This window comes from Apium graveolens, chromosome 3, assembly GCF_009905375.1.
Source record: "Apium graveolens cultivar Ventura chromosome 3, ASM990537v1, whole genome shotgun sequence".
Taxonomy (NCBI): Eukaryota; Viridiplantae; Streptophyta; class Magnoliopsida; order Apiales; family Apiaceae; genus Apium; species Apium graveolens.
The window spans coordinates 713,194-785,282 of NC_133649.1; the positions used below are offsets into that span (position 1 = coordinate 713,194).

A 72,089-nucleotide genomic window follows, 5' to 3' on the forward strand; every position below is an offset into this window, starting at 1 on the left:
CATTCAGAAATCGTAAAAAATTGACACCAAACAGTCTTATATATTCAACATTCAGATTTTTGATTTAATCAGATCATTCAGAAATATTAATGATTCATATATAAATGCTCCAGATTTGCCAAATAACCCCTTATTCAAACTAATATTACTACCTAATTTATTTAATTTCAACACAAGTTTAGATTAATATAAACTTAATTCCAACAAAACCTTCTGTTGTCGCTTGGAGTTAGAAGCCATTGCACTGCTGCAAGAGACCTGAATTTTATATGTTCTTTGTTTATATTTATAGCAGTTCTATTAATTTCTTGTCCTAAACAGATTCAAAGTTTCTTCTCGATAGGAAAGACAACTTACAATCCAAAAACATATAGTTTTTACTTCAGTAATAGGTCTCTGTATGGATCAACATTTTTAGATTTCTGGGGTGTCTGTACTTTTCGACACAATTTCGAAAAAATGTTTGGAGTATACAATAAAAAGGCATTAGGTTAACTTACAGGATCAGATCAGAGAAAAGAAAACGAAAACAGAACTATTAAAACTGATATAGTGGGAAATCTCAAAATAAATAACATATAATTTAAAATACATAGTAACTTATAATGGATAAGTAGATGAAATACTTATAAATTATATAAGTGTTTGGATAATTTACTTATATGTCAAAATTTTTTGTATAAAAATGAACTAAAATAAATAATTTTAAAATACAATTATCTTAATTCGTGAAATTTAAATTTAAATAACATTTACAAACATATATTTCAATACTAAAATTTAAAAAAAACAAAAAAATAAAATAAGTTAAGAAAAAGTACGTCATCACTAACATTCAAATTATCAGCTTATAAATTGGAAATTCAACTTATAAGTTGGGTCGAGAAACACTCGTACTTATGGGCTTCTAAGTCAATAAGCCACTTATTTGGCATCCCCATAATCAATAACAAAGATATCTAGACCGGTTGAAACTAATCATGATATATATTGATGTGGTGTTCTCAAGATTGCTTGTGCAAATCACAGTTTTCGGGCCCTTTTATTACGAAAATACATGAATTTGTACAAAATTAAACATGAAAATAACTATATTCTCACACATTATGTACTCTATGACAACACCCACAAGTACAGGGTTATTAAAAACAAGCAAAATCAGATTCAAGAACTGTAAGCGGGGATTTAGGTTTACAGATTTGATGAAAACCATAACAGGCTTTGTATTTTTGGGGCCTTCTGGATTGAGGGCCCTGTACGGTTTAGTTCTTGCACACCCTAATAAACGGTCATGCTCATGTTCCAGCATGAAATCATGGATTTGCATGTTTCAGTAAGATTCTTCTTCCCCAATTGTGTTTGATGATGCAACATTGATAACTAGAGCAATGCCGCAAACAAAATTTGTAACAAACTCGACTAACAGAGCACATTCCACACTAATTTTACCAACCACAAAAGAACAAAAAAATTCAGATATTTACCTCAACTCTTGGTAGTTAGTACAAGGGCATCTTCCTCGCTTTCTTTACGGGATGACGAGAAGTTGAATCTTGTCAAAATTAGAACAAATATGTTAGTATTTTTAACTAGCAAAAAGTTATCCAAAATTTCAGACAAATATACTTCAAGATCAGCAAGGTAGTGTTCAGCAAGTTTTTGCAATTTTTCTAGTCACCTGAGAACAGGGTAGCTTTATTTGGTCTTCAGTTCAAACATACTGAAACGTGCATTTAGCCTGCGCTACTTCCTGAACTACACGTCAAGCATAAATTTCCAAAGCAATTAAAGGAGTGCAATAGGGGTGAGCGCGGTGCGGTTTTTTCCTCAAACCGCAAACCAAACCGCACATGTGGTTTGATCAAATTTCCAAACCGCAACCGCACAAAAACCGCATAAACCACGCCACAAAAATATGGTGCGGTGTTATGCGGTTCACTGCGGTTTATACATTACAAGTTCGAAAATTTTAAATAAATATAAAACTTAAATTAATTAAATTTCCGAATAATATAAAAAAGTCGCCAATATTCTTCAATAATACAAATTAGAAATTCCACACTATAAAGTTATTTAACATAGAAGCTTGGCTCGACAATTAAATGAGTTCAATATTAAATAGGTGACACACTGTCATTGGACAGTTTAGTGTTCCTCTTGGACAGATATCGGCAGGATTCACTCCTCCGATCATACATGCGGTGCTTACTGGTGTGCATACACCTGTAGTACAGACGCACGTACAATCTGTTCCACCTGTGGTGCCTGCTGCACCTGTTATGCCAACTGTGCCTGCTGCACATGCTGAAAAACCTGAGAAGTTCAACGGAACGAACTTCAAACGTTGGCAACAAAAGATGCACTTTTATCTGACCACGTTGCATATGGATCGCTTCCTTAAGGAAGAACCACCGTTGCTCACTGCTGAGAGTAACATGCAGACTGTGTATGCTGCTGATGCTTGGAAGCACTCCGACTACATCTGTCGGAACTATGTGTTAAATTATTTGTCTGACTCGTTGTATAACGTATACAGCGCGAAGCCAACAACTAAGGTCTTATGGGAGTCACTTGACCATAAGTATAAAACCGAGGACGCTGGGGCAAAGAAGTGGATTGTTGGTCGCTTTCTTGATTATAAGATGGCAGACTCTAAGACTGTGGTCAGTCAGGTGCAGGAACTACAGGTGATCATTCATAACATTCATGCTGAGGGAATGGTCATAAGTGAGTCTTTCCAAGTTGCTGCTGTTATTGAAAAGCTTCCACCTGGATGGAAAGATTTTAAGAACTACCTTAAGCACAAGCGAAAGGAGATGTCTATGGAGGATCTTATTGTTAGACTTCGTATTGAAGAAGACAACAGAGGGTCCGAGAAGAAAGTTAATGTTGCCACTGAGAAGGCAAACATGGTGGAGCACGCTCAAAGCTCCAAGCCCAAGAAGACTAATTCTAGTAAAGGGGCAAAGCTGGCAACCAAATGAGGGATTTTGAAGTCGAAATTTCAGGGGAAGTGCTACAACTGTGATAAAGTTGGTCATAGGTCTTCTGACTGCAAGAAGCCCAACAAGAAGAAAGAAGCAAACATGGAAGAGAATATCTCCAAGGATATGGGTGATATAGACCTCTGTGCTACGGTCTCTGAAGTGAACCTGGTCGGTTCTAATCCACGTGAATGGTGGATTGACACTGGTGCTACTAGGCATGTTTGCTCAGACAAGGCGATTTTCTCTAGCCTCAAAGCTTCTGATGCTGGTGAGAAGCTCTACATGGGGAATTCAGCAACTTCTACCATTGAGGGTGAAGGCACGGTGATCCTGAAGATGACCTCTGGGAAGAATCTGACTTTGAAGAATGTACTTTATGTGCCTGATATTCGCAAGAACCTTGTGTCTGGTTCTCTGTTGAGTAAGCATGGCTTTCGCATTGTAATAGAGTCAGATAAAGTAATTTTGTCTAAGAGTGGTATGTTTGTAGGCAAGGGTTATTTAACCGATGGGCTTTTTAAGCTCAATGTAATGTCCGTTAAGGACGATAATGAAATGAAGAATTCTTCTGCTTACTTGCTTGAGTCTCCTAATTTATGGCATGCTAGATTATGACATGTAAATTATGACACTTTACGACGTTTAAGTGCAAAAGAATACATACCTAAACTTACTATCGATTCAAAACATAAATGTGAGACTTGTGTTGAGGCAAAATTAACGAGATCATCATTTAAACGTGTGGAAAGGAACACCAAAGTGCTAGACCTAATACATAGCGACATATGTGATTTAAAATTCGCTCCAACAAGAGGAGGAAACAAGTATTTTATTACATTCATTGATGATTGTACAAAATACTGCTATGTATATTTGTTGAAAAGCAAAGACGAAGCTATAGATAAATTTAAAATCTATAAGGAAGAAGTTGAGACACAACAGACTGAGAAAATCAAAACGATACGAAGTGATCGTAGAGGTGAATATGTTGAACCATTTGGAGAATTCTGTTCACAACATGGTATAATCCATGAGGTCACTGCACCATACTCCCCTCAGTCAAATGGTGTGGCTGAAAGGAAGAATCGCACTCTGAAAGAAATGATGAATGCGATGTTGTTAAGCTCTGGGCTTCCACAATCGATGTGGGGAGAAGCCATCTTAAGCGCAAATAATATTTTAAATATTACGATGCGCAAGAATAAGGATGTAAGTCCTTATGAAATGTGGAAGAAAAAAAAACCAAGTTACCAACACCTGAAAGTGTGGGGGTGCCTTGCAAAGGTACTGATCCCTACACCAAAGAAGGTGAAGATAGGTCCTAAGACTGTGGATTGTATTTTCATCGGATATCCTCCACATAGTACTGCATATCGGTTTCTTGTTCATGAATCCAAGATTCCTGATATTTAAAAGAATACCATTATGGAATCAAGAAATGCCTCATTCTTTGAGACGATGTTTCCCTGTAATCCAGGAAACCAACAACCTACGACATCTAAATGATCTCATGAGTCTGTAGATGACGATAATGAGAGTGAAGAAAGTGAAGACAAAAATGTGGGGGTAGTGAGAAGGAGCAAAAGACAACGAACGGAGAAATCCTATGGGTCTGATTTTATGACCTATTTGCTCGAAGAAGGTGACCCAAAAACCTATAAGGAGGCGGTTACCTCACCTGATGGACCTATGTGGAAAGAGGCCATCAAGAATGAAGTTGATTCAATTATGCAGAATCATACTTGGGAACTAGTGGACTTGCCAACTGGTTACAAACCATTAGGTAGCAAGTGGGTTTTCAAGAAGAAGTTGAAAACTGATGGCACTATTGATAAGTATAAGGCCAGACTTGTGATTAAAGGATACAAGTAACAAAAAGGCCTTGATTATTTTGATACATATTCTCCTGTAACGAGAATAACGTCCATAAGGATGATGTTTGCTATTGCTGCATTGCGTAATCTAACTGTACATCAAATGGATGTGAAAACAGCCATCTTAAATGGGGACATAGATGAGGAAATCTATATGGAACAACCCGAAGGGTTTGTTGTCCCAGGACAAGAAAGGAAAGTTTGTAGATTGGTGAAATCATTGTATGGTTTGAAGCAAGCGCCTATGAAATGACATGAAAAATTTGACGAGGTCGTGCTGACTAATGGCTTCAAAATCAATGAATGTGATAGTTGTGCCTATTACAAGGATAACGAGAGTGGCTATGTCATGATGACGCTATATGTAGATGATCTACTTATTGCCGGAAGCAATGATAAAGTGATCAAATCTACCAAGGACATGTTGAAATCAAGATTCGACATGAAAGACATGGGACTAGCAAATGTAATTCTGGGAATTCAAATTTCTAGAACATCAGAGGGTCTCGCATTAAGTCAACCACATTATATTGACAAGATCCTTGAGAAGTTTCTTAAGGATGACTTTGAGAAAGCTAGGACACCTGTGGATATGACTTTGCACCTATCCAAGAACAAAGGTGTAGCTGTTTCCCAATTGGAATACTCGAGGATAATTGGTAGTCTGATATACCTCATGAGCTGTACAAGACCAGACATTGCATACTCAATTAGCAAGTTGAGTAGGTTTAAGAGTAATCCGGGAGATGATCACTGGAAAGCGATCATAAGGGTACTAAGGTACTTGAGGGGAACTCGAGACTATGGACTGCACTATGGCAGATACCCAGCAGTATTAGAAGGATATACTGACGCAAATTGGATATCTAGCAAGAAAGCACTTAAGTCTACGAGCAGCTATGTGTTTACATTAGCTGGAGCGGCAATATCATGGAAATCCTCAAAACAAACGGTGATAACTCATTCCACGATGGAAGTTGAGTTTGTGGCACTAGATAAATGCGCCGAAGAGGCTGAATATCTACGTCAGTTTCTGGAGGATATTCCAAGATGGCCAAAGCCTGTAACTGCAATAGGGATTCATTGTGATAGTCAATCCGCTATTGGCAGAGCGCAGCGCACGATGTATAATGGAAAGTCTCGTCATATACGACGACGACACAGTTCCATTAGACAATTGATCTCAACCGGAATTATCACTATTGACTATATACCGTCAAAAGATAATATCGCGGATCCACTAACCAAAGGGTTATCAAAAGAAGTGGTTGAGAAATCATCGAGAAGGATGGGCCTTAAGCCTATTGCTTAACGGCATCATGGTGGACACCCAACCATTGCTGACTGGAGATCCCAAGAACTTGGTTCAATGGGACAACTAAATCATGATGACCAAATCACTGTGGGGGTAACCCCTGGCCTGTTCCTATGATGAGGAAACAGTGAGACCCGTAAGGTACGAGGTTAAGCTTTGAGCTTTTAATGATCTTTGATGAATACATGGAGTTCAGGTGTGAACGCATGGAATTCAGTTGAGTAAACGCGGGTTACTCTATAAGATAAAGATCACCTATATGGGAGAGAAGTAGGGCCGCTTCAAAGGAGAATTGCGAGGCACAATTCTTTAAAAACTCCTGCAGAACCAGGACGATGTTCCATGGCCAAAATGGACATAATCATGAGAACTGAATGAGTCAGGAAAGATATAGTGATGAGTATGTCATCGTTTACACAAACGGTCGAACAGTTTAAGGACATCGCGTCATACTGTCTACCAGTAAAGTCGATATACTTATTCGAGCGAAGGTTCAAGGAGCATTCTCTACCTATCGTATGCTATATCTGACCGCCGGAACTATCACCAAGTCAAGCTCCGTGTCTGTCTGTCTATGTGGTGCGTGCTACTGGACCATCAATCTCATTTGTGGGGGATTGTTGGACAAACTTAGTATTTTAGACTAAGTTGTGAATCATTTTGAGACTCTATATGAATGAGACACATTATGTGTTAGTGGTGTGTATTTATTGGAACGTATTCTCCTCTTCGAGGGGATTCCAACGCATATTTACACGCTCAAAATGAGTAAAAGGTGAATGAGAACTGATGTTCCAAAGTTTTACCTTTTAATATGAAAAGTGGTTTTGTACCACATCGAGAGTAGCACAAACCTATTCCTTAGTTTTTCTTATAAATACCATGTACCACATCGAAAAGAAAAATAAGTCCTTTCAAGCCTCTCTTTATAAATAGAGTCTTGGGGAATCAGTTTTATTAAGTCAAGGGAATAAGAGTCCTCTCTTTCATTCTCGGTCTCTTTAGTCTTAAATTTTCCAATACTCCGGTGATAGTTCTCGGGCTTAGTTCAAGTTCGCTAAGAGTATATTCGATCTATCGATTATACTGGTATCTCGTTTTATCCTGGGAGGCTATCGACTCGCACATACGGTGAGAGGCGAAATAGCTTTAAGGAGACAGTTTCAACTGGACTCGAGGATTTCCATTTGGTTATATTCTTCCTTTCTCTGTTTGATTTCGTTTACTCACGCACACACTTATTTGATTTATATGTATTAATCGCAAATTGTATTCACACTTTGTACCATGTGTCTCATTATTTTTGATGAAACACAAATAGGATGATCACCACACAATAATTGATCTTACATAAACAAGATGATCACTAATAAAGCACACCTAGTATGTTAAATGGAATCAAACTTAATAAATGAAATCATGAAATATAACTATTATATATATATGTGGTATGATTTGAACCGCATTTCAGAAATTTAAAATCACAACTCGCACCACACTGCGCGGTTTATTAAGAATTCAAACCGCAACCGCACCACGAAAATTAAAAACCGCGTTTAGCGGTGCGGATTGATGTGGTGCGGGCGATTTTTACGGTTTTCTGCTCACCCTTGAGTGCAATATATTTGTATGAGAATGCATATGGTCCTGTGAAAGAAGAAACTTTAATGTGAGTGACGTGCCATGACGTCAAAAGAACATTTTCATCATTACTTGAGACTAAAGCAATGCCCCACTGAATTTTGACAAAAGTGAAATCTACAACATTAATAAAAAAAATAAAATATAAGAATAATAGAGTAGTACTCCTATGTTGGCAGGTTTGTGTGGTGTGGTGTGAGTGACATGTGAATGAGCCTTTGATAGTCAAAACGATGGCATTAGCACACAAAGTACTCCTTGTAAAACCAAAACTAACGGTAAGTTTGTTGGCTAAACTTAATAGTAACCTGAAAAGGGCCAAAAAATTAGGACAATTATATCAGATTTAGACCTCACATGGGACTGCATGCATTACATCTCTCTCTTTGTGTGTGTTCCATGCATGCATGTATACATTCATCTCTCTCTCATGATGATAGTTGTTTGAATTTAAGTAAAATCCAGAGGAAGAAGACATGGGTAATAAATAATGAGTTCAACTACTAGCTAAGGGGTGGGGGGAGTGATTGAATATGAATACTATAATGCAAATGTTGTATCTAGATCTGTCAACGTTCCGTGTCGTGTAAAAGCGTTCCTGTACTTTCGTGTTTTCGTGTACCAAACCTTAAACCCGAACCCGGTCCAGATTTGCATTCATGTACCAATTTGGTGACACTAACTCGGAACTAATATATTCGTGTTTAGTACACTAAAGTACACGGATTATATACGAAAAATATTAATTGTTAAAAAATATAATAGATAATTAAATGATAAAGTGCTCACTCACGTAGTCAAAAAACAATAAAATATATTTTAGTATTTATAATTATATATATATTATTTATAATAGGTAAAATTCACATTTGGTATTTAGTATATATATATATATGTATAATATATATTTTTTTAAAATTTTAATTATTTATTTGTTCCGTGTATTTTCGTTCTGTGTCGTGTACCTATATTGAAAACTCAAACCCGACATTAATTATATTCGTGTTTTTCGTGTTCGTGTACTTTCCTATTTACCAAATTTTTGAACTCAAACACTAATTATTCGTGTCGTTTTGTATCATGTTTACGTGTCGTATACCAGTATTGTCGGGTATGTATGTATAAAAAAGGGAATAAGCAGGGAGGGACAAAAGGAGTTGTCATATAAAGTTGAAGCTCTGAAACACCCATCCCATTTTAGCTAACTTCGGGGCTTTTGTTCTCTTCTTTCCCTTTCTTATTTATTGCCTCTCCTCTCCCACCTTCATTATTGCTCACCCTGCTTCTACCTGGACCATTGCTCATATTTTTTATTTTATTTTTGCATACTAAATTATTTAAGAAATTATAACTGATTTAATCAACTAATTCATATTTAGAGATATTATGCATAATTATAAAAATTGGTCAATTTTTCAAAAATCACCTTTAAATTAGTGAAAAATATTTGACTGGTTTGATAAATTATTGATAAATTACCGAGAAATTATTCAATTTTTCAAAAATTGCCTATAAATCATAAATCTCGGTAACTTAACTGATTAGTTCCGATTTCCGAAATCAGTAATCATGATATTGTTATAATATAGATCATGTTGAACCTTCCTCTGACACCTTAAAATTTTAGATGGGTTGCTTATTCAAGATATCATAGCCCAGACAATTACCGATAAATTATCCAATTTTTCAAAAATTGCCTATAAATCACAAATCTCGGCAACTTAACTGATTAGTTCCGATTTTCGAAATCAGTAATCATGATATTGTTAGAATATAGATCATGTTGAACCTTCCTCTGACACATAACACCTTAAAATTTTAGATGTGTTGCTTACTCAAGATATCAGAGCGCAGACAATGAAAAGACTCATGTTCGACTTCCTACCGCTCCAATATTCTCATAATTTATCGTAAGTGCTAAGCCGAAAACTAATTACTTTTTAGATGGAATATTGACTAGGGAAAAGACAAAGAATGTGGCTGGGTCAATCAAGTTTTTTTTAAAAAAAATCTAGTCAAGGGGGCTCAGTGCTTCCCTTTGACAACTACTAGTGGGAAGAAATTAATAAAAGGCAGAGCATATTTAAGTAGTACAAACAAACTGCATCAATACAAAAGGGACCCCTCTCCTGAGACTGTTATAATACTCCTTTACTGTCATAATAATGCATAAAATTTAACCTCCCCCGTATTTTTGTCTCAATTTTTTCAATGCACCAAATGATAAAAGGAGTCTATTATTTTGTCTACTTTTTCTTCCCGTGATCCTCTCTTTTTTCCCACATTGTCTTGAAAAAAATCATGGCCGTTGATCATAATGTTTTCACATATTCTTCCCAGAGAAAAAACATTCACAAAACATCAGTTTTGTGACTAGAAACTATGTGAGGCGGAACGGGGCTAACCTAGACCGAATCCCGGTTAAACTGAAATTTTATAAGAATTTATTTATAAAAGTCACGAGTTTTAGTTAAAAATTTGTAATATTTTTTTAGTTTAAACTCCGACTAATCTCAAACAATTAGCACGAGTTATTTAAATTCCGACTGTTTTGTGATCCTAGTTTCGGTACCTGACTCCATCTATTTATTTGACTCCTATTAGAAAATGACACATCAGTGCATGTTTTCACTATAAATAGTTGCACCTTCTTCGTCAATTTTTTATCTTTGTATCCAATATGAAACTACTAGTGTATCAGAAGCTTTGGTCAACCCTTGAAGACCTTTTTGGTGGAGCATGGCTAGCTGTGGCTCTTAAGGTTAATGAACCAAAGTTTCTACTTGTAATGCAACAAGGGAAAATGTGATACAACCCATGGCGATATCTCTCCTGAGCTTTTTCTTCTCAAATCTATTCTTTTCTTCCGGGGACTTCACGGTGTATGTTCGTGTTTTCTTGACCTTGCAAGTCCTCACCGGGACTTTCCAGTTTCAAGATGATACGTTCGACAATGACAAGTGGAGCTTCTCCTTCTTCTCTAACTGGTCTTCTAGTGCTCTCGTCTCAAATTAGGTTTCGAATCGTTTGATTCTTAAAAGATGATTTTACAAATTTGTAATTGTCATAGAAATAAATCGAAAGGAAATGTAGGTATGGTAGTATATTTGTCTTCATTGTAAAACTGTTCTACAATGGTGGTTGTAATTCAGAATATAGCTTTTACTATCCATTTCATTTGCAGCTTAAATTATATTTCATTTAAAATATAATTTCATAATATTTTTTTTAATATTTTTTTTCTGAATAAAAATTTTTATGTTTAAACTTTTATTAAAAAAAATTACGAAACTATACTTTATATAAACCTCGAAATGCGTGTAAATAGTATACGTAAACTTTTTAGCGGGACGGAGGGAGTACTATATTTTACATGCACTTTTTTTCTCGCCTCTCTGTGTGATTGTGTTTATACTTTGAGTCTCATCCATTTCTCATTTTCTGGGAAATTATCTCATTTTGAGCATGTGAGTAATCATAGAATTTGCACTCTGTTTACCTCTTGTATATTAGTCATATTAATATACAACTGTCATATTTAAGAAAACACAACATCAAAGATGCATGTATAATCACTTCTCATATCAAATCTTAGAATCACCTCGGTCTCAACCAGTTCACCTTGCCTGCTATAACATTTCTATGTACAATTTCATAATCAGCAACTCAATGAAATGCTACAACAGAAGAGTGTTTCTATTCTCCAGTTTGTTTTTATTCTCCAGTGTCTCTAAAAAATGATTTACATTAAAAAAAAAGTAAAATTAATTGTGGATTTATTCTGCAAGAACAAGCACTTTGATTATTCCTTGGCTATTGGCAGCTAGCAGTGTAGGACTATCACTCATCCAGCAGACAGAACTAATGAAGTAAGATGCTGATTCTTCATCTGTATCATCAATATCGGGTGCACCGAAATTATGCCAAGTCATAGGTCGAGAAATTGCCTGTAAATTTTAAGTTTAAGCATTAGGTTTTTAGTTTATCCTATAAATTTGAATCACTTGCACATAAATATGAAATTTTGCTAACCTTGTGGTAAGCAAACACTTCATTAGTTTCACTCCCACAAGCAATGAAGTCTTTATTCACAGAGAGGCCGACAAAATTCTTCTCATTCGTGTGGCCTTTAAAGGTACGGACCTAAAAAGTCAACCAATTTAGATCATTTATTTATATATGATGAAGATCTAGTTATTGAGAAAACCTCAAGGCAATATAATATAAAAGATTATAGTGCCTAATTATGAAATTCAGATAAATTGTAATAACGGACTTACAGGCAAATTTTCCTTCACATCCCATATTCTTAAGGTGCTATCGGTTGAAGCAGAAGCAACCTCACTGGTGGACAAGAACTTAACATATGAAACAGTTTTCTTGTGCCCATTGAACACATGAATCGGCTGACTGGTGTTTCTAAGGTCATAATAATGGAGATTATGGTCAGCAGATCCAACCTGCATTCCGGAAAAGGTATCAAAAAAGATCCAAGGGTGAGAATTTATTTTGTGTAAAAACTAAATACTAATTAGACTATAGTTCCAACCAATGTGCTTGATGAGTCGTTATTCTAGGGTGGATTTTAGAGCTAAGAGAAAGACTAATAAGATGAAATACTCTTCAGAGTGCTTGCCTTATTCAAGAAAGCACAAAAGACACTATGTAACAAGTAAATTCATACATGCCCGAGCATGAACAATATATTGGGTAACTATAATTCTGCAAAAATCTCTGATCAACACCAAGCTCATTAAGCGGACACTAAAAAGTTGAAAGTTTGCATATAAAGTGTCGTGGCACCTTGCATATGGGTCTCGAAAGCAACGGATAAACGAAATTTCATTTGCGAAGGAAATGTTGAAACTGTAAATTTTATGTAGCAAAACTAATTGAAAATTTTCAGTTCCACGGCAGTTGGTATGCAGTAAAATGACCCACAAGAATTTTTTTGACTTCTAAAAACAAACAGGTTAGGACATAAAAACATAAAAAAGCATTACCCCACCTGGACCCGCCACTTCCTGCCTCATTTTTTATCCAAAACAACAGAAGGAAAATCCAAAAAACTAAATTTGTACTACTATTACTAAAAACTAAGTAACGGTGCAAATAAGAATGGATGATGGCAACATGAATGCTAAATCCAGATTTATATATTTATTTTCTACTTTAACATGAAATGAGAAACAGAGCAAGAATACAAATGGATTACCGCAACGTGAATGCTAGATCCAGGATTATACTTGACACAACAAATGTTTGCTTTCATATCAATGTTAAGAACACTACTTTCCTGCTTTGTGCACCAAACTTTAACCTGTAATTGATCAAAGAACATATATGCAAAGGGTAGTGAGCAACTAGAGGATATAAAGGCACCTCTAATCCAGGTGACAAGACTTGAACTTAAAAAAGAAATCCAATGATCAATTTCCAGTAAATGGATAAATAATTTTTTAAAGATCTTTTTTATTGCAATTAGGCTAAGAAAAAAACCAAATAACAGTTGTGTGTGTATGCATATTGCATTCTGTGCAATAATATAACTATAATTAGATTAGATATAGACGATACATACATTTTGAGTGATGATTATATCTTAAGCATAAAAGCGAACTAGGTTACACTTTGTATTTCAATAAAAAGCTGTCAGGACTCTCGGCATTCAAAAAAAGGTAAAGTTTTATCAAAGGCGTTTTTTTACCTTGCAATCATCACCACCGGATACAAGCATTGATGGTTCTGTGCTAGAAAAATCAACACTCCATGCCCTTTTCTCATGCTCCTCATACTCTATCACACTCTGGATGTTTCAAATTTTTATATACAAAAAACCAACTTGTTAAAACCCATTGAAAGAAGAAACTTTTAAATCAACCACAATGATAGACACAGCATTTAATATAAGAAATTGGAACTGATATTGATCGTTGAAATACCTGTCTGGTGGCCATATCCCATACAGTTACTATTCCCTCGTAATCACTACTGGCTAACTGGCTCTTCGTACATTTGTTCCAACTTAAACAACTGAGTTTGAATTGTGTTGACATTTCTGCAACAGGTAAATGAACATCTGCAGGTTCATTTACAACCTGAAAAGGAAAAATCAAGTTCAACAATAATTTAACGATCAGTTGGGATTTATGTTACAGGTACCCCTCCTCCCCTCCTTCATAAACATTTTTAAAAAAGGTTATATTTGAAATAATGGCTAATTATAAGGATCACAACCACCACATAAAGATATATGTATCATAGTGCATTTAAAATGATGATCACTTTTTATGTTTCTCAGGTGTTCAAACAAATGCGTTCCTTTTCATTCTTTCTTATTTATTACTCCCTCCGTCCTTTTGATTTGTTATCAAAAGGATTGGACACGGAGATTAAGAAATATGTATAAAATAGTGAAAAAAATAAAGAAAAGTGGGTGAAGTTGTGGGACCCATTGATTTTTAATGTATAAAAGGGAGATAGTGGGGGTAAAAGTAGTGTGAAAAGGAAAAATAAAGTAGGAAAGTGGAGGGACCCATTGACTATTTTTGGTAAGTTTTGAAATGTAAAGAAATGGATGGGACATCTCAAAAAGGAAAGTGTAAAGAAATGAAAAAGACAGAGGGAGTATTTGTTATTACTAAAAAACACATTGAGCATCGAATGGTGCCAGTATGTAACACTCCTTTTACGAAGCTCAATAACATTATTATGAATACTCATCATGCTTAATTTCTAGATTTGAATTGTATGAGCAACGCAAAAATAGATGAGATCAAAAGCTTACCGAAGCATAGTCAAAAACCTTTATAGACCTCGAGACTCCAGCAGTGGCAAACAGCTCTTCATCGCAATCAAATTCTATACTGAGTTAACATTACATATACTGTTAAAGTTCGGCAAATTCAATTGTTATAAAGGGAAGAATACATGCACATGTACTCAAACTTAGAGACAGAGAAACAACTTTAGTTTTAAAAAAATCATTCTTTTGTTTGCCAGTTCCTCCAATACTAAACTATTAGAAAACATTATCTAATGTATCAAAAATATCTACAATCACAAAAGCAGAACAACTAACGAAGCATACCAAAATAGATAATTTCAACTCCAGCAAAAGAGAGAGATCCAATTCACCCCTACAATGGCATTTAATTAGACAACCCAGGCAAACAAACATATTTCAATCATATTTGATCTATGGAACTTAAGTCTAGGTGAAGTTAATTAAAATGTTTGACCAGCATTGTCAAACATACCTACATTATCAAGGGTTTTAAGAATCAACATGAAGTCAACAAGTATGATGAAGCATCCTCATCTTAATAGTTGACTTTTCTCTTATATGTTCCATTCGTATACACAAAATTTTCTTAAAATTTTAAATGGACCAAAAGAGAGGAAAAAATCACGTTGTACTAATAGTGATACTCATTGATGAGGAACGAGAATAAACAATTAATATATATGTTATTAATTTGTTTATATTTATTTATTGTAAAGATAAATGATGTATTTATCTATATGTTTTATATGTGGGGTTAGGAGTATATTATTTAACTAGTTTATTAATAATAAAGCCCAACTAGTTTATTAATAATAAAGCCCAGTTGTTTATGGGTCTTAGTTGTAACAACCCGCACTTCCGGACTATTAAATCTAAATCAAAACAAATACAAAATTCAATTTACAAATCCAAACGTCTATTACAAAGGTACTATTACGAAAGCGCAGCTAACGGAAGTCCAAAAGTCAATCTACTCAAATTCTAAGTCCTCGAACTCCAATGATATCCAACTCGAACTTTAGGTGAAACCTGAAATTTTAAGTAATGAGCTACACAGCCCAGCAAGAAACCAATCGATCCAACTAGTTGGCCAAGTAACATATACACATATAACAAAATACGATAATATATACGATATGATATACGAAACAAACACTTTCGATAAACTTTCATATTCCTATTCGATACACACAATACACATAACACATAAACAACAATAATTCAAAATCCATAATCTATGCCATGACCACTACAACCCGGTGATAACGGTCCTAAATTTTCACAAAACAGACACTACAATCCGGCGACTACGGTGCTAAGTTCTTATTCGATATTTTCACAAACCAAGGCACAAATCAGAGATCCAAAATTATCGTTGAGACAACACACGTATACATCGATACATATTCTATAACACATAATACTTTCAAATATATCATCACTTAGCCCAAATTTTGATAATTAAATATATACACATAACACACAATATGGAAAACACTAGTGAGATCGATTGAAAACTTACCTCAAAACCTGATTAGATCTGAAATTAGACTTTTTGACCCTCTAAACTACGTTATCTTGGAAAACACAAAACACAAAAGTTGTAGAGAACGAAAAGACCTTTCCGAAAAGTCCAGAATCAACGAATTCTGACTTACGATTAATTTTTTACGAATTTTACAAGATTGCTGATTTTTATGGCTTTTTATCCTACGAATTTTATGAATAAAAACAAGGAAGACGAATAGGGTGTATTTATAACGATACAAAACCCTATATCTTAACCGATCCAAATTTTAGGCCCATTACTCTAACTCAATTTTAAAATCCTAATCTTAATTCAATTTTAATCCTTTTTTTCTAATATCCTATTATTATTATTATTCTAAAAATTACGGGATATTACATTAGTCCATTAGGTTTAATACCAGGGTTTAATAGTCTATATAAGTGATACAATCCCCCACATTATTACTTAGCTTTGATTATACATTTTCTTGGGAATAATATTGATTAATTATTCTTGGGATTCGTATAATTCATTGCTTTAATCTCTTTTGTTCTTTTTATATTATAATTCATCTTTGTAAATTCTGTCCTGCATCACTCATAAATATTTGGTTTGTTAAAAACTATACTCCATCTTAAAATAATCGATGATCAAAGAAAAAAGAAGCGTAAGATTAGAACATGTTACTTGATGGGTTTTTTACGTATTTACAAGGTAAAAGAACAGAAAAAGTTCCTTTATAGAAGACAAGCTTTGATCTACAAAAGTATATCACTACATCAATATCCAAAAAATATATTCACCTACCAATGGCTAAACAGATAACAATGAAGCAGCTGTAGGTAGAAATTAAAAATAATCAGCTCACCTCGATACTATGTTGGCAGTGTGCATAAGGTCTCCATGTCTAAGTTCAGCAATCACTCTCATACGGCTGTTACAATAAATTTAGTTATAAGTAAAAAAGACCGTACTAGCCAAAAATACTAAAGCAAGGTAGGGTTTTTTTTAATAGGCTCTTAATTTCATTATCACACCTATATCGCGTGAAGGTTGTCAGAACAGACTGAAAATCCGAAAGACCAGCACTAAACCCTTCTCTTGGCATGACATTAGACTCGACCTGGTTTTCTACTTGATCCACCAATTGGCGACGCTTTTGTAAGTAACACTCTTCAAGTTCATTAAACTGCATTCAATCATCAGAATTCAAAATGACAACTTTTCTCAGTATGAATTTCAGCACCTTATTCAGTACGTATAAACTTTCCTTGATTTTTAGAAATGTAATACGCAGCTACAAGAAACAGTAGAACTAATAGATCATTTTAGACACATTACGTAATACCATTGTTTTGAGTGTAAAATAAAAAAACTAACCTGCGAGTGGACCCGCTTTTTTCGCACAACAGAAAGACCCGACTGACTTGTATGTTGTGAGTTTAATATATTGATATTATCCTTTTTATTAAGTCCTAGCTTATTAGCTTGAGTCTTTCCAGCCATATTCTTGGACAGAAAATTCCATGTAGACATTCCTCCAGGTGAATTTTGAGAGTTGGAGATGGAGCCACTATTGTTCTTCTCAACTGATGAAGACCAAGATCTAATTGTTGTATAATTATCAGTGGACAGGCGTACTTTCGGCGAAGACCTGTTCCTTGCTCGACATGAATCTATTCTTTGTCTCTCCACCACATTTATGTCCTCATTCACAAACTGCATATCCTTTTGTATCTGAAAAGGAAAAAATGTATATCAGCTATATGATTGTCAACGCAGATGGTATTGTCTTATAGGTATTAGTTCCTGTAAGATGCCAATGGGACTTACTAACTGGATATCAACTACGCACTAACCAATAACCCCTTCAAAAAATCAGCATTGACAGTTACTACAGGATCGCTTTTAAATTTTCACACGCCTATATGAATGACTTCAAAATTCTTTTGCCAAATACCTAAAACCTAGCTACCCATTTTACCACTGACTTGGTGCCCGTTTGGGAAATCTTAAAATAAGTAACTTATGACTTAAAATTCACAAGGGACTTATAAGTGATAAGTAGATGGATACTTATAAGTTAAATAAGTGTTTGGTTAAATGTTGGAATTTTTTTTACTTAACTGAGCTAAAATAAATAAATTTAAAATACAATTATCTTAATTCCTAAATTTTTAATTAGAAAGACATGTAAAAACATAAATTTTAAAACAAGTTAATAAAAAACAAAAAAAAATCAAAATAAGTTGAGAAAAATACGTCGTTGCTAACCTTCAACTTATCAGCTTATAAGTTATATATTCAACTTATAAGTTGGGTCGACAAACACTCATCGATAAGTACTTACGGGCTTAAAAGCAAATAAGTTGCTTACTTTGTTCAGCCAAACAGGCCCTTAACATGAAAATGAAATAAACTAAAAACTAAAAGACAAAGTAGGTCCACGTTTATAGCATAAACTTCTAGAAGGGTCTGCCAAATATCTACGAACCTCCTTGAGCTCATCCACTCTTTGTTTCCTCAAGTATTGCAACAAGTCCAGCAGAATTTGCATATTTCTTTCCGCTTCTTCTTGCTCCAGTATTCTCTTCCTCTCTGCAAGCAGCGATAACAAGGCATCTAGTTCCCTTACTGACACCTCACAACCCTGTCTAACAAATACAAGAAAATGTTATATATGAGTCTTCCAAGGAAGTAAAACTTTACATACATGCTTTTTTGCAGTCAAATTGGATCTACAGAGTAAAAAGAACAAGAGCGTATATGACGAACAAGAATAAGCAACAATTTTGCTATTCAAGCAGCAGTGCTCAACAATCTTCAAATGCTTAATTAGGGGTTCAATAATTATAAATATAATAGCTTTGAGAAAACAAAACAAATTCACTCAATAAAATTGCTTTATTGGCCTCCACTACTAACAATATAATGGCACATAGTCACTTTAATCTACTATAAAGAGTCCTTCTGATTTTGCTCTTAATTTCCTTGAGCCATCTCACTTACCTAAAATGCATATATTTAAACAGACGGGGATATATTAAAGATACAACTTCACTTCTCCAAAGATAAATATTCCTTCCTTCTATATTGAATAGTGATAAATCATCGACTGAAAATAGAGACAGTAATATAACTAGAATTTTGTTTTTCAATGTGTTTAATATTAATTAGTATCCAAACGATTTGATCCCATTAGAAAATAAACAACTATAAGCAACACAAAGCATTATCTTTGAAGATCTAAGTTTTATTAATATAGTAGAAGCAAGATCAATGAACACTTGGATCAATGATCAAATAAATCAATATCTATAATCCTAATATGATTATGAAATCTAACTCAAGACCAGTCTGTCTATTACATGGCTTAAATTTAAAAACCTTCTCTATTCAATAAGCTAAATGAGGAACTGAACTTTAAGTATTTACCCAAAATGCAGAGTCAAAATGTCTGATATGGAACAAATACAAACATAAATGTCAGAGCTTGACCACAGATTAATGCTTTCTTCATTACAGAATATACAAATTTTATAAAAAAAATGAATGACGTTTTTAATATTAACTACAAAAATGCATTAAATGAATTGACAAAGAGAACATATGACACGTTTAATATTACTACATTTCCATATATAATGACTCTACATACCACAATATATGATTCTTCAGCATTAGAGTTTACCTTAGTCATAAATCATTACCACGCAAATATACAGCCCATAAAGTTCTTTATAACTGTGGTTCGGACATATAGTTTATATCTTCACTGATAGTCGGATAAAAGGACTTCAGCCTTGCTTTTTCTTATTAAGTTACATTTTTAAGCAGAGTACTGTGAATATTGATTTAGAATTATTTAAGCTAGCCAAGAGAAACCATTAACTAAAATAGATGAGCTTTTCCCACACATAAATACATATTTCATAGTAGCCTCCTTAGACTGTGCATCTAAGAACCGGAAGCATTACAACAACAGAATCACAGGGACCGGTAAAAACTAGTAACGAACTGAAAAACAAGTTAGATACTATCATACCAAGTGCATAAGGATTTACAAGACATACCATATTCTATTCATGAGCATTATTTGAGATAAAACTTCCACTGTTTCAATGTACATTACAGAATTCATATCATTTGCAATAAGAGCATTAGAAAGAAGCAAATTTTGACAGAGAACCACAAATTTAATTGTACTAAGAAAAGGAAACTCACCTTCTGTAATGCCTGACGAAATTGTTCAGCAGAGGAGACAGTTTTTGAGATTAGACGGGAAGAAGCCTTCTTCAATAACTACAATGAGGTACATACAAAATCTTAAAACAAGAAGGTAATGTGAGACAAAACTAATGAATTTATTGGATTTATAATCCTTTCTTAACTTAATAATATGAATCATACAACTATCTCAATAGAAAAGGTCAAATTACAAGTTAACATATATAAGACAACTATCACTTGATCAAATTTAGCAATCAATATACATGCACAAGTAAAAAAATATATTAACCTACAAAAATATGGTACCAATAGATATTGACTCGGTGAGTCCCATCCCTAAGGCTTATTTCAAGATGTAGAGGGAGGAGGCCCTAAATAATCTTGTTTCTGTTGTTAAAACCTTACATGTACTACCACACTGCTGCTACGTCTACAATTCAACACTCAAAAGATCATCAAAATTCAATAGCAAATACATAAATAGGTATATGCGATCAGGAAAACCACTAGCCAAAGCAACACGTAAAGAACTAAGATGAACAACAAAGAATGCCCTCATCTCAGCACTTAGGGATGAGCAATTTAAGGTCCGTTAAGAGAACCCAGCAAAATTTAGTTTTGCTCTGCATAAATATATGGTAAGGTTAATTAATAAAATGCATACCAATGAACTATCACGGTATGTAGTACGTTACACATGCACCCCCAACAAAAAAAGCTACACCCTCAGCCTAAAAAAACTTCTATCAGAATGAGATTTCCAAAAGTGAGCTCACAAAATCAGGGTGATATGCAGCAAATAGTAATGACCATTTACTATGTCCTGTCAAATTTGTTTTACAAATTTCTTTTAAAATCACGATATCTTTCAAGTAATGCACACATCAGCCGAAAAATATCAAAAAATAACTATCTTCACTGAGACTATATGATTTTTCCATCCCCTTCTGATAATACACATTTCATTGAGTTCGGAACACACTCATAAGAATATTACATATTAATTACCACTTGGACATTCTATATTGTCTCGGCCAGCTAATAGACCTAGATGCTCTTAAACACTTATGTGATCGATCGATATTGCTCATTAGGTATGAGGGACATCCGAAAGAGTTGTTGAAGTGAATGAACATTGAACAGATTATGAGTGTCAATGATATATACTTTAACTACAAATTATCTCCAAGGTGACCTTATGTTGCATCTTTCTGAAGGTAAACTAGATTGGTCATGGGAAATAGTTTGGAAGTTGGAACTAATAAGAATTGCATTTTGCTGTAATAGAACAAAGGTGAAAAGATAGAGAAAAGAAGGGGCAAAGATGAAGAATAAAAGGATGCAAAGGACATTACCACCCTTAGCTTTAAGATCAAGATATTAAGCTATATAGAACAATCTCACTGGCACTGACCGGCAACTTTTGAGGGCTTGATGCCAAAAAAATCACTATTCATGGCATGAGCAAAGGAAGCTCGTGGCCATGCGTCATGTAGTCACCATCCTGACAACCCAAGCTTCAGTTCTGACACTGTATAAGATGTGACTCATAGTCGTGAGGTCCCCATGATAGTAAGCTTGCCACATACTGTTTATTTAAAATACTTCTCATTCAAACTCAAACATATTAAATTAGTTCAGAATTTATTAAACTTGTTCAATTCATTTGGTTTATTAGGTTAGGTAACTAAATTGATTAACTTACTTAGCTCCAATTTGGTTGTTTTTACAATAAAAAAAGACATTGATTGTTACTGTGGTCTGTCGCAACAATTCAATTAACCACTCAAGCTACTCATTCATCACTAAACTACTATTCACATCATATTTTACTTGTGATTTAAACATTTCAATTAAAATTAATGATCTATTGTACAATAACACCTCTTGATATAAAACACATAATTTCATAATATAACTTCTATAACAGAATCAGGTCCCCCAAAGGTAACATGTATAACTCTACCTACCGTTTTCCGACATCATCACTCTATTTGCAGCTATTATATCTCAATCACATTTCTCCATTTTCTGTGATCATTCCAATTAGGAATTTCTTGGGTCCTTTGAGAGAGTGCGCCGGAAAAAGAAAAGGAACTGAAATAATACTATTGTTCCGTACCATAATGGAAGAAGATTTACTTCCCAGTGTCATAGGTTACCCTTCTATCTTCCATTGATATCGACACACCTGAGATCGCCAAATGTTCGGGAGTTCCTAACGAGAGAGCCGATGCAAAAGTATAGCCCTTGGTGCGAGGGAACGTCAGACAGACTTACTTCTGCTAACTACGTTTTATATAGACTGGAAGCTAGATAGATGGGATAGTTATCAGATGCTGAACCTAGGAGAGAAGCAACCCCCTTTTTGCCTTTCAGTCATTTTTTACCGGTGATCGATTTCTACGTTTCGTCGTAAACCTAACGCATATTCAGTCATGCCGGCATGGCCACACTTATTTGTTTTGATATAATTGGCGATTTGACAGCAAAAGCAATAAAAAGATCCAATATATAATATATCTCAATGGATTGGCATAATCTTTTTACTGCATGTAGTACATTCCCGAATGGTGATGTTTTTCCAAAATGAAATTTTGTTGCTCAGCAGTCAGCAATCAACATCTATCCAAGTAAGTTTAATTCTTCTTCTTTCTCGTGTATATATATATATACACACAGTTATACACACACGTATACTTACATATATATGTAAGTATATGTGTATATATACACACAAACATGTATATATATACACTTACAAACATATTACACACAAACACAGTAGTTCAAAACACACTTTCTCTTGCACTTATATTTGGTTTTTTACTTCTTTTTTGTACTTATTTATGTTCTCAATTGGCTGCCCAATTCTTGTGGTAGATGTCAAATGAAAATCAAAGTAACGATCCCGCCTATGATCCTTTTAAAGACCCTAAACGGAAAGCTAAGTCAAACGATCCAGGATGGAAGTATGGGTTTTGGCCGGATTCTCGTGGTCTTTATCTTCGTAGGTGTTAGAACTCCTATATATTTATATATATCTCTCTATTTATATATTTATAATTTAATACCTTGTCCACTAGTGTCGACTAGTATACAACTAGTCTCGACTAGTCACGACTCGACTAGCCGGACAACCTAGTCGACTCGACTCGACTTACCAACTTAACAACCATGCTCAGCATCTTGAACTAGCCACATCTATCTTATTAGTCAAGACTCAAGCCTAAAGGTAAAGGCCCTGCAATCAAACTAAAGCGCTAACGAGCGAGTGAGGTATACATAACGAGGTCGTGAACTCCAGAAAGGAGGGAACTCGGTGATATACGTAACGAGGCATTAAATTACAACGCACGACAACTACAATTTATGTACTCAATTCAATTGTAAAGAAACTACCTCAAATTAAATAGAAATCAAGCAAATCACACTCGCAACTACATAACAGAATTCCCATTCACATCTCTCCCTTCCTGAATTGATTAAATTTATGCACTTAATCTGTTAAATATATGATTCTATTGGGGCCTTTCTCTAACACCTTAAGGTTTTAGATGAGCTGGTTACTCAACATGATTTAACATAATCAATTGTAACGAAACTACCAAAATCGAGCAAATCATATGCATAAATACGAAACAGATTTCATTTCTCATCATATGCACAATTACGAAACAGATTTCATTTCTCATCATATGCATATCACGAAACACAAAACAGTTCTCGCAATCATAAGCGCAATCACGAAACAGTTTTCTCAATCACATTTCTACAATTCCTCAACTGATTAAATCAATATACTTACTCAATTACATCGAACAAATCTTAAAAAATTAAGTTAATCAATTTCAAATCACACCGCAATTACGAAACCAAACAAACCTTATCGAGCACGAAATTAGGAAAGAGCTGATTAGCAGAAAGGAAGTGTCCACAAGAAGGACAATCGCGTTTATTCTCGAGATGCGTGATTATACAAGTATAACAGAAGCTGTGTCCACACGCTGTAACGAACGCGCCTCTCATCATCTGTATACAAATTGGACATAGCAGTTCCTTGTCCACTTCCGCCGGAGCTCCGTCGCCGTCGGCGGAAGCTCCGGCGAGCTCGGAGAAGGTGAAATCGGAGGAAGAGGCTTTTAGCTCCGACTTCGCCGCTAGCGCCATATCCAATGTATACATACAGTTTGATGATGAATTGATGATGAATCGTTGTGTGTGTAGTTTTTTATTTAGGCGGCCGATAAATTTGACAGGTCAGCCGGTGGTTTTTTGTTTTTATTAACGGTCTACGTGATCTCTCTTTCGATCAATTTCGTTATTTAGTATCTAAAAGCATTTTTTATTCGTGTTTCCGGACAAGTTTATCAATGTATACTTTTAATTGTTAATATCTTTAATTTCGTATTATTATTAAATATAAAAATTTCATTGTATTAAAATACTCTTAAATATGAATTTAACAAGATCACTTATAACTATATTTGATCTTATAGATTATACGTAAATTAATAGTCAATCGTTTATAATGAATAGTGCCAAAAATCAATGTAGGAAACTTATTATGAGACGGAGGGAGTACTATTATTTGATAATTGTAGTTGTGATTTTAGAAGTAGACCTAGAAACTTGGAAAATGATTAGTTGTATTGAAAAAATAATTTCGTACTACCGTGTTATAAAAACAATTAATTCTCATGACTCACCAATTTAATTTTTGAAATTCGATTAATTTTTATGTATTTTTTTAATTGATATATTTTAAATATATATTGCCCACAAGTGTTGACTTAGTTGGTTAAAAAGAGAGGATAATTATCCTTTTGTTCACATGTTCAAATCTAATGAGAGGAGAATTTATGATTATATCTCGTGAACCAGAATTTTTCGCTTAAATACGGTTTATCTTCGACGTACAACCATATTTATGAACGGAGTCAGCACTAAACATACTATTCATAGTATAATGCAATTTTGATAGTTTATATATCACATTAAGAAATTGAATCATATAAAGAAAATAATGATCATAAAATATTTTCTAAATGTCTTCAAATGATTGTGAACTACGAACTTGTTATATTAATAAAAAAAATAGAGTAAAGTGTAATTTGTCACATACACTTTAGTTATTAAATCATTTAGATATTCGTCAAATACAAATATTTATATTCGAATTCGAGTCGAATCTAAATAAAACATAAAAAATTTAATTCAAATTCGACTAATCATTCCGAGATAGTATTTATAAATTCGTGTCGTATCTAACTATTTCTGAACGAGTATTTATAAAAAGTCAAATATGATCAAACTATTATTCACACATATTTAACTCGTTTTCGTCCCTCATCCGCTATAGGTAAGAACTAATATTTTCAATTTAAGGTCAAATTATCGAAGCGTCGAATAAAGGACGTACGAATGTCTATATAAATATTAAAAAAAATCTCGTTCTTGACTGAAAATAGGGTAAAAATCCAAACTTTAGATCCGACGAAGGATAAGACAAACATAATGGAATCAGACACGAGCCTAAAGAGTTGTTCAAGGAAGAGAAGTCGATTTAATGATGAGAAAGACAAGAACAAGAACAAGAAGAAGACAAAAACCCTAACTTTAAAACAAGAATCTCACAAACAGGAAGATACGAGCTTAAGGAGCTGCTCAACTGGGAAGACGTTGTCTGAAGAAGAAAAGACCACTGAGGAGAAAAAGAAGATGAAGTATATGATGATGAAGAACCTTGTATCTAAAAAAGCGGTTCCTATGATTGATTTTTGTCTTGTTTCAAGTTGAAGAGGTTTCGAAAAAAGTGTAAGACTTGTGTCTGAAAGCCTCCGTTTCTCGGAAACTGGAGCTGTTTGAATCAGAAGAGCAAGTTTAACAAGGGAGATAGGGTTAATTTAACTGACCTTCTGTTCAGTAAAGACAGAGAGTTTCTCATCACTTATAATGACCGCAACCGTCCGGTATTATGTTTTATGTTATGCATGTTTTGTTTTAATGCTCATAATTATGATTTATATATGAATTTCAGTCGACTTAACATGAGTTCATGTGTACTAAGCAATTTGTTTTGATAACATTTGTTGCACGCTTGTTTTAAATAATTATGATTTATATATGAATTTCAGTCGACTTAACATAATGTTTTGATAACATTATGTCTTATATTGTGTTATTTTCAGTAAATTATGATTATTTTTTGTTGTTAGTGCCTGTAATTGAGATTCATATATGAATTTCAGCTGATTTAACATGAGTGTATATGTAATAATGCCTTTTGTTCTAATAACATTTGTTGTATACTCTTCTACAACCTTAGCCTTGCAGAAGCTGATTGCTGCTCTGTCTATCTAAATATACTCATAAGCAAGATTTTCTCCTGGATTTTGTGCATTACTTTTTCTTTGTTGTTTTATAGGTTCAAGCTAAGCACTTTGAAGGTAAGGTGATTGTGTTACATTTTGTATCACTCCTCCCTTGGCCCGAATATTTTATGAGGTATGAAACTAAAATCTTGATGGATATCTACCATATTTTGCACCCTAAAGGTGGTTTTGAGGTCGTTTTCATTGGGGTTGAGGTCGATTCTGCCTACGCGAACTCCAACCCTCATGCTCTGGAAGAATGTTTTGAAGATAAACTATCTATCATGCCATGGACGGCTGTCCCATTCTCTAATATCAAATTCAGGACTTATTGGGAAAATTTATTTCCACTATCTGGTTATCTTTCCGGCTATTCTCCAACCTCATTTGTCTTTGATCCTAGCGGCATGCTTTTGCAATGTAACGTCAACGATCTTTTTTATTTGTATGGGGCTCGTGCTTATCCTTTCACAGATAAAAGGATGGAATGTCTTCTACGTGAAGACGCTGAAGCCCGTAAGCATCCCTCTATTACAAAGCTCATCACCTCTTCTGAACGTACTCATCTCATTAACAATAGAAATCAGGTAAATGTTCTGCTGTAGTTATTCATCATTCCATGCTTTCATGTATTGTAATCTCTGTTATCTTTGCACGAACTGATAAATTTCGATTATTGACTATATGTTCCCGGATACTTCTTACTTCTCTTCTTAATAGGCAGTACCTCTCCATAATCTTGAAGATAAGGTCATCGGCTTGTATTTTTATGAAGATTATCCAAACCACGAACTTACATCGGAAATTCAGAAGGCCTATGACCAGTTGGCTCACGTGGAAAACTTTGAAATTGTTTTTGTTTACATTCATGACACATTAATGACTTTTGGAGATGCAAGTGAAAAATCATACTGGAAAACGTTCAAAAAAATGTCTTGGTTGGCACTGCCGTTTAAAGACCCAGTATGTAAAAAATTGCAGCGGGTTTTCAAATATCCTATGCATTCGCTTGGACCGGGGCCAGACCCTAGCCTTTTGATAATTAGACCACAAGGAAATTTCGTTGAACGTTATGGCGCTGACATTCTAACGAAATATGGCTTCTCTGGGTATCCTTTCACCCGCAGTAGAGTTGCTAAGTTAGAGGTTGAATGTATAAAAAAGTTGAATATAAACATGTTTTGGGGTCGAAAGACTACATTCTTAAAAAAAGATGGGTCTGCGGTGAGTTATTTTAGACATTCTTGTATTTGGTTCTTTTTTCACTCGGCTTTGTGTGTGGAAGTTTGGGGGTGTTTGGTTGATGGTTAATGTGCCCGGTTAACGGGAATCGGAACCTTAAACCCAAATGATAGTGTTTGGATTATCAAATTAATGGTGGGGAATGGGAACTCCATTCCCTTTTGGTGGGTAAATCAAACCCGCCATATCCCTTGGGTTTCCATTTGATTCTCATTTCCATTAACCCCCATTCTCATACCCTCCATTTCCATTCCCGATTCTTATTCCCATGGTGCATGCAAACGCCTCCTTTGTATTTGGCTCTGCTAATGACATTTGTGTTCATTTTTACAGGTCCAGTTGTCAGAACTGGCGGGGAAGAGAATCATAGTTATTGTTGAGGATGACTGCCACAGTCCAAATGCCAAGTTTTGGCGGATGCTAAGAGCAAGGTATGTCCAAGTGAAGGGCACAGAGAATGAGTTTGAAGTTATTCACATATGTAAAAACAGAACAGCATATTCATATGGTGAGAATATTGCAACTATGTTATGGCTGAGACACCCCTCCCGGCATCCTCCTCGTCGTTCGGGATATAATGTATGCAAGATCTTAGTTCGTGTTTTTAGAAAAGATGTTTTGGGACTTTTTGCTTTTGATCGTGATGGAAGGCTTGTTAGGAGAAGTTTATTTTCATCAATTGAAAGGAGGAATGTGGATTTTCCCTTTGGTGATATGGAGGAGGAGTTCTTAAAAGAACTAGTGAATAGGTTTGAATGGAAGCATTGAGATGGATTCGAACGATATTATATGTTATTAAAAATTAGAATCATGGTGAAAACTATCCTTTTATCTTACTAGTCAATTTCAATTTTTGGGTACATTCTTGGATTTAATGTACTGCTGGGATGCTGGGTATATCTCCAATTTTGTTTGTAACTTATGTTTTATGTTTTATGCTAGTTTTCTGAAAATGTGATGAACGAAATTTAATGGATGGAGATTATCTTAAAAACGTGATTCAGTTGGTATAAAGCAATGTGAGCAAATGGATTTGATAAAACATTAAATGGCTCACATCTTGTCTCTGCAGTCCGCACCAGAAAGGAGTGTTTTCCCATTGTTTTGTAATGTTTAGCTGCAATCTCCTCCTATTAATCAATTATCAAAATTTGATTGTTCTTCATATACCTTTTCATTTAAGTGTCGGACTTGAAACATCTAAAATTTTGGGACACGGGAACACTGTACTATTTTAGGAAACAGATACGAGAACATGTCATAATATATATTAATGAAGAAATATGGTAAGTACGACATCTTAGCAAAACGTAACAATAAAACTCAGAATAGACATGATTGGTGAAGGACATTGAAAATTAGGCATCCTGTTACTTATTTATAAGGGCTTTTTTCATAAATACCCAAGTTCTATAAATTTCTTGTAAACATACTGTCATTTTTTAAAATAAATTGCAAAAATACTATTATTCAAAAAATATTTGCAAAAATACGGAGGTTGCATTTGCAACCATATCTGCAACTGCTAGCAACCATATATGTGGTTGCAAATGAGTGCCCCTGCGGGGCCATACTAATATCACAAAAATGCAACCATATTTGCAACCTAAGATGCAACATAAAATGCAACCTAAAACAGTTGTACAATTTACACTAAGTTGTAACCTATTATGCAACATCGTATTTTTGCAAATATTTTCAAAGTAAAATAGTATTTATGCAATTTTTTTCAGAAGTTAGTAAAATCGCAAATAATTTTACATAAAGTAGTATTTTTGGTAAATTCCCTATTTCTAATTCTCGCATCTTTTTTTCTCACCTATTTAGTTTGAATTGTAATTTTGACTCATATATGATTTTTATATTGGTCAAAGTGTCCTTTAGTCGAAGGATTCGCCAAGAAATAAGTGTCGTGTCCGAGTGTCCAGGTATCCGATATGGGTACGGTTATACATAAAGAGTCCGAGTAACATAGATAATATATAGTTAAGTTAGGTTAAATCATTATAATTTCATATCATCTAACTTCATGAATTCTTTTTACTATAACTTTATGCACAAGATTTTATCAGTATATAAGTTTACATTACCTCTGTCCGTCAACCCTGCTAGATCGATAATCGATTCGAGTTCTGATTGCATCGTTTTTCACGTTTTATATATATGATGTCTCATTGTTGTGAAGATCAACGTGTTGTTTACAAGGTTTTTGGACTTTCATCCTGATTTTCACATTAATAACAACAAGTTTTATGGACTTTAATCGTAATTTTAGAAAAGAACAGAATAGACATCTCTATTAACTGGATAATATCATTTTATGAGTACCTCATGATCCCCCATTTTAATATCTCCCTTGACACCCCCATTTTAATATCTCCGTTACATTGGTGACTGGTGAGTGACAGAAAGCTAAACTTACTTTCTAACTTATAGATTGCTTGAGTGAGCAAAATGCCCAGTATATAAGATACCCTTTAACCTCCGTCCCTACAAACGTTTCCTATTTGTGTTGTACACGTTTGTCAATACACATTTTTGATTGTTAATATCTTTAATTTCATATTAGTATTAAATATAAAAATTTCATTATATTAAAGTACTCAAAAATACGAATTCAACAAGATCACTCATGACTATATTTGATCTTATAGATTAGACGTAAATTAGTAATCAATCACCTACCATGAATAGTGTCAGAAGTCAAAATAGGAAACGTATAATGGGACGGAGGGAGTACTTTCAATTGTACCATTCGAACAAAATTACTAGTTGCCTCAAGAACTCCTTTTTCATCACACCAAAGGGAAAATCCACATTCCCCTTTACAATTTCCGGATATTGTGTTCTCCTGGCCAGCCTTTCATTACGATCAAAAGCAAGAAGTCCAACAACACTTCTTCTGAATACACGATTTAATATTTTGAGTACATCTCTCCTGTATTGACAAGGAGGATATCGAGAAGGATGCCTCAGCCATGACATACGGGGAATGTCCTGACCATATGAATATTCTTTATTGTTGTTACATATGTGAACCACTTCAAACTCATTACCAGTGTCCTTCACTTGGAGATATCTTGCTCTTAGCATCCGCCAAAACTTGGCATCCGGAATATGCTGATCATCCTCAACAATAACTATGATTCTCTTTCCCTCGAGTTGTGATAACTGAACCTGCAAAGCTCAACACAACTGTCAATAAGCAGACAGGGCCGACCCTGAGATTCGAGGGGCCCTACTTAAAATTAGTTTATGGGGTCTTAATGTACATATATCATGAAAATTCAAATATATTTACTTAAAGAAGTTAGAAATTTTTGGGGCTCTTCGGGGGTCCTAGGCGCAAGTCTTACTCGCCTATAGCCGGGGTCACCCTTGTAAACAGAGTAGAATACAAAGTTCCATACACAAGAGGAGAGTTGGCCTGGAAACGAGCATTATAATGTCAAAGTAACTCACAATGGACCCATTTTTTTGTATCAATGTAGTCTTTGGACTCCAGAACATATCTAGCTTTAACTCCTTTATATGTTCGACCTCTAACTTAGCAACTTTTTTTCGGGTGAATGGGTAAGCTGGGAGACCGTATTTTTTTAACATGTCGGCACCGAACGGTTCAACAAATTTTCCTTGCGGTCCAATAATCACAAGGCTATGGTCCGACCCATCCTCATCCTCATCCGTATACGAAGGATAATAAAAAACTTGCTGTAACTTTTTACAAACAGGGTCTTGATACGGGAGTGCCAACCAAGGCATTTTTTTAACATTTTCCAGTACAATTTTTCACTTGTACGTTCACAAGTAACAAATACGTCGCCAACACAAACAAACACGATTTCAAAGTTTTTCTTATGAGCCAACTGTTCATAGACCTTCTGAATTTCTGACGTAAGTTCGTGGTTTGGATAATATTCATAAAAATACAAGCCTACAACCTTCGGTACCTCCTATTAAGAAGAGAAGAGGTGTTCAAACAATAGGCTTTAGGAGACTAAAGTGTGTGCAACACAAAATTCATAAGTGCGTGTAATAGCCTGTCCCAGAAGATGTAGACAACAATAGAAATTCATAAAAGGAACATATATTTACTTTAAGAGAGTAAAGTATAGAATGATGGCTCCATCAAAATGTTGAGCAAAGGAAATTGATATTATTTTAACAGACTAAAGCATGGAATGATGATGGATGTGTCAAAATGTTATGCAAAGGCAATATACATTACTATATGTGCATACCTGATTATCATTGTTGATGAGATGATCACATTCAGAAGAAGCCAGGAGCTTTGTAATGGAGGAATGCTTTCGAGCTTCGGCATCTTCATGTAAAAGGCATTTTATCCTTTTATCGGTGAAAGGACAAGCACAGGCTCCGTACATATGAAGGATACTGTCGGCATTACATTGCAAAACCATTCATGTATGATCGATGACAAATGAGGTCGGAGTATCACGGGTAAGAAAACCAGATAGAGGGAATACTGTTTCCCAATATGTGCTGAGTTTGACATCTGAGAACGGGATTGCAGTCCATGACATGATAGAAAATTTATTTTCAAAACATTCCTCCATAGTAGGAGAGTTGGAAGCCGCATTAGCAGTATCAAGCTCAACTCCAATGAAAACGACCTCGAAACCACCTTTAGGGTACAAAACATTGTATACATCCAGCAAGATTGTTGTTTCGAATCTCATAAAATACTCGGACCATGGAACAAGTGGCACAAAATGTAACACAATAACTCTATTTTCCAGGTGCTTAGCTTGGACCTACAATATTATAAAAATGTAATCTACCCAGTCCTGGAGGATATCTTGCTCAATAGTAAGTTAGTTAGATAATTACATAGAGGAATGCAATGAGCTTGTGCTAAATTAAGGTTTCTTAAGAATGGACTTAATTATCAACTTGACCACTACATACATATCAAAGTTTCAAATATATCACGGACAAATTCGGGGTCTCAAATTAGCCACTTTTAAGCCGGTGGAGTCTAATAATGGCCACTTTTAATTTGGTGGAAGCTAACAAAATCTCAAATTTACCATCGAAAATCAACAATTTTTCGTAAAAAGTGACCAATTTGAGATCCCGAATTAGTAAGTTTAGGGCATAAAAAGCAACATAAATTAAAATAACAAAGACAAATTCATAAGCAGTACCGGACGATTGCGGTCATCGTAAGTGATGAGAAAATCCCGGTCTCTCGTAAACAGAAGTTATTTTAAATCAACCATGTCTCCCTTTCTAACTGCCCGTGGATGCTGTTGCACCACCTGATTCCACTGTGTTCCAGAATCATTAACATAAGACCTAGTTTTGTTCTTTTTACGTCTTAAAAACCTCCCAAACCTCGATGCTGATAAATTAACCATGCATGAACCCTTCTTCTTCTTCTTCTTACTCTTCTTACTCTTCTTATTCTTCTTTTGGATCTTTATCTTCTTGTTCTTGCCCTTTTCATCATCAGACTGATTGTGCTTTCTTTTACTAATTGTACAACTCTTTAAGCTCATATCTGACCTTACAGCTTCAGAACTCTCGTCCCTATCTTGTTCTACAGTTTCTTGATTTAAAGTTTGAACCTTTACCTTCTTGTTCCTACTCTTTTTATCATCAGTTTCAATCAAGCTAATGTCAGATTTCTTCATCGCCTGATCTTATCTTTTTTTGTTTTTTTTGCTTAATCTCTCTTAGCTTTTAAAGCTTTATTTCGAATTTTTTCTGCTAGTTTTTTGAGCTCTGGAAGAAAGTATTTTCGGGCTATATAAGTTTTTTGTGCTTTGGTATAAGTTTGCAAATCAAAATTTAGATTGTATAGTTTTTTATGACCAAAAACATCAACAAAAGTGAAATAATGTTGTCATAAATAAATTATATCCTTGTTCATATCAAAATCAACCTTCTTTGCAATTTAAATTCTAATTTATATCAAATTTTATATTATTATAAATTAATATTAAAATTAAGTTTTTTTATCATTTAAATGTAGTTAATATTCAAATTTATAATATATTAATTGAAATCGAAATCAACTAATTCTACTAACTTAATTTTTATTTATTTAAATTCTAAAACAATCGATATTAGAGGTTTCACTGGTGGCTTATTAAGGTTGTATTTGGATGGGGGTTGGGAGGGAGTGGGTTGAGTTGGGCTTAAGAGAACCATGTTTGAGAAAGTTTGTCAAAGTAGGGGTTGGGTTTTGTGAGTGTTCATCAAGGATTGAAAGGGGTTAATTTGCAATACAAAAATTAAACTTTTTCAACACCCCAATCTGGGTGTTGGCAGCTTACTTTTTTTTATTCATCCTCTCTCTCTCACTCTCTCTCTCTTTCTCAATCTCACTTTCTCTCTATTAAAGTTTTTTCATTTTTTTCTTTTTTCATTTTTTATATTTTTTTAAAAATAATTTAAAATTTAGTTAAAATTTTTAGATAAATTTAAAAAAATCACTAGTTTTTCAATATATAATTTATACATGATAAAAATCAACCTTACTCCAACCTCAAACCAAACATGTCAAGGTTTCAACCTCTACTCACTGCGCACCTACATCCACCTAACTCAACCCAACTCAACCCCTCCCTCTTCAACCCCCAATCCAAACAAGGCATAAAAGGTTTGACTCTCATCCATTTGCAGCAAAAGTTTTGCTTGTACCTTTGAGTAGCTTAAATAAAAAAGGTTAAACTTTTTTACTCGTTATTTGTTATACCAAGTCACATAACTAATGAGTAACTTATTTGCTTCTAATAGTATAATATAACATAATTTTAAATACGTTATTAAAAATATCGTATATCTTAAATTTTATATTGAAAGATCGGATTTTTATCCAAATTTAGCGAAATTTTAACTTTCTTTAATTCGAATTTTTCGAGTTATTTGTAGGGCCGAATTTCAAGGAAAAAAAAGAGAAGATGGCGCCCTTTTATGAAATAGGGGGTGCTGAACATGGTAGTCTTCCGTCTCACTCGGAGATTCTTAGCAAGAAAACATCTTCATTGTCGAAGGACTGTTGGCGGTTTCCTAGAATCCTGTGTTTGGCATTCTTATCGTACAACACATGCAACTCGTGGAGGTATAGGACGCCCAAAACAAGTCCATCAGGGTGAGCACGAAATGTAACTTTGACTCCGCCAATTTCTTTTTCAAGGTCATCAGTGAATTTCCTGCAAGAATAGATTTGTCTCGCACGATATTTATATTTTTTAAAAATTTTCATCAGAAACTGTCCACCTTCTTCGGACACGAACTCCTTGCCGCCCAACATCCTGGCCTTTTAACTGATTGTACTTGAGATGCTTATTAGCTTGATACATCAATTTTTTTTTGAAATGACTGTCCCTTGATTATAGAGCGCCAATATTTCTTTAGTTCATTTTCAAGTTCCGGTTTAACCTAGTATTAAAAATATTAGTAAACGACAATGAAATTTGAACAACTTATAAATCTTAAATTATTGAATTGGCTACCTCACGATGTACGATGTTTGAGGTTTGGCATGTCGAACCCTTTTGTGGTTCGAATGCCTTTGACAACTATGTCGTCGGGAGTTTGGTTATGTTCGGAGGGTATCAAGGAGTGTATATTGAAGCCATCTTGTCCGTACAATAAATCAATGGTAAGACCGCCACCGGATTTTTTCGGTCGATGAGATGCAATGTATGTCACCACAAGATTGTTACTGGAGAGAAGTCAATGGTGATCTAGGAAATAAACGAGGACAAAGGTTTAGTACATAACATCAAAATTACTCTTTTACAATTAAAAATAAATCAACTCATGTCCACACAATTTTACCATCTTTCTTAATCAATCAATATGCAATCAGCTATCAACCAACAAATATGAACATCTAGCCCTTGAACAAGTGAGTATATATGCTAGACTAGCATCATAAAATATAAAAAAAATACAAATAATTAAACGAGGTGTTGATTTCTAAAGTTTTTATCTTTTTGTTTTCCTGTAGTGGCTCCTAGTGATTCTTAGACTTGTAGCTTGTTAGTTCTGAATTCAGACTCTTTACCTAAATCATTTGCCAGTGATGTATCTTGCTATGTTGGGGCCCTCTTTTAAGAGAAAATACAATTCTTTGGATTGTAAAGTACTCATTTCTGTTACATGGCCATACTCTTGATATATATAATATTTGCGGGTCTGTGTAATCTTGTGATATTTGATTTGTAATGGTTTATAAAAGTTACCTGGATAACATAGTGCTACAATCTTATCTGGATAACATAGGCAGACAAAGATGGCCGAGATTGTAAAAGCCAGCAAAGTGACATTTCGATTCCTTCTGGGTGTTGATTCAAATTCAGCTGTGTTTCTACAGACTATGCTGCCAACAGTGGCAGCATAGCCTGTCCTCCCAGATTCCAGACTGATTCGTTTAAAAACCTTGTGGAAGTTGGTAACAGGAATGCTCTCCTGCAATGAAGACAACGTAATGCAGACACCTATATAGCAATTTCACTATCTGCAGGGTGCCTGCAAGAGGATGTTTTATGTGTACTAGTAACAAGGTGATGAGATTTGATGGTGTTTCGCCTGATACGATCCGTTGTCTTGTATGTGTACTTATATAGACGAGCAAACCTAGGGTAATCAAAGCTATGGCTCAAGTGGAAAACCTACTATAGAAGGGTATAAAGGCTGTTTCTGGAGATCGAAAATACTTTTATATCCTAAATCTTGACAAAACTTACATAACCGAGTTATATTACGGCCAAAAGTAAGCAATGAGACACATGTGATCTCCTCCTGTGAGCAATAAGATTAATGACAATAAGTCCAGACTAATATATAGAAAATTAAATGGCCTGGACTTGCCCTCCTATCAATCGAAATAGATGCTAAAGAATGGTCAATGGAGAATCTTGGCCGGTTTATGATGTTTTTGATGAGCAAAAAGAAGGGCAGTGGGTAAATTTTATGTTACAATCTTGTACGATAAAGACATTATTATATATATATTGAATATATAACTAATTCATAAGAACATTGCTAATTCTTAAATCACATAAGCATATAAGAATTAACAATTAAATTAGGAGAAGGGTTTGAGAAAACAAACAGAGATTGGATTTAATCTCGAGTCCAGAAAACTGTCTCATTAAAGCAGTTTCGCCCCGTACCATCCGTGTTTAGCGACCTGCTTCCCAGGATAAAACGAGATACTAGTATAATCGATAGATCGAATATACTCTCAGCGAACTTGAACTGAGCCCGAGAACTATCACCGGAATATTGAAAAAATTTAAGACTAAAGAGACCAAGAATGAAAGAGATGACTCTTATTTCCTTGACTTAATAAAACTGGTACCCTAAGACTCTATTTATAAAGAGAGGCTTGAAAGGACTTGTTTTTCTTTTCGATGTGGTACATGGTATTTATAAGAAAAACTAAGGAATAGGTTTGTGCTACTCTCAATGTGGTACAAAACCACTTTTCATATTAAAAGGTAAAACTTTGGAACATCAGTTCTCATTCACCTTTTACTCATTTTGAGCGTGTTAATATGCGTTGGAATCCCCTCGAAGAGAAGAATACGTTCCAATAAATACACACCACTAACACATAATGTGTCCCACTCATATAGAGTCTCAAAATGATTCACAACTTAGTCTAAAATACTAAGTTTGTCCAACAATCCCCCACAAATGAGATTGATGGTCCAGTAGCACGCACCACATAGACACCACATAGACAGACAGACGCGGAGCTTGACTTGGTGATAGTTCCGGCGGTCAGATATAGCATACGATAGGTAGAGAATGCTCCTTGAACCTTCGCTCGAATAAGTATATCGACTTTACTGGTAGACAGTATGACGCGATGTCCTTGAACTGTTCGACCATTTATGTAAACGATGACATACTCATCACTATATCTTTCCTGACTCATTCAGTTCTCATGATTATGTCCATTTTGGCCCTGGAACATCGTCCTGGTTCTGCAAGAGTTTCTAAAGAATTGTGCCTCGCAATTCTCCTTTGAAGCGGCCATACTTCTCTCTTACATAGGAGATCTTTATCTTATAGAGTAACCCGCATTTACTCAACCGAATATTATGTATTCAAACTTGAAATCCTTGTATTCGTCAAAGATCATTAAAAGCATAAAGCTTAACCTCGTACCTTACGGGTCTCACTGTTTCATCATCATAGAAATAGGCAAGGGGTTACCCCCACAGTGATTTGGTCATCATGATTTAGTTGTCCCATTGAACCAAGTTCTTGGGATCTCCAGTCAGCAAGGTTGGGTGTCCACCATGACGCCGTTAAGCAATAGGCAAGGCTCATTCCTCTCGATGATTTGACAACTATCTCTCGGTCTAACTAGATTCCCTTGTCTTAAACAGATTCGCTCAGTTTAACCATCTGGTTAGTGGATCCAAACATTATCATTTGACTTTACATAGTCAATCATGATAATTCTCGTTTGAGAATAGTTGTTTAATGGTATTATGTCCTCATCATAGATGTGAGACATACCATTTCATACACAATAATGTGATCTCCCAATTTGCATATTGATTACACGATATATGCATATTGAAGACACATTTTCCTTGTCATTTAGGAATATCCTTACAAAGTGGCTACTCAACCTTTTCACTGCATTTATTTTATGCACCAGACTCGTATTCCATCATGAATCGAGCTAAGTTTAGGATTTCCATGACACGACTGCTAAGTGTGAAATATATTCTCGAATGACTTTTAAGTTCTTAAAGTCAAATATCTAATTTACATACTATATTTACATAGTACAATTAGGTATCTTTCGTATAGCAGTCCAAGCTCACGAGCACATATCATACACCTTAAATCTCATTGCAATCACTTCCAAGTGAACAATTTCCATTGTACTCGTGCATCTACCCAGTTTACCAACTGTGTAGCCTATGTCTAATTTTGTACAATTTTAAAAAGTACAACAGACTTGCAATCCTTCTTGAGAGATCCTTGTTCATCTACGCTTGGATAAATATAAATCCATTCCAGCTATGACAACTTTAGCTTCGTTGATCTCTTCAAAATTCACATCACCAACATGTGACATGTATCATCTAAAACTTTTAAAGTCACGAAGATTGTAATCTTCAAATAAAAACTTTTCAATCTCATCAAGATTTTCAGAGATGATCCTCTTGTCATTACTTCTCGTAATGATCAGATCACTCACATGCAATCAATTATGACTTGCATATCATGTGTAAATAACACATGCACACTTGTCAATTCTCTGATTTTGAATCAGTTTGACATATCATATTGACATATTTCACATTTATGAAATAACTTTACTAGTTATTACTTAAGGCTTCACTTGTTATTGATATTACCAGCTTTTAGCGTCCCAAAACCCAGCAATTTCAGTTTGCATCATTACCGAGTTTAAGCGTCCTTAAACTGACAATCCTTATTCACATAGCAACCAATTTTGAGCGTCCTAAAAATGGCAACCATGTCATTTATTTGAAGCCATTGCTTATCATAGCAATATCAAATTTAATATGCCATTATTTCGTGTCAATGTTGTTCCACTCAACATGATCACCGAAAATACAGATTGTCTACTCTTGCTTTATCTAGAGCAACCCTCGGGTTCACGTAAATAGATATTTCTCCAAATATCTATTTAGAAAGACCATCTCAATGTTCATTGATGCACTTTTAAATTTCACAATACGATAATTTTAGTATCATCTTAATGAACCTTATTCTCAAAACTCGAGAATATTTCATAAATTATATAAGGTCATCACTTTCGACTGTAATATTTTTGTATCAGTCTGACCTTATACTTCCTTCAGACCCAGATATATTTTCTCAATTTAAAAATTCATTTGGGTCCTAATGCTTCTATCTCGTAAGAAGATCTACATATTTTTTAAACAAAATTCTGTCAAACAGAACCACTCTCTCTATTTCTTAACATCCTTTCCCCCACAAAGGACATAGAGAGAACATGCACAATCCATTTTCTAGTACACGTGCTAGAAAATCTTGATTTATTGACTCTCAGTAATAGTTAAATTTTCTCTTGATATATTCACTTATCAAGAAATTATACGAGAAGCGCATTGCTTCTATTAAATTTACGAGTTCACCTTCAAGCAAATTATCAAGACATTCGGGACTAGCAATTATCCAAGTCTTTTGCTCTCTACAGGTTCATCCTCACATTCATCCAATAACTCGTAAGTTCATTTAGATGACTTTTAATTACAGATCTACTAGGATCTACTAGCTTATCGCATAAGCATTCCTAAACTCTGTAATAGTATTCTTACGAATCTCAAAAATTAGATTAATATATCGGATATTATTAGACTCAACCATTGTCTATGTATCCATCCAAAATATCTCAATTGATTTTGGATCTCATGCTACCAACAGAGGTATTGGTATCAAGTTTCGAGATACCCCCACATTTCAATTATTTTCAAGAATGTTTCATTACATTCCACTATTTATAGAAAATTCAATAATTTTCTATTTTAGATACCCCAAAATTTTAATATTTTACAGAATGTCAGAAAATATTCCAAAACTAATAGGAAATTTAATTATTTCCTTCTGTGGTATCATGTTTAAGGAACGATTAGCCCTTCGTAACTAATATCCTCAAATTCAGTGATAGTCTGAGCTGATCACAATCGTTTTGCATCTCTCTCAGAGCGCAACTCAAGCCTGCATCTACTCCATTTATTTAATGCGAGTAAGGTGCAACGACCTCATGAATATTCACGTTGCAAACAGAATTTGCCCGGTGATTATTCATCATCAAATTTATTCACTACCATCTTAATTATCTGTATTAAGTTGGATTTACCCTTGAGTTTATAGAGCACACATCTCTCTATTTAGCTTCAATATTTGACTCGACTACGAGTACGAGTGATAAATGTTTTACTATCAAACCAGACAGTAAACACGTATCGTGTCACTACCTCTCATCTGAGCAGATTTTACGTCATTCATTAAAACCTATAAGATTTTAATATCATGTTTAAAAAACTTCCCGTGGTTCTTATCATTAAAAATTCAATTACCGAATTTCTCTAAAATATTTACATGGTTCACACGAACCTACATTTCTGGCTCACCTACTGGTACAACCATAAAAGGCCCAAGGAAGAACATAAATCTTCAATAACCCCACATTCAGTGATCCTTGATCAACTGATGCGTTAGGGTTAACAACTTTTCAGATTCTCTCTGAAGTTCAGCATAACTACTGAGATCAATATTCGTCGTATTAAGTATCATATGGATCACTATAATAGGCTCGTGTGTCACTGCCGCAGCAGACCGATACCAACATGTGAAATTACTATTTAACTGGAGGAAAAATCCAACCAGAAAAATATAATTTATGTGCCGACCCATAACTTGTACTCCAGGCCCATAAGGTTTTTTAATGTGGAGAATCCTGAGCAATTGTAAATCTGGTTCACTTCAGTTGCCTACCTCGTCACATTATTTAACAACAAACATGTTACTGCATTCTATCCAGTATTACAAGTTTGTGATATAACTCCATTATTAAAGATTAAACAATAATAATTGATGCCTTATCATCACTCAACAATTATTAAAAAATTAATCACCAAATAATCAAGTTCCATCATGAAGGGTCACATTTATGTAGCCATATCATTTAATTGCATAACAATATCATGTTATGAACTTGCAAACACGCATGTAAACTATAGCATATACGATTCTTGTATCAGTGTACTAATAATTCCAAAATCAATTCAGAATTAAGAAATCAATCACCATGTTAACAAAACATAATAAGCTATCCATTAATAGCGAAAACATGGACGAATTATAAATTTGGGTTTAATCTACCAATTTATAATGATCAACCCGAGAGAGATGTCACCAAATATGTCCACTTGAATATAAGTTGATCATAAATCAATAACCATTAAAGCATCAATAGCCTTATAAGAAACCAATTATCCAACAACTTTGTGCTTACTTTTGCCTCGTACCTGTTATGCTTAAACAAAGCACCACTTAAAATCAAATTTATATTAATTTCAAGCACATGGCAACAAGTGATCAAAGAAATTAACGCACTAAATTTAATTTAATTAATGAGGCAAATAATGGCCACTCATATACCCATAAATAAATCCAATTTAAACAATGAAATTGACTTTTGCGTCTACTCACAAGAAAGTATGAAAATTGAAGAAAACTGCTTTAAGATTGTTACAATCTTGTACGATAAAGACATTATTATATATATATTGAATATATAACTAATTCATAAGACTATTGCTAATTCATAAATCACATAAGCATATAAGAATTAACAATTAAATTAGGAGAAGGGTTTGAGAAAACAAACAGAGATTGGATTTAATCTCGAGTCCAGAAAACTGTCTCCTTAAAGCAGTTTCGCCCCACACCATCCGTGTTTAGCGACTTGCTTCCCAGAATAAAACGAGATACTAGTATAATCGATAGATCGAATATACTCTCAGCGAACTTGAACTGAGCCCGAGAACTATCACCGGAATATTGAAAAAATTTAAGACTAAAGAGACCAAGAATGAAAGAGATGACTCTTATTTCCTTGACTTAATAAAACTGGTGCCCTAAGACTCTATTTATAAAGAGAGGCTCGAAAGGACTTATTTTTCTTTTCGATGTGCTACATGGTATTTATAAGAAAAACTAAGGAATATGTTTGTGCTACTCTCGATGTGGTACAAAACCACTTTTCATATTAAAAGGTAAAACTTTGGAACATCAGTTCTCATTCACCTTTTACTCATTTTGAGCGTGTTAATATGCGTTGGAATCCCCTCGAAGAGAAGAATACGTTCCAATAAATACACACCACTAACACATAATGTGTCTCACTCATATAGAGTCTCAAAATTATTCAGAACTTAGTCTAAAATACTAAGTTTGTCCAACATTTTAAAGGAATCTTGAAATAAGTTTCCTCAGAAAAAAATGCAGGAGTGTAGTAGTGCATCTATACTAGGGGGAGGCTCCTAATAGAAGCACCATGTTTGGTTGTGTAATGCTGCTTAATACCTCATCCTGCATTACAGAAGACAAGATTAGATATGTTATCCTAAATATAGAACTTCTTTATCTATCTCCGTTACAATAAAAGTTCCACATCTATTTAATAGAATTCATTTTTTTATAGTAAAATGATACAAGTACCTCCCCTAGAACCAGTTTCTGTTGAGAAATATCTGACCTTTAAACTTTTATAAGCAGGAGTGTGACGAGATAGCATTTCGCCAATTTTGCAGAGAATGGTATAAGTTCTCTAACGGACATTATTTCGAGTCGGTGCATCCACTGTTTCTCCATTTCTTCTACTTCGTGCTTTGTCAAAAGTTCTGCTAGACATGGTGCCTTTTGTGCTGCTTCCACTGTTGTCCTGCAATTTTTGGCTTCATCTTGACTGGAGCTAATGTATCTTCTTCACATTGCCTTTTTTATGACACAATGTGTGCCTCTGTTGACTTCGATTCATCAAGCTTTCTCATCTAGGAACAAAATTAAATTAAAATGAGATTCTCATTTGCATTGTGCATAAAGTAAAAACCTAATATAGCATTAATTCATAAAAACCTAATATAGCATTAATTCATAAAAACCTAATGTAGCATGTAGTAGTCGAGCTTTCATTATAAGCTGAGTGTTAGTTACCCAGACTCTTCATTTTGCTTCGAGTACCCGCATGGGTATGGATATTTGGACACTTATTTTAGGCCAAAAACATGTAAATTTTTCAGAATATTGCCGAGTCCGACACTTGAATACGAACCCGTGTCCGACACCTAAACCCGAGTCCGGCTAACATAGAGCTGAGTTGTACATTTCCATAGTGCGATTTAGTTCCTATTTAATTAATCTCTTCATATCATAATTTAGGTCTTCATCTAACCATATGACTCGGTGAGTTGCAAACCTGATTTCTTTGTTCATATTAGGCCTTTTTTACTGAAAACCAGCTGCTGGCATTCATTTATACCACTGCTCATTTCTCTGAGCATATTTCTCTTTAAGAGGATGCATACCCATATGTCTTTGAAGTTTCTTATGTCTCGATGAAAAAGTTGGCTGATTGAAAACTTAACAGCCGAGAATCCTCATTGCTATCAGATGCTAAATTGGGATCTTCTACTTCTACAGCTCGACGGGCTGAATGAGCTACAACTGTTGAAAGGTATCTCAGTTGATATGAGTTTATCGATGCAATTTGCAGACGACCATTTAGACCAGAATATCTGTACCATTGTATTAGAGAAACTAGAGGTTTGGTCTAGGGGACTCAATGAAGTTCTCTGATGAGTTTTAAGGGAATCTCTTGTTCAAAAACCCCTATAAAATTTTATAAACCAAAAAATAAAGTGCTGGTACAGATTTATTGAGTAAGTAAAACAAATTCATATCACTAAGAAGGAATTTACCCACACCACAAAAGGTTATATGCCCCTGATAAGGATCCTCGTATAGCTCCTTAAAATCCAATTTGAAGTCATGACAGACCAAATTCCTGCATGTTGAATTGAACATGACACACAAGTTAGTGTCCATTTCCATATATATATATATGATATATATATTCTTATATATTATAGACTCGCTTAAAATCAAGTAGAAATGGTAAATATTTTAACTGAAACTGACGGAAGAAGCATCTTATATACAAATACATTAAGGGGGACAGTCTCTAACAATGGTTTGACAACGGTTTGACAGAGAGCCCTTATATAACAAACGACTTTTTATTCTGTAATAAAAAAATAGTTATAGGGACTGTTAATGTCTGCTGTCCGAATAAACTATCTTTTTGCCTTCTTGTCATGGACCGCGGACATTATCTGCGGTTGAGATGTTAATGCAGGGGTCCATTTTCACCTAGTAAATAGAAATTTATTTCAGGTTCTAACCGCAGACAATGTCCGCGGTCCGTGAAAGTTAATTTCTCCCGATCGCTGACAATGTTCGCGGTCCCTATAAGTATTTTTTTTTAATCACAGCCGTTGGATAGTTGATCTAACGGACAAAAAGTCGTTTGTTGTATAAGGATTACTTGCAACGGTTTGCCAGGAACCCTCCCCATACATTAATTAGTTGAAATGACGTCTCTTTAATGACAAATAAATAATTACTTTATATACTAAATATTTCACATAAAAAAGTATATAGATAACTGAAAATTTGGTGATCAGCACCGTGGTGTAATGGATAAATAAGTAATATACAATAGATACTGTTGGAAAATATGGGTATAAGTCCCATATTGGTAAGTCATATTTTTGAGCATTATGACTAAAAGATGTGTGAGATATGATGATATTCTCTCAATAATGGAAATTATTATTTTCCATTAGAATTTGGCTCAAATATTATGGCATAAATTAATTTGATTTTGTTTCAGATTAATTGATATGGTGTATGTCTTGATATATTTAATCTGATTCTGTTTCAGATTATTTATGGAATAGAGTAGCTTGCAAGTATTACACCGATTCCATAATTAATGATATTTAATTATGGAAAAGAGTAGCGCACAAGTCTATCTACACCTATATAAACACCTCTAAGGCGTTAGGGTTAGACACACCAAAAACATATTCGCCTCTAAACACAAATCTCTCTCTCGGTGATAGTTTCGTGCCCGTTCAAGCTCGCTGAAGGTGCTCGTTATCCGTAACGCCGCCGCTACCTCGTTTTATCCTGGGAGGCTATCGACTCGCACATACGGTGAGAGGCGAAATAGCTTTAAGGAGACAGTTTCAACTGGACTCGAGGATCTCTCTTCTGTTTATATCTTTTCTTCCTCCGTTTGATTTCGTTTACTCACGCACACACTTGTTTGATTATTTGTATTAATCGCAGATTGTTTTCACAATCTTAAAGCTATTTATTTTATATACATCTGTGACTGATACATCTGTATCTGCTTATTTTGTTGAGTAACAGATCGATGGAGAACCAAACTGTGAACGATTCGATGAACATGACGGCTGATCCCAACGCACAGATCACTGGATCTGATGGGGTTCACCAGCAGTCGATTAACCCTAACGCACGGATCGTACGATCTGATGGGGGTCAAACGCCTGTTGGACATGTGCCTTCGGGACATGTGCCTGTGGGACACACTGTCATTGGACAGTTTAGTGTTACTCTTGGACAGATATCGGCAGGATTCACTCCTCCGATCATACCTGCGGTGCCTACTGGTGTGCATACACCTGTAGTACAGACACACGTACCATCTGTTTCACCCGTGGTGCCTGCTGCACCTGTTATGCCAACTGTGCCTGCTGCACATGCTGAAAAACCTGAGAAGTTCAACGGAACGAACTTCAAACGTTGGCAACAAAAGATGCACTTTTATCTGACCACGTTGCATATGGATCGCTTCCTTAAGGAAGAACCACCGTTGCTCACTGCTGAGAGTAACATGCAGATTGTGTATGCTGCTGATGCTTGGAAGCACTCCGACTACATCTGTCGGAACTATGTATTAAATTGTTTGTCTGACTCGTTGTATAACGTATACAGCGCGAAGCCAACAGCTAAGGTCTTATGGGAGTCACTTGACCATAAGTATAAAACCGAGGACGCTAGGGCAAAGAAGTGGATTGTTGGCCGCTTTCTTGATTATAAGATGGCAGACTCTAAGACTGTGGTCAGTCAGGTGCAGGAACTGCAGGTGATCATTCATGACATTCATGCTGAGGGAATGGTCATAAGTGAGTCTTTCTAAGTTGCTGCTGTTATTGAAAAGCTTCCACCTGGATGAAAAGATTTCAAGAATTACCTTAAGCACAAGCGAAATGAGATGTCTATGGAGGATCTTATTGTTAGACTTCGTATTGAAGAAGACAACAGAGGGTCCGAGAAGAAAGTTAACGTTGCCACTGAGAAGGCAAACATGGTGGAGCATGCTCAAAGCTCCAAGCCCAAGAAGGCTAATTCTGGTAAAGGGGCAAAGCTGGCACCCAAGGGAGGGATTTCGAAGTCGAAATTTCAAGGGAAGTGCTACAACTGTGATAAAGTTGGTCATAGGTCTTCTGACTGCAAGAAGCCCAAGAAGCCCAACAAGAAGAAAGAAGCAAACATGGTAGAGAATATCTCCAAGGAGATGGGTGACATAGACCTCTGTGCTACGGTCTCTGAAGTGAACCTGGTCGGTTCTAATCCACGTGAATGGTGGATTGATACTGGTGCTACTAGGCATGTTTGCTCAGACAAGGCGGTTTTCTCTAGCCTCAAAGCTTCCGATGCTGGTGAGAAGCTCTACATGGGGAATTCAGCAACTTCTACCATTGAGGGTGAAGGCACGGTGATCCCGAAGATGACCTCTGGGAAGAATCTGACTTTGAAGAATGTACTTTATGTGCCTGATTTTCGCAAGAACCTTGTGTCTGGTTCTCTGTTGAATAAGCATGGCTTTCGCATTGTAATAGAGTCAGATAAAGTTATTTTGTCTAAGAGTGGTATGTTTGTAGGCAAGGGTTATTTAACTGATGGGCTTTTTAAGCTCAATGTAATGTCGGTTAAGGACGATAATGAAATGAAGAATTCTTCTGCTTACTTGCTTGAGTCTCCTAATTTATGGCATGCTAGATTAGGACATGTAAATTATGACACTTTACGACGTTTAAGTGCAAAAGAATACATACCTAAACTTACTATCGATCAAAAACATAAGTGTGAGACTTGTGTTGAGGTAAAATTAACGAGATCATCATTTAAACGTCTGGAAAGGAACACCAAAGTGCTAGACCTAATACATAGCGACATATGTGATTTAAAATTCGCTCCAACAAGAGGATGAAACAAGTATTTTATTACATTCATTGATGATTGTACAAAATACTGCTATGTATATTTGTTGAAAAGCAAAGACGAAGCTATAGATAAATTTAAAATCTATAAGGAAGAAGTTGAGACACAACAAACTGAGAAAATCAAAACGATACGAAGTGATCGTGGAGGTGAATATGTTGAACCGTTTGGGGAATTCTGTTCACAACATGGTATAATCCATGAGGTCACTGCACCATACTCCCCTCAGTCAAATGGTGTGGCTGAAAGGAAGAATCGCACTCTGAAAGAGATGATGAATGCGATGTTGTTAAGCTCTGGGCTCCCACAATCGATGTGGGGAGAAGCCATCTTAAGCGCAAATAATATTTTAAATATTACGATGCGCAAGAATAAGGATGTAAGTCCTTATGAAATGTGGAAGAAAAAGAAACCAAGTTACCAACACCTGAAAGTGTGGGGGTGCCTTGCAAAGGTACTGATCCCTACACCGAAGAAGGTGAAGATAGGTCCTAAGACTGTGGATTGTGTCTTCATCGGATATCCTCCACACAGCACTGCATATCGGTTTCTTGTTCATGAATCCAAGATTCCTGATATTTAAAAGAATACCATTTTGGAATCAAGGAATGCCTCATTTTTTGAGACGATGTTTCCCTGTAATCCAGGAAACCAACAACCTACGACGTCTAAACGATCTCATGAGTCTGTAGATGACGATAATGAGAGTGACGAAAGTGAAGACGAAAATGTGGGGGTAGTGAGAAGGAGCAAAAGACAACGAACGGAGAAATCCTATGGGTCTGATTTTATGACCTATTTGCTCGAAGAAGGTGACCCAAAAACTTATAAGGAGGCGGTTACCTCACCTGATGGGCCTATATGGAAAGAGGCCATCAAAAATGAAGTTGATTCAATTATGCAAAATCATACTTGGGAATTAGTGGACTTGCCAACTGGTTGCAAACCATTAGGTAGCAAGTGGGTTTTCAAGAAGAAGTTGAAAACAAATGGAACTATTGATAAGTATAAGGCCAGACTTGTAATTAAAGGATACAAGCAACAAAAAGGCCTTGATTACTTTGATACATATTCTCCTGTAACGAGAATAACGTCCATAAGGATGATGTTTGCTATTGCTGCAATGCGTAATCTAACTGTACATCAAATGGATGTGAAAACAGCTTTCCTAAATGGAGACATAGATGAAGAAATCTATATGGAACAACCTGAAGGGTTTGTTGTCCCAGGACAAGAAAGGAAAGTGTGTAGATTGGTGAAATCATTGTATGGTTTGAAACAAGCGCCTATGAAATGGCATGAAAAATTTGATGAGGTCGTGCTGTCCAATGGTTTCAAAATCAATGAATATGATAGCTGTGCCTATTACAAGGATAACGAGAACAGCTATGTCAAGGAGAATGACAATGGCTATGTCATGATGACACTATATGTAGATGATCTACTTATTACTGGAAGCAATGATAAAGTTATCAAATCTACAAAGGACATGTTGAAATCAAGGTTCGACATGAAAGATATGGGACTAGCAAATGTAATTATGGGAATTCAAATTTCTAGAACATCAGAGGGTCTCGCATTAAGTCAACCACATTATGTTGACAAGATCCTTGAGAAGTTTCTTAAGGATGACTTTGAGAAAGCTAGGACACCTGTGGATATGACTTTGCACCTATCCAAGAACAAAGGTGTAGCTGTTTCCCAATTGGAATACTCGAGGATAATTGGTAGTCTGATGTACCTCATGAGTTGTACAAGACCAGACATTGCATACTCAATTAGCAAGTTGAGTAGGTTTACGAGTAATCCGGGAGCTGATCACTGGAAAGCGATTATAAGGGTACTAAGGTACTTGAGGGGAACTCGAGACTATGGACTGCACTATGGCAGATACCCAGCAGTATTAGAAGGATATACTGACGCAAATTGGATATCTAGCAAGAAAGCACTTAAGTCTACGAGTGGCTATGTGTTTACATTAGCTGCAGCGGTAATATCATGGAAATTCTCAAAACAAACGGTGATAACTCATTCCACGATGGAAGCTGAGTTTGTGGCACTAGATAAATGCGCCGAAGAGGCTGAATATCTACGTCAGTTTCTGGAGGATATTCCAAGATGGCCAAAGCCTGTAACTGCAATAGGGATTCACTGTGATAGTCAATCCGCTATTGGCAGAGCACAGAGCACGATGTATAATGGAAAGTCTCGTCATATACGACGACGACACAGTTCCATTAGACAATTGATCTCAACCGGAATTATCACTATTGACTATATACCGTCAAAGGATAATATCGCGGATCCACTAACCAAAGGGTTATCAAGAGAAGTGGTTGAGAAATCATCGAGAGGGATGGGCCTTAAGCCTATTGCTTAACGGCATCATGGTGGACACCCAACCATTGCTGACTGGAGATCCCAAGAACTTGGTTCAATGGGACAACTAAATCATGATGACCAAATCACTGTGGGGGTAACCCCTGGCCTGTTCCTATGATGAGGAAACAGTGAGACCCGTAAGGTACGAGGTTAAGCTTTGAGTCTTTAATGATCTTTGATGAATACATGGAGCTCAGGAGTGAACGCATGGAATTCAGTTGAGTAAACGCGGGTTACTCTATAAGATAAAGATCACCTATGTGGGAGAGAAGTGGGGCCGCTTCAAAGGAGAATTGCGAGGCACAATTCTTTAGAAACTTCTGCAGAACCAGGACGATGTTCCATGGCCAAAATGGACATACTCATGAGAGCTGAATGAGTCAGAAACGATATAGTGATAAGTATATCATCGTTTACATAAACGGTCGAACAGTTCAAGGACAAGCACGTCTACTGTCTACCAGTAAAGTCGGTATACTTACTCGAGCGAAGGTTCAAGGAGCATTCTCTACCTATCGTATGCTATATATGATCGAAGAAACTATCACCAAGTCAAACTCCGTGTCTGTCTGTCTGTCTGTCTGTCTGTCTGGTGTGTGCTACTAAGATCACCAATCTCACCCATGTGGGGGATTGTTGGAAAATATGGGTATAAGTCCCATATTGGTAAGTCATATTTTTGAGCATTATGACTAAAAGATGTGTGAGATATGATGATATTCTCTTAATAATGGAAATTATTATTTTCCATTAGAATTTGGCTCAAATATTATGGCATAAATTAATTTGATTTTGTTTCAGATTAATTGATATGTTGTATGTCTTGATATATTTAATCTGATTCTGTTTCAGATTATTTATGGAATAGAGTAGCTTGCAAGTATTACACCGATTCCATAATTAATGATATTTAATTATGGAAAAGAGTAGCGCACAAGTCTATCTACACCTATATAAACACCTCTAAGGCGTTAGGGTTAGACACACCAAAAACATATTCGCCTCTAAACACAAATCTCTCTCTCTCGGTGATAGTTTCGTGCCCGTTCAAGCTCGCTGAAGGTGCTCGTTATCCGTAACGCCGCCGCTACCTCGTTTTATCCTGGGAGGCTATCGTCTTGCACATACGGTGAGAGGCGAAATAGCTTTAAGGAGACAGTTTCAACTGGACTCGATGATCTCTCTTCTGTTTATATCTTTTCTTCCTCCGTTTGATTTCGTTTACTCACGCACACACTTGTTTGATTATTTGTATTAATCGCAGATTGTTTTCACAGATACATCATACATGTCATTAGAATAGATTCTTATGGAGGTGACTCACAAACAAAGGTGATAAAAAGGAGTACCTGGTAGATTAATATGCATAATTAGGCACAGTCGTCATATTGATCTCTTTATGTACTGTACACATAAGGCTTCAAAAGTCTTGGGACCAGATATTCCCGCAATTCAGTATGTGGACAACGTCCTGATTTTCTTTGATTTCCTGGCGATACTGCTGTAGAGATAGCTGGAAACACTGCATTCCGGGTAAGAGTGCTTCTGTAGAAATTTTAGTGACATCAGTCTTATATGGACTCTGGTTGCTGAAACTACCATGTACTAAAACACAAGTCCAGTGCTCCCTGTTTATTACTGATACATTTTTAAACACAATTTTTTTTTCATAAGCAAATCTTGGTTTCTTGTTTGTAACCTCTCCTGCAATTTATAATATGCAAGTAGTATATGAATACCGGAAACAGAGAAACGCAGAATTATAAATATTGGCTGATTAATTGTTTTCACTCTAAGATTCTCTCTTTCTATTTAGTTGAAATTTCCTTTTTAGTTTACTGCTCTATAAGCTAAAACTATCACTCTAGTGCCGTCCAGAAGTTGAGGCAGACAAACACTGAGATTGTAACAGCAAGCAAAGTGGCATTTCGATTCCTTATGGGTGTTGATTCGAATTCAGCTGTTTCTACAGACTCTGCCAACAGTGGCAGCATAGCATGTCCTCCCAGATTCCAGACTGATTGGTTTAAAAAACCTTGTGTCAGCTGGTCCTAAACTATCAGGTAATTCGGAGGTCGATGTTGGTAACAGGGATGCTCTCCTGCAACAAAGACAACGTAATGCAGACACCTATATGGCAATATCACTATCTGCAGGGTGCCGATGTTTTATGTGAACTAGCAACAAGGCGTATGGAGATTCGAGGCCCGAGGGTGTTTCACCTGATACGATCTGTTGTTTGTGTATTTATATAGAGGAGCAAACCTAGGGTAATCAAAGATATAGCTCAAGTAGTGGCAAACCTACTATAGAATGTGTTAACATTAGTCGCATACAAGATGACGAGGCCTCATGCTTCAAACACAACATATTCATTAACATAAAATGAGTTAATAAATGTGTTTGATAGATTAATATGATTACTCGCTACAATATGTAGCCCTGGAGCTATAATGAGCCAAAGTAGGTTAACTATCAATATCATATAAACAATTACTCCCTCCGTCCCAATTTATCTGTCTGTTTGACTTTTTGTGGTCAAATTAACTCAATTTTGACCGTAAATTAAACATCAATCTTTCATTATTCTGAAAAACCGAAGAATACGTATTAAAGTAGATTACATGTACTTTCTAATGATATATTTTTTATAATTTTTTTCGATTATATATTATATGAAATTTTCAGTCAAAATTTGGTCAATTTGACCACAAAAAGTCAAACATGACAGATAAATTGGGACGGAGAGTAACTTTAATTCTTCTGTCATTGGCATTCGCGGGCATTCGCGAAAAATAACTTAGCCTAAAAATGTCAACGGTCTTTCTAATGTGTGCCCAAGAGCACACAATAAGCACTGACTCCCATGAGTTTGGTGCATTTTTATTGGTGGAGTTTTTGTAAATGCAAGGGGGTCCATCAATATTTATGATTAGAGAACCAATCAAAATACACCAAACTCATGAAAGTTAGTGCTTATTGTGTGACCTTTGACACACATTAGAAAACCCGAAATGTCAAATGGGGCAAAGAAATCAACATTTCTTTTAAGGAGCTTAACACATATGTTGCTGTGATCTAATTTATGTTCCTGAGCTACAAATTGTCTTGAGTGTTTTGGATAACAAATGTGATCTCCTCCTGTGAGGCAATGCAAGAAGATAAATTCATAATATATCGAAAATTAGATGGTCTGGAGCTGGACTTACCCTCCTGTCAATGGAAATGGATGCTAAACTCAACTCAACTCAACTCATTTCAGCAGCCTCGACTAGCTCACCTTGTCTCACTTGATTGGGTTACTCCAATGAACAATTTTAGTTTTCCCAGAATAAAGAGTTTCTTGGTTAGACATTGTGAATTTCAATGAAAGAGAGTTGTGTGTTATTGTTCGATCGATCGAGAGAGATAATGCAGAGATGTGGCATGAGAGAGATTATGACCACATTAAAAAGTTAAAAGGAGTCCACACGTGGTGATACGAACAAAATTTTATGTTATAATGACAACAGTGGAACACACAGTAGTATATTAGTTTGTTCTTTTTTTGAAGCTGTAACTCTTTCATCACAGCTTGAAAGAGTTACAGTACCTTACTTTTTGCTGCACCATGTAATTGTTGTTGAACCCGTGCTAAAACAAAAACCGGTTGTGGAGCGTCGATCATTTATATCACCAGCCCAATCTGCATCTACAAAACCAGTCAAAGAGTACTTCATATTATGTTTTTACATCAACCCATAACTGAGAATGACCTTCACATAACGGAGAATCCTTTTTGTTGCAATTAGATGACCTTCATATGGTTTATCCATAAACCATATGAAGGTCATCTAACTTCCCCCAAACTCTTCATCTCAAAACGAACAGATAACTCATCACAAAGGTGAGAAATTTCATTATTGGCACCTCCCGTAATAATCATGTCATCCACGTAAAGAAGAAGCAGGGTACACTTATTGTGTGCCCTTTTGATGAACAAACTTGGATCTGCATTTGAAGATTTAAAACCACAAAAGACAAGATATTGAGCTATCTTACCAAACCAAAGGTGTGGAGACTGACGGAGGCCATAGAGCGACTTTTTGAGCAAACACACATAATCAGGAACTCCTTAGACACAAAACCTTTAGGCTGTTCCATGAATATATCACAATCAAGTTCTCCATACAGGAACGCATTTTTCACATCTAGTTGCCACAATTTCCAACCATTACTAGCGGCAAAAAAGATGACAGTACGGATAGTCATCATTCTCGCAACTGGGTTGAATGTCTCTTCATAATCACGACCATATTGCTGAGAAAAACCACGAGCTACAAGCCGAGCTTTGTGCCTTGCAATAGTGCCATCCACATTCCTTTTTAGTTTGTACACCCATTTACATGTAACCAATTTTGCATCTACTGGTTTTGGCACCAGCTGTCAGGTACAATTCTTGTTCAAAGCTGAAATTTCCTCTTGCATCGCTTCTTCCCATTCATGAATTCCTCTTGCTTCTTCGTAACACTTAGGCTCATTTTCCTCATTCATAGAGAAACATGCCAACACTGAAAATTGATTTGTATCAACCTCATAATTGTTAAGATAAGAAGGTTGTTGTCTTTGCCTCTTCGACCTTCGTGTAAGAACTTCATGTGATTGGTTGTTTTCTTCATTCAAAGAAGCTTTTGTTCCCTTATTACAAGAAAATTCTTCTTCAAGAAAGAGAGGAAGATTTGAAATGCTTTTATCTTCATTTGAACCAAAGTTGTAAGTTGACACTTCATCGAAAACCACATCGCGGGAGATGGTAACATTATTTGTCTCTGGATCCATACATTTCCATCCCTTTTTATGTGTATCATAACCGATAAACATACAACACTTAGCCTTTGGATCAAGCTTCGTTTGATTATGTTTGTGCACGTGAACATAACAAATAGAACCAAAAACACGAAAGTAGCTAACATCTGGCTTGCTTTCATACACATATTCAAAGGGGCTTGGATGTTTACCCGGCCATGGAGGCAAACGATTTACAACGTGACAAGCCGTTTCAAAAGCAGCAGCCCATAACTCTCTTGGAAGATTATTTCTGTGTAACCAGGACAAGCATACACATGTCAAATGAGCAAGCTTACGCTCCGCGATGCCATTCTGTTGCGGAGCATCTGTACATGTTAACCGGCGCCGGATCCCATGTTCCCTGTAATAATTGTTAAACTGGGAAGACACAAACTCTCCACCATTATCTGTGCGCAAGCATTTTAATGGAAGCTTAAATTCTTTCTCGACCTCATACTTGAATTCTTTAAATTTTGACAAGGCCTCACTTTTGCATTCTAAAAAATACGCCCATGTGAAACGAGAGAAATCATCCATAATTATCATTACATAACGACAACCACTATAACTAGGTGTTCTTGTAGGTCCTAAAAGATCAGAATGGACCAACTCTAGCAACTTGCTTGCTCGATTACTAGAATTCTGAAAAGGAAGACGGTGAGATTTTCCGTATTGACAACCAGAACATACCATGTTCTCATGAATATTTTTAAACATAAGAACACCATCTAAAAGTCTATCTTTAGAAATTTTATCAAGTAACTGATACCCAACATGTCCTAAGCGAGCATGCCATAATGTTGAATTTACATTCCTACCTGTCTTTTCAACATAAGCCTCATTTGCCGACAAAACATACACAGATTCTTTTCTTTTTCCGGTAAATAAAACATCAGCACTAATAGGATCCACATTTGAAAGTAATTGAACATTATTTGGACCAAAAATTACATACCTTCCCGAATTTGTAATTTGTGAGACAGAGGCAAGATTCTTCTTTAAGCCTGGAACATGATAGACATCGTCAAGACGAACACCTTCAGCATTATCTTCATTATATAACCCTTCCTTGATTACTAGATGTAAGGAGTTAACAGCGGTCACAATGACTTTATTCCCACAGTATGGACGCACACTAGATAATAAATCAATATTTCCCGTTGCATGATGTGAACAACCTGAATCAACAATCCATTCTTTAGTGTAATCAATTGACGAATTGACAGCTGTTGTTGCGTCGGTCGGGTGCAGTACAGAGGTCAACGTCGATGCCTGATTACTAACTTCAATTGACAGACATGTCTCCCACTTTACTTGTTCAGATGCGCTGCTTTCATGAACAACATTTGCTCCTGCTTCTTGCAATTTCACTCGACAATTTGTCTTAATGTGACCATGTTTCCCACACCGATCACATGTCACTTTTACTCGACAATCACGTTTGATATGTCTTGGCTTTCCACATCTGTAGCAACTCCTGGAAGAATTCCTTGACTTCTCCTCGTTTACAAAATACTTTCGATCACCAGTTGAATTCTTTGTAAAAGAGCTCCTCCTTTGCTCCTTAGAGTAAAGAACATCTTCCTTAAAGACTTGATTATTACCACCCGCAGCTTGCTTCGTTAAAGCTTCCTGATTAGAGAGTAAATTCTCTAATTCAATGATAGAGGGTTGGGTAGCCCATCCTTGAACCGATGATATGAAAGGCATAAACTCCTTTCGTAAACCACGAATGAGGTAACGACGTAGACGTGCATCCTTCACAGGATCCTCCTTATCCAATTCTGAGATTTCAGATCACAAATTTTTGACCTCTAAAAAATATTTCTCAACTGAGAGAATACCTTGAATTGTCATTGCTAATTCGTTCTCAAGATACTGTAATCTAGCCGTGTTCTTTCTGGTAAACAACTTCTCAAGTGTTTCCCAGACCTCCTTCGGTGACGTTGAATCCCGTACATGCTCAATATATTCTTTACTGATTGATGTCCGTAAAGCAAATAAAGCTTTTCCACTCTTAATCTTCCACTTTCTACGCAACTCAGCATTCTGGGCAGTATCTGCAGGAATGTTTGTTTCATCACCGGATATGAGATCCCATAGATCATGCCCCTGTAGATAGGCTTCCATGCACAACTTCCATGCACAGCTTCCAATAGTTATAATTGTTACCAACCAACTTATCAATAGAGGCACTGGATAAAGCACTTCCACCACTCATAGTTCTTCAATAATAATATAACAATACCTTAATAAAATTACCTTGGCTCTGATACCATGAAACAAGTTAAATATATAGAGATTTGGAACAATAGATATTTAAGTATGTTATTATTACTGAATAAAACAAGCTAATAAGCAGAACACAGAAAACTTAATATCTAAAGTGCTTGAGATACACCTATCTAAAGCGTATCCTAATTTATAGAATAAGAAGAACCCAGCTCAACTAAAAACAAGGAACACTACTTTAACACTCCTAATTTTATTCAACTATATCCACTACCATAATCTAATCCCTACAATATAGAAACAGAAAAGACTATTTCAAACTTCTGAATATCTGATTAAGAACACTAGTAATGAAAATGAGTTGTGGTACCCAGTCGGAACCTAGTCTTGTGTTTTATCCATGACTCTCGATGTCCATATAAAATTATAATTTATAATATATTAATAATATATGAATATAATTTTTATTTTAATATATATATATTAATATTTATTTATTTATTTTAATAATCGGTTCGGTTCGATTTATTTCGGTTCGGTTATATGCGGTCTTTACCGGTTTCAATCTGATTTCAGTTTTGATTCGGTTTTCTGCTCAGCCTAACGCTTGATTGTATAGATTGGGGGTGGGGACTTGACACGTATTTTAGTGTTCCTAAAGTTTCGTAAATATTTTTTTAATTTTTTTCTTTCGAATAAAAATTTGATGATTAAATTTTAATTTAAAAAATAATCCAAAATAAATTATGGAGGTACACTTTATATTCAACATAAAATGGGTGTCGAAAATTGAAAAATAAAACTGTATATTATTCGAAGGGACACATTGAGTAGCTTTTTAATTTATTGAAACATTTTATTCAACAAATGGTGTATCAACCGTGACAACGGGTCGGATTCAAATCGGTTATTGTAAAATATAAATCTAAATTTAAATATTTTTGGGTTATTTAAATCCAAATTTGTCGGGATCTTGATCAGATCGGATCGGATATTTTTTAGGTATCCAATATTACGAATAATATAGTCAAGTTTAATATTATTTAAAAATACAAATATCATTAATTATATTTAAATTTTAGGTAAAATCAAAATAAATTAAATAATAATTAGTCAAACGCGTTAAAAGACATAATATTTAGTGTTTCATCACAAACGAATTTTTGTTGTAAATATTTGAAAAGTACATCTTAAATAATAAAAATCGATTTTAAAATAGAAAGTTATAATTCGCTAAATAAGTATGACAATCTTGATATTAATCTATTATTACAATACTACTCGAATAATAAAAAAAATGTAAATTAAATGTTTTGATAAAGAAAACATAACATATTATATATTATTTATGTGTCGGATTTTAATCGGGTTTCGGGTTTGGATTAGATTTCGGATTGGTTCGATGTCGTTAAATCCAAATCAAAATTTAAAACTACGAATTTGATATATACAAAACTTCACATTTCGGATCGGGTATCCATCAGATCGGATTAATTTGTAATCCCTATTCAAATATATGGACCACTCTCAGATATAGATGCACAAAAAGTCAATCGGGTCGGGTTTTATTCGGACTTTAAAAAACCCGGTTTTATAAAAACGGATCGAGACATTAAAATCAGGTCGGGCATATAAGGCTCGTTTTAGGCCTTCGGGTTGGGCCGAACCGGGCTTTATCCAGGCTTTTTATTTAAATATGAAAATTTATTTTAATATTTTATAACTCGAATTATGAGTAGTTTTTAAATACAGGAGAAAATAATATCTTGATATAACAAATAGTATAGTTCAGACACCGAAATAAATAATTACTTTTTAATATAATATATATATATATAAATAATCATGTATACCTTAATTTCTTCTAATATTATAATAAAATATTTTAAAAATTATAAAAATTATTTTATATTTTTAAATTTTCTATAAAAAATTCGGTTTTTAATCGGGTTTTTGAAAATGTCCGGATTTTTATCCGGGGGGGCCTTTTTAAATTTCCTATTTTTATCCGGACTTTTTTAAATTCGAGATTTTATCCGGATTTTTCGAATTTCGGGTCGGGCCATATTTTAGAGAAAAAAGGAGACCCATTTAAGGCCCGCAGGCCGGCCCGAACTGAGCCGAACTTTAATTTTGGATCAGATTTTTCGGATTTTTACCGAATCAAATCAAATTGTACTTCGAATTTCGAATTTTTTGAACATCTCTGGTTTCAGCAATCCCCCGTATGATAGATTTGCCAAAGCAAATGCGTATTTACTCGGGCAAGTCCGTCAACTTGGTCGGTTCAAAGATAAATGAAACGATCCATCAAATAGTATGGTGGCAATCTAGAAAATCGTATTATTTGTCAGGTCGTAGTTTCGAGAGGATTTCTATTCCTATTTCAATTCAAAATTGTATTTCTATGGATTTGAGTTCGTAATAAAATCCCAGCTTTTTGTCAAAAAAAAAATACTGTCGATACGGCCTAAAGTGGTTTTTAGCCCAAAATCAAGAAAGCCCATCACCTGCTGCCAAGTTGGCATTCGACCAGCATAATTCTACGGCCAGTTAAAAACAAAATTATGAGCACGTTTTGATTTAATTTAAGATAAAAACACCTAGATTTAAAGTGTTATATTTATTCTTAGTTAAACATGATTATTTAAATTTAATATCTTTTTAATAAATTTTAATTTAATAATAAATAATTATTCAACATATACAAAAATAATCAAGTCAAATAATATAAAATAAGTCATATCACATCATAATTCAGTTTTCGTGGTAATACAATCAAATGATTTATTGAAGTAATTATATATACATTTACCTCATTTATGACATCTAATTTGAGCTATTCATATCAACAAATTAAAATCAAATAATTATGTATTTGAATACTAAATCACACCAAAATACATCTAACTTTTATAAGAAATTAAACTTTTCAGCATCTAGAGGTTTGACTGAGTGGTTGTCAAGTCTTATGTGGCATGACACCCTTAGTTGCCGACCTATTGAAGAGGTTGATAAGGGGTTGTCAAATCTTACGTGGCATGACATCCTTGGTTGTCAACCTATTGGAGTTTAATGGTTACCAACAGGTTGCTTATCAAGATTACCAAAATTTGGCAACTTCCTAAAATCGTTAAAATACATATACAAATGTAAAAAGTTTATATCAATAATATCTTTTTTACTTTATGAGTCATTTACAATTTAATTTAAGGGATCACATAGACAACAATTAAATGTTACTAATTATTGAAGTAAAATATTGTCAAGTTGATATAAAATTGAGTGAAAATAAAATATTAATATATATGATGATTTGGCAAAGTTGGCAACTAGTTTGACAACCATTATTGGAGATGCTTTTACAAAAACATGCCACACACAAAAGTAAAAGTAAGGGCCTGCCGATAAATCTTATAAGCCAGCTTATTGGCTAATAAGCTCACAAGTTGTGAGTCACAACAGCTTATTGACGAGTGTTTGTCGACCTAACTTATAAGTTGAATTTACAATTTATAAGTTGATAAGTTGAATGTTAGTAACTACATACTTTTTCTCAACTTATTTTTTATTTTTGATTTTTTTATTAGTTTTAGTTTTAAAATATATTTTTTTTAAATGTTAATCAAACTTAAAATATAAGAATTAAAATAATTATATTTAAAAATTATTTATTTTAGTTCATTTAAATAAAAAATTCGGACTTATAAGTTAAATTATCAAAACACTTGTATAACTTGTAAGCATTTATCGACTTATCAATTATCGGTCACTTATTCGATTTAAGTCATAAGTTACTTATTTTAAGATTTCCCAAACGGTGACTAAATATATAAGAAACAACTATCACAAATTTTGACCAACCTGCCGGCAAGGGTTGACTCGATTGATTTAAAAATGGATAATTATCATATTAAATTTACTAGATAAATTTTAAACAAAAAATATAAATTTTGTTGAAACATAATGTAAAATGTAAATACCTATAATAAATATATTACGAGTTAAAGTACCATGTACAATTTAAATATATATAATTTGATACATGAAAAAACAAAACATTAAAAAATTAAAAGAGCTAGATGACGAAATCACCACGACACGTCAATCCTCACCAAAAGCCAAAGTGAGGATATTTTTGTCAACTAATGCCCCTCTCCGACATAATATTAAATTATTCCGTACACGAGTGGGTCATAAATTTGTAATATAATAATAAACCCAACAATTAAATATATAATAATAAACCCAACAACTAAATATTAAATCAATACAATACTCTCCTACTCCTTCCGTCCCATATTATTTTTCTCATTTTGACTTTCGCTACTATTCGTGGTAAGCGATAAACTATTAATTTACGTCTAACCTATAAAATTAAATATAGTCATGAGTGATTTTGTTGGATTCGTATTTATGAGTATTTTAATACAATAAAATTTTTATATTTAATATTAATACGGTATTAAAGATATTAACAATTAAAAGTGTGCATTAACAAACGTATCCAACACAAAGATGAAACGTTTTCAGGGACGAAGGGAGTATTAAAGTCACCTTTTTGCAGATCCAAAACACAAAATTTACTTATTACCATATCTGTTATAAGAATCGTCGATTTTTCAAAAATCGTCGATAAATCGTTGAAAACTCGGTCAAAAATATTTGTCTGATTTGATCGATTTTTAAAAATCGTCGATAAATCATCCGATAAATTACAAATTAATAATTCAACCGAATAAGTCCGATTTCCAAAATATGTTATTATCACAAATTTTCTCTTCTCAATTCTGATTACAAAATTTACACACACTGAAACACACACAAAGGTTGTTCTTGTTTAATGATACGATGAAGAAGTGTGGTTCGGTTCAGTTCAGTTACGGTAATATCATAAACACCCTTTTCTTTAATTCTTTTTCACCCCCATACTTTTGATTTGATAGATCCTCGTCTTATTTACTGTTGTTTTTTTTTTAATTTTTAATTTTTAATTTTTTTTTTCACTTTCTTGGACACAAACTCAGAAATTTCTGCACTCTTTCCCTTTGGTTTGTTGTTGTTGAAAACTCTGAATATTTTAATATTATATATTTTACATTCACCTCTTTTTCTCCCCTCTTTTTTATTTTTTTTACACACACTAAACACACACACAAAACCTTAAATTTTTAGTTTCTTGGTGGACATCGATGCCTGATAATCGCCAGGTTAAGAGGAATGTTGGTGCCCCTAATTCTACCAATCCGTCTCATGTTCAAGGTACTTTCTTTTTCCGTGTTTGTATGTATATGTTTGTGTTTGTATGTATATGTGTTTTTGCTGTGTGATCAGAACTTTAAAGATCAGTTCTTGATGGGTTCAAGAACTTGTTGAATATAAAGCTGTGATCTTTAGAATGTGATCAACTTTTTTTTTTCAATTCTTGATTTTTTTAGATTCTTGGTTTTTATTTGTTTAGTCTATTTTGTGTTTCAAGAACTGCTTGAATATAAAGCTGTGATCTTTAGTATGTGATCAATTTTTTTTTAAAATTCTTGATTTTTATTTTAGTGTATTTGTGTTTCGAGAACTGCTCGAATATAAAGCTGTGATCTTTAGAATGTGATCAGCTTTTTTTTTTTAATTCTTGATTTTTTATGATTTTTTTTTGTTTAGTTTAGTCTTATTGTGTTGCTTAACCTTTACTTGCAGAAAAGATAGTATTTTTTTATGTGGGTGTCAGAGATTTTCTGATATTTGTGTGTATTTTGTGTATATGTGATTGTGTATGTGTAACTGCAGAGTCTTTAAGGAGGCTGAGAATCCAGACTAATGAGAATGATGGTGGTGCTGGTGGTGATATAAGTTCGTATCCGGATCGTCCGGGGGAACCCGATTGTTTATATTATATGAGAAATGGAATGTGTGGTTACGGGGCTAATTGTCGATTTAATCATCCTTCGAATTTAGGGTTGCAGGTATTGGTATTTTTAATTAGATGTTTAGTTTGGCTGCAGAGGTATAAGAGTAAAGATTGTGTAAAATAATAGTTAATTTTGTAGTATGCTGTATGCTGGTGGTCCATTATCAGTTTTAGAAGATTCTATATGTCTAGTATTTTTATTGTTAGTGATGACAATTTAATTTACAGATTGGTCAGTATGGAGCTGAACTGCCACAGAGAGTTGGACAACCTGATTGTGGGGTAATATATCTTGGCCATCTGAGACTGTTGTCTTATTATATTATTATAATATTACATAAATGCATTACCCTTTTCATTTCCAGTTCTTTTGGGTGGGGATTTTTGTAACAGAGTAACTAAAGTTTTGAGGTTGGGATTAAATGAGATTTAAGCTATAAAGATGATTAGCTTAGCCAATGCTTTCAGTTTCACATGAGAGTTTACTTCAGAATGTGAAATTTAGATTAGTTAAGTACGTACTTTGGCTTTGCTAATGCAGTATCATTATGTTGTTCGTTTAGAGGATCAACTTCTTTTCTCCGATAGTTTATATATAGGCTTGTGCATTGCAGTACTTTCTGAAGACAGGTACGTGCAAATATGGAGCATCTTGTAAGTATCATCATCCACAGGATAGGCATGGTGCTGGACCCCTCGTACTGAATACTTTGGGGCTTCCTATGCGTCAGGTGATTATCATTAAATTTCTTACTGAATAGGATTAGTTTAATTGATCACTATTAGTTTGTCTTCTATGTGCCAAATGTTATATTTGAAGCCATCTTAACCAATAACCAAATAAGTAAGAATAGTAGTGTGAATTACTACTTTTGATTTTTGAAGTAGCGGTCCAACTGGGACTTCTTAAATTGTGAAAGTAAAATCTTTTGCTAATTAATTTGCATTTCAATGTCTTTAGTAGAGAATTTAATGTGTAGTAGTTACCTAACAAAGGAAACTTGCGTCTTGTTCAACTCACATAGGTAGCTATGGAAAGATTATTTTCTTTTCTATCATCATTGTTTTAGCTAAATTTTTGAATTTTATATATCTTGTTGTATTTTTCAGGATGAGAATACATGCTCCTATTACATGCGCACCGGAGCTTGCAAGTTTGGGATCGGGTGTAAATTCCATCATCCTCAACCTGATTCCTCCTTACCTGTTACCGGACCTGCTGCTTATGGATCAACTGCTTCCTGGTCTTCACTGAAATCAACATACATATCTGCTCCTCAATCAGGTTCCCAGACCTACATGCCAGTCATTTATCAGCCCTCTCAAGGCACGGTATCCGCACCAGAATGGAATACTTATATGGTTAGTAAGAGTTACTTGTATTGACTACCAACGGGGTAATGTGATTTTCTGATGTTCTTTTATGACTAGCTATCCCTTAACAAGTTTTGGCATTTAAGTTCAATTGATCTTTTAATAAAAAGCTGCTCTGGGCTAGAGGTGTAGGTTAAATGGTTCTGATTTCTTCTCTTGTTTGATTGATTGTCTTTGTTGTGCTCAACTGCTTTATAATCTGGTGTAAGATACACAACTGTTATGAGTTATTAGGATAAACTTACCTAAAATTATTCCTGTAATGCCTATCGTGGCTATTTTACTACTGTTCGAATAAGCTGTTGACATTATGATTAATTGATGATATTGGTTGTATTTGCTTACATTTACATATGATTGTCTTCAGTGCATTGGAATGAGCTTGTTGTATTTTCTGAAACTTCCTTTGCCTACTTTTAGGATGGATACGTAGTTGTGTTTAAGTAGATCGGTAATTACATAATTACCCTCTGGACCTGCTTGTTTGTGTCCTGAATAGCTTATGCTTATGCTAAATTATAGTTTCTTTGCATTATAGTGACTCTGGAATGTTGTGTTTTCAACTTAAACATTGACAGTTGATAACTGATTTACTTGCAGTTAGTTTATCTTTTTGATTAAATTTAGTAACACGTTGTGCTGCAATGATGTGGTCAAATTCAAGAATTGCAGTCATCAATACTTTCCCCGTCTGTACAAATATTATTCCTTTCATTTAATTTTACATGTTTGTTTGGTGTACTGAATGCGGCTTATGAACAGAGATGCATGTGTCCTACCCAACAATTTAGCTTTTGATTTACTGTTAGTTTCATCATTTTGTTACTCAGGGATGAAGGTTATCAATTATTTAACATATTTCAGTTCAGTTTAGAACTTCTGAGCTTCACCTTGTTTTATAATTCAATTCCGGAATGCTGCATCAGAATGATAGTTTTAAAGAACTAATATAATCCTTCATGTGCTGTCATAATGCAAAATTCTTCTACGTGTATCAGAGTAATTTGAGCCCTGCACCATCCACCAATTTTTACGGCGAGTCAGGATTCAGCGGACCTGTACCTCTTTCGTCAGCAGGAGTTTCTAATCTGCCTGAGAGACCTGATCAACCAGAATGTCGATACTTTATGAATACAGGAAGCTGCAAATATGGAGCTGATTGCAAGTACAACCACCCAAGAGAAAAGATTGCCCAAATAGCAGCTAGTTCTATAGGTCCACTTGGCCTTCCTTTAAGACCTGTAAGTTAAACTCACACATATTCGCATAACTGGTCTTACTGCTCTGCGAATTAGTCCCAAATTAACAATATCTTTATAATTTTTAGTAAAGCTTGTTAATCTCCACGTTTTGTAGGGGCAAGCTGTATGCTCATATTACAGTATGTACGGACTTTGCAAGTTTGGCCCCACTTGTAAATATGATCACCCTTTGTTGGGATATTCATATAATTATGGTATGAACCTGCCAGCTTTATCTATACATCCAACAACGAACTTTCCTTATCAAAGAAATTCGTCAACAATTCATTCGCTGGAGTCATCTCCCTCGAAGTCACCCAAATATCACGACTGGACAGGTAAACAAGAAGCTGCAAGCAACAAGAACTCAAATGGTAACACCCCTGAAGATTCCCTAGAGAAAGCCGGGTCTCCATCAGCTAAGGCAGAGGTTCCAGAAGGTCACTCAGATTGAGAATCTTACCGCCCACTTTTTTGTTTTACAATTCTTGCTTACTGAGCTGTTACTGACTTTTATGTGAACGGAAATTTATAACCTGTACTCGTTAAACCCCCATTTACCTGGTTTTCTCTGGGGCCGTAATTGTTACACGGGGCTAATTGGAAAGAGTCAAAACTATGGGATGTTAGATGCTTTTCTATTTAGTGAATAACACTGGCGAAATTACTGTTGCTTAACTTATGCTTATTTTGTTTTGAAGTCGATCATGCTACGTTTCTTCCTTTGAAGATCATAAATAGTTTGTTGTATAATTGTTTTGTGGAAAATGTTAGAATAAAATTTTGTGTAGTGAAATTTAATTTGTTAACTGTTACGTGACTTCCCATAAAATGTCTTGTTTACAGTAGACTGGTTTTATAGATTCAAGATTTGAGATGAAGAGTGGAACTTAAAAACAAAACTGTAGAAATGAAATACTACCAAAACCGAGTAATATATCATTTGTTTTTTACTGGTACCTGTTATATGTCGTCTTCTATATATGCAAGATCTAAGATGAAGGGTGAAAAGAGCGCTCATTTGGAAACAGCTGCTAGCTATGGTCAATCCTGGTTCAAACTCTGGGTTCGTAAAACTATCATCAACGATAGCTCTTTGTGGATCATTGGTAAGCCTTTTATATGCTCATGGATTCCTGGAGAAGTTCAGAACTTGAGAAGTGTTGTTACGTAGTTCATCTCGTATAACATTGGTAATGGTCAAAGGACTTCACTTATTTTTTTGCTCCTTCCTTGGTATAATGGAGTTGCTATATGCTTTAGTAGAGATGATCCCATGATTTCCCATTCTGGTCATAGCTGTATTGTTAAGGTATCGGCTGTTTTATCTCCTCCAGGCTGGTCTCTCCCGACGACAAACTACCACAGCCTGTTAATGTGGAGGCAAAACTTTCAATTTCTCTGGTATTCGGCGAGCTATCAGACTAGATGGTTCTCCTACTTGTATTCACTTGTGTTTGATCCACGACTCATTATACTTGCAGAGTTGTAGATGATGCTGATCAACTTGTCTATTACACTGAGATTTTGGTGATTCAAGACTACCTTAGATTGATTTTTCCCTCGTTATCAAATTTACGTCCCAATTTGTTGGGGAGTGAGTATATAAAAACAGGGTACTTTTACGAAAAAATGACAAAAATACCTCTTTTTTTAACTTTGTGACAAGAATACCATTTTTTGGAATGTTTGGCCAAAAATACCTACCTAATACGCATTTTAAAATTGGGTATTACTAATACGCATTTTAGAAATGGGTAACTTGTATAAAGAAAAATTAAAAATTAAAAAAAAATTAATAATTATGGATACGCATTCGTGAGATGCGTATCATGCCTTTACAAAGCATGATACGCATGTCAGGAATGCGTATCATGATTTTACTTTTTTTTTTTTTTGTTTTTTTTTGTTTTTTTTAAATAATACTCATTTGTCAAATGAGTAATAGCCTTACCCATTTTTGAAATGCATATTAGAAATGTATTTTTGGCCATATCTTTCAAAAACGGGTATTCATGTTACATTTTCTAAAAAAAAATGTATTTTTGGCCATCACCCTACTTTTACCCTTGAAGATGAATACAAAAAAGTTGGCATTTTTAATGATAGCATTCAGAATTATCAATGACTTGGATGATATTTTCCAAGCTGTTGTCTTTGTAATTTTCCTCAACAGTGTAGACCATATGTTACAGTAAGTTGCACCTTATAGAAATTTTTCTGCTAATGCTACTAATACAAAAGTACATTTGTTACATGAGTAAAATCAGAACCGAAAAGGCTAAAAGCCTGATTGCTAAAACTACACTATGTTCTTTGTTAGTTGCCGTCTATTGCAGATTTGTTCTGCTTCTTCAAACTACATAAAATCGGTACTTTCTATTCTCCACAAGCAGTCTTTCCTAAGAGGAGAATCGGTAAATATTGCTTTGATGAAATCCACCACCTGCAGAAGTTTTAAGTACGAGGACAAAATATATGAGTATATAGCAAATTGCAATAGGGTGCATCAGTAGACAAAATAGAAAAGGTACTTATAGCCAGATTCATCGTACCTCCGATGGCACAAAACCACAACTGAACAGCTCTCCACATTCCCATGCTGCTGTAATGGATCTCAAAGGCATGTCCAGTAATTCTATAAAATTGTATTAATGACGGAAATGATGGGTTAGTGTCAGGAATGGAATTATGTACTTGTCAGAAATGACAGAAATGACAAGTTAGTGACAGAAATGATAAAAGGCATGTCCAGTAATTCATGTAATGGAATTATGTACTTGTCGGGGAAACAAAAAGGGAACCTACCTGCAAGTTTTCGTATTTTACGTAGGGAAGGAACAAGCTCATCAATGGATTGCACTGAGCCCTCTGGTAATTTTCTCATATCAGTAATAGCATTTAAGGACTCCAACAAAGAAGAAAGGCTCTCCAGAAGCAAGTGAATTAGCCTTTGAAGCTGGAACAATTTTAAACATGTTAGCTTAAGACTAAAGTTTCCAACCAAATACAAGCTAGAAGTTTCGTTAAATGTACTTGTAAAGTTTCTTCGGCTGCCATATCATCTAGAAGGAGCATGTCTTTTGTAATTCTTGAAAAAACTGCCTCTAGGACCATTGACATGCACCTCTTATATGTCAATGGTAGCAGCAGTGGCTCCCAGATTATATGTACTTTTTCAAGAATAAAAACAACCTGATAAAAAGTCAAGGGCCTCGTGAGTTGGTAGGAACCATAAGCGCATATATATGATGGCATTTAAGCGCAAGGAGTTGACATGGCTACCTGATCTATACTAAACTTTGCAGATTCGAACTCTTTCATTTGGTGGGTGTTTTGAAATCCGTCAGCACCATCAACTGCCTGGTAAATAATAAGATTAACATGCTGAATAAAACTATACATTCTATTCTCAGGAATGGTCATCAATATCTGGTTTAGATAGCATTCACATTAACTTCGTTAAGGGATATTATATGTACCTCTTTCAAGTTATGAATGACAAGTTGAATTTGCCTATGCAATATATTTTCAGCCATCAGCTGGAATCTTGGAGCCAAATCAACAAATACAACAAGTTCTTTGAGTGAACTTGGCAAGTCTGGTCGGTACTGAGACAAAAGTGTTAATTTCTATGAGCTAGAAATGCATATAAATAATCTGCAGAAAAAAAATTATAGAACACCCCTGGTCTTCAGAAAGATTAAATGAGAACTAGGACATAGAACAGTAATGGAATGGTCCGTCTCATAAAAAACAAGAGGCAGAAAGAGTACAAATACAAACACTAATCTAAATTTTTCAAGACATTTAAGGAAAGTATATTGACCAAATTTCTCTCAGAATATTATTCTTAAAATAAAAGATTGAGGCAGATTGTGAAGTCTTAACCCTTCTCCTCCTTTTAACTTGATTTCCTCTCGTATTGAAAGTCATCAATTTATAGGGAGAAGTTATTTTTGTTACAGAAACCAAAACCCTGTTAACCAATTTTAAAAGTTCAAATACTGGTTCCACATTTTTACATAAAAATGTAGAGAAGGATTCAAGAAGTTAGAGATTTAGTAGAATGATTACACACTGTCACTGCCATAATTAAAATGGCCCATTTTAGACTGTCTACACTGAATGCACAAACTCTAAAATTCTAGATCATTGTAAAATCAACTTGTGTGAATTATTTATAAAGTAAAAGTACTTACAAGATGAATGCTCACAAGTCACAACACATTGTTTCTGATTTAAGGAATTTTGCTAATTTAATTCATGAGAAAGTCCAACAGTACGTGTAAGTGGATTAGTAACATCAACTGTTTATCAGGTTTATAGTATTAGTTTTACACCCTGCCGATCTAACAATATGTTGACCCTGCCTTGGTTATTAAACTAAGTCTTGAATAATGTTTAAATAGATTCACGTAATTGTAAAATTGGGGTTTATCCTAATAGCATAAAAAGGTAAATTACAAAAAAAGAGAAAGATGAAGGAATCTGTTGATTTTATACACTACGGAAAGTTAGATTTGAAAGCATTGCCATACATACCTCAAAAGCAAGTCCATGAATTTCTCGTGACAAGTAAAGACAGTCATTGTAGATGAGGACAGCAGCCTGGTTGATGCTATCAAGCTGCCTTCCTAACTTCATAGTGCAAAATACAAATTCTTAACTTTGTAAAGGTACTTTAACAATAAGGAATCATAGAGCTTCCCAATAAAACAATGGATAGATAGTATAAAAAGATCTCATGCAGAGAAAAAAAATTCTGAAATAAGTTCTTGGTTCGTGTAATAAGTAACGGGGTTTTTTCCATTAAAATGATGAGATTTCAAACTAACCTTAGCAGGTACAACAGCCTCATAAAGAAGTAAAGCATCCCGAGCAGCATGGTAGAACTCGATACCCACTCTTGTAGATGAAAGGCAAACATCCTGCACCATTTCTATTTAGAAAAATACATCTACAGCTCAAAGCAGAACAATGAAATTGGTTGCTTATATGTAAATACATGATAATACATGCTATGACATGTAACAAATATTACACAGCATCTAGAAAAAATAGTTTTTAATGCTTTACACAAAAATATTTTACATGTATGCTCACCTTGAGTGTTTGATGTACTAAAGCCATCAGCTTAGCAGCTCCGCCAGACACGACGCACCTCTCTGACGAGAAAAGCAAATCAGCATTACAAACAGAATTCTCACCAGTTTGTTCATTCTCCAATACTTTGGCATCCCTGTTAAAACCCTGTACAGAAAAATACATTTCACTTACTCATGCATCTTATTAACTAATAACTATAATAAATATACAGTGCCAGTGTAGCAAACTCACAGAAGGAAGGACGAAGTTTGACTGCAGAAGTAAGCTTCTAGCCTTAGCTAAGATCTCAACCTTCTTCCTAGATGCAAAATGAACCTCGACATTGTCAGCAAATTTGCTTAATCTTTCGTCTTTGTTATCGGATGCAGAGATGAACATCAAATCCTTCAAGTCAGTCTCAAATTGAGTTGTAAGTTGTATGATACTTTGGAAGTCTGCAAGTTTGGAAGGATCATCAGGAACAACCTAGCAAATATTACAAATAACTGTTAGGGTGACCAAAAAAATGACCATTACTTTGTAAGAATATAAACAGATCATTTGGTAATTGTTCAAATGTGACTCGATGAAGTAATTATCTTTACTAAATAGATTATATTGATTAAATTTGTCAATAGAATTAATACTCTTAGTTTGTTTATGAATGGAAAGAAAGATTCTTGACAAACCTTGGACAAGAAATTTGATATAATTAACTCTGACATCCTCGGCCAAGTCAATCTTCCAAAGCATCGCATCCAATGACTGTTTTGAAAGCAAAACGAGTTGTAGATAAACTTTACAACCTGAATACTACCTGTAAAGATAGCTTGACCATCAATGCCTTTTAACTGCATATAAAATAGATATCACTAATTAATTTTTGATTGAAATATACCATAAACTAAACTTTAAGCAGTAAAACCTTATACCCTGTAAAATTTTTGGCAGTTGTTTTATATCTTGAATGTGTGGGAATACAGTCAATACAATATGAGAAGTATAATTAATCTGGTAAACTAAATCATCAGAATCTCCATAAAAAAATATGCAAAAGATGTCCTAACATCAATAATTCATCACAACTGCATCTTATATAATTGTCTAGGCAAAGCACAAAGAATAATACACACATCACAAACAAAAACTGATTTCCTGGGCTTTTAAAGAATACAAACTCCCCCCCCCCCAAAAAAAAA

At 34.8% G+C, this 72,089-nt stretch overlaps 4 protein-coding genes across 4 annotated transcripts in view; 2 read left to right on the top strand and 2 right to left on the bottom strand.

The window, feature by feature from the left end:
* Positions 1-11,378: 11,378 nt before the first annotated feature.
* LOC141711321 (E3 ubiquitin-protein ligase COP1-like) lies at positions 11,379-24,607 on the bottom strand. Its single transcript, XM_074513699.1, has 13 exons — positions 24,230-24,607; positions 20,339-20,416; positions 18,609-18,764; positions 17,495-17,851; positions 17,152-17,303; positions 16,983-17,048; positions 14,605-14,683; positions 13,760-13,915; positions 13,525-13,623; positions 13,033-13,137; positions 12,098-12,277; positions 11,850-11,960; positions 11,379-11,764 (listed from the first exon to the last, which is right to left on the bottom strand). The coding sequence occupies exons 1-13, from the start codon at positions 24,527-24,529 to the stop codon at positions 11,594-11,596; spliced, it is 2,010 nt and encodes a 669-aa protein (XP_074369800.1). The 5' UTR covers positions 24,530-24,607; the 3' UTR covers positions 11,379-11,593.
* Positions 24,608-25,861: 1,254 nt separating this feature from the next.
* On the top strand, positions 25,862-28,728 carry LOC141711226 (putative nucleoredoxin 1). The gene is made up of 4 exons (XM_074513634.1): positions 25,862-26,107; positions 26,772-27,305; positions 27,439-27,942; positions 28,294-28,728. The coding sequence occupies exons 1-4, from the start codon at positions 25,862-25,864 to the stop codon at positions 28,726-28,728; spliced, it is 1,719 nt and encodes a 572-aa protein (XP_074369735.1).
* A 33,412-nt stretch (positions 28,729-62,140) lies between these two features.
* LOC141711322 (zinc finger CCCH domain-containing protein 3-like) lies at positions 62,141-66,480 on the top strand. Its single transcript, XM_074513700.1, has 7 exons — positions 62,141-62,544; positions 63,067-63,242; positions 63,416-63,469; positions 63,802-63,918; positions 64,298-64,549; positions 65,560-65,802; positions 65,918-66,480. Exons 1-7 carry the CDS (start codon positions 62,475-62,477, stop codon positions 66,254-66,256), a joined length of 1,251 nt encoding a protein of 416 aa, XP_074369801.1. The 5' UTR covers positions 62,141-62,474; the 3' UTR covers positions 66,257-66,480.
* Positions 66,481-67,946: 1,466 nt separating this feature from the next.
* The window catches only part of LOC141711323 (centromere/kinetochore protein zw10 homolog), a 7,373-nt gene continuing 3,230 nt past the window's right edge, over positions 67,947-72,089 (bottom strand). Inside the window, exons 4-14 of the mRNA XM_074513701.1 lie at positions 71,580-71,741; positions 71,143-71,376; positions 70,909-71,055; positions 70,641-70,733; positions 70,348-70,443; positions 69,285-69,413; positions 69,088-69,165; positions 68,839-68,997; positions 68,611-68,761; positions 68,358-68,440; positions 67,947-68,248 (exon numbers count right to left, since the gene is read on the bottom strand). Of these exons, the coding sequence (XP_074369802.1) occupies positions 68,162-68,248; positions 68,358-68,440; positions 68,611-68,761; positions 68,839-68,997; positions 69,088-69,165; positions 69,285-69,413; positions 70,348-70,443; positions 70,641-70,733; positions 70,909-71,055; positions 71,143-71,376; positions 71,580-71,741 (1,419 nt within the window). The 3' untranslated portion in view covers positions 67,947-68,161. The remainder of the gene's footprint in view (positions 68,249-68,357; positions 68,441-68,610; positions 68,762-68,838; positions 68,998-69,087; positions 69,166-69,284; positions 69,414-70,347; positions 70,444-70,640; positions 70,734-70,908; positions 71,056-71,142; positions 71,377-71,579; positions 71,742-72,089) is intronic.

Excerpts from the sequence above, each read along its gene's own strand:
- LOC141711321 (XM_074513699.1), bottom strand. The coding sequence starts at position 24,529 with ATGTATACATTGGATATGGCGCTAGCGGCGAAGTCGGAGCTAAAAGCC. Across the intron at positions 14,684-16,982 it reads ACTGCCAACATAGTATCGAG|TATAGAATTTGATTGCGATG; the intron begins GTGAGCTGATTA and ends ATGTTAACTCAG. Across the intron at positions 11,961-12,097 it reads ATGTGAAGGAAAATTTGCCT|GTCCGTACCTTTAAAGGCCA; the intron begins GTAAGTCCGTTA and ends TTGACTTTTTAG.
- LOC141711226 (XM_074513634.1), top strand. The coding sequence starts at position 25,862 with ATGGAATCAGACACGAGCCTAAAGAGTTGTTCAAGGAAGAGAAGTCGA. Across the intron at positions 26,108-26,771 it reads ACCTTGTATCTAAAAAAGCG|GTTCAAGCTAAGCACTTTGA; the intron begins GTTCCTATGATT and ends GTTGTTTTATAG. Across the intron at positions 27,306-27,438 it reads TCATTAACAATAGAAATCAG|GCAGTACCTCTCCATAATCT; the intron begins GTAAATGTTCTG and ends TCTTCTTAATAG.
- LOC141711322 (XM_074513700.1), top strand. The coding sequence starts at position 62,475 with ATGCCTGATAATCGCCAGGTTAAGAGGAATGTTGGTGCCCCTAATTCT. Across the intron at positions 63,243-63,415 it reads CTTCGAATTTAGGGTTGCAG|ATTGGTCAGTATGGAGCTGA; the intron begins GTATTGGTATTT and ends TTTAATTTACAG. Across the intron at positions 63,919-64,297 it reads TGGGGCTTCCTATGCGTCAG|GATGAGAATACATGCTCCTA; the intron begins GTGATTATCATT and ends TGTATTTTTCAG.